The sequence below is a fragment of the Phascolarctos cinereus genome, unplaced genomic scaffold, assembly GCF_003287225.1.
Source record: "Phascolarctos cinereus isolate Bilbo 61053 unplaced genomic scaffold, phaCin_HiC Scaffold_5;HRSCAF=322, whole genome shotgun sequence".
In the NCBI taxonomy this organism is placed as follows: Eukaryota; Metazoa; Chordata; class Mammalia; order Diprotodontia; family Phascolarctidae; genus Phascolarctos; species Phascolarctos cinereus.
The window spans coordinates 43110155-43171102 of record NW_027555958.1 but is presented as its reverse complement, the minus strand read 5'-3'; the positions used below and the strand labels follow the sequence as shown (position 1 = coordinate 43171102).

General features: G+C 44.6%; 2 protein-coding genes across 3 annotated transcripts in view; both read left to right on the top strand.

Moving 5' to 3' along the window:
* Positions 1 to 18600: 18600 nt before the first annotated feature.
* Positions 18601 to 41140, top strand: CGN (cingulin). Its single transcript, XM_078154858.1, has 21 exons — positions 18601 to 18798; positions 25660 to 26577; positions 27541 to 27641; positions 28382 to 28451; positions 28543 to 28638; positions 29228 to 29367; positions 29557 to 29689; positions 29992 to 30204; positions 31609 to 31757; positions 31981 to 32113; positions 33211 to 33426; positions 33644 to 33850; positions 34268 to 34525; positions 35190 to 35360; positions 35547 to 35708; positions 36961 to 37050; positions 37518 to 37601; positions 37820 to 37938; positions 38414 to 38522; positions 38858 to 39021; positions 39757 to 41140. The coding sequence occupies exons 2-21, from the start codon at positions 25669 to 25671 to the stop codon at positions 39896 to 39898; spliced, it is 3666 nt and encodes a 1221-aa protein (XP_078010984.1). The 5' UTR covers positions 18601 to 18798; positions 25660 to 25668; the 3' UTR covers positions 39899 to 41140.
* Positions 41141 to 43701: 2561 nt separating this feature from the next.
* TUFT1 (tuftelin 1) overlaps positions 43702 to 60948 on the top strand; it is a 43116-nt gene continuing 25869 nt past the window's right edge. Inside the window, exons 1-5 of one of the 2 annotated variants that reach the window (XR_002327989.2) lie at positions 43702 to 43942; positions 54930 to 55031; positions 55405 to 55491; positions 57080 to 57169; positions 59708 to 59779. Coding sequence is in view for 1 of the 2 variants with exons in the window: in XM_021005248.2 (XP_020860907.1) it covers positions 43883 to 43942; positions 54930 to 55031; positions 55405 to 55491; positions 57080 to 57169; positions 59708 to 59779 (411 nt within the window). In the remaining variant the exon portion in view is untranslated. The remainder of the gene's footprint in view (positions 43943 to 54929; positions 55032 to 55404; positions 55492 to 57079; positions 57170 to 59707; positions 59780 to 60948) is intronic. The other variant, XM_021005248.2, reaches the window with a different exon arrangement.

The window sequence follows — 60948 nt, the reverse complement described above, 5'->3', positions numbered from 1 at the left end:
CCTGCTGCACTGACAAATCCCAGGTCTGGATCATAAAACATTCCTTCTTACATCTTCAACTCATACTTCCTTGCAGATATTCCCTAAATCTGTTTTGTTAGTATTTACCTTCCTTCTGAACTCCAAATTTAAATCTCCCCCTACCTAAGGAAATCTTCACTTAGTGTCCAAACTCAAATTCAACATGTCTGAAACCAGATTTATTACCTTTCCCCCTCAAACTTCTCCTTCCAATTTCCTTAATTCTGACAATGGCTCAATTTCCAGTGTTTAAAACTTTGATGTTATCTTTGACTCATATCCCTCCTCTCATGCTTTTTAGTTCTCATGACCAATCTTAGTTATCAAGAACTGTTGATTTTACCTCTGCAACATCTTTGGCATCTGTCCCCTCCTCTTTGTTCTTACTGCTATCATCCTAGTGTTCATTAGCACCTGCCAGACTATGAAAATATCTTCCTAACAGGTTTTTCCATTTCTATTGTCTTCCCACTCCAATCCACAATTCATACTATTGCCAGATTAATGTTCCTTAAACATGCACATCTTTTTTATTCCTCTGCTCAAAAATCCTCAATGGCTTCCTACTTCCTACAGAGTCAAGTTCAGATTCCTTTGCCTGCTATTCAAGGCAGTTTGACACTACCCTACTTTTGTACTTTTATCTCACAGGAGATAAATGATATAGTCAAAAGAATCTTGGACCTAGTGTTAAGGTAGATTTAATTAGCCAAACTAGAATATGACCCTCACTTTCCTACCTCATTGCCCTTTGCTTGAAATATCCTCTCACACTTTTTTTCACTTGCTGAATTCCTAACCATCCTTTAAAGCCCAACTCAAATGTTATATCCTCCATAAAATCTTCCCTAATCTCCCATCAGTAAGGATTTTCCTTCTCTTACTTAACATATCACTTTGACTTGCAACTCATTAATGTGTTTAGTGTATTATGTTATATATTATAGCCATCTGTATTTGTGTCTTGTCCCCATGCTAAACTGGAAGCTCCACAAAGGCAGGAGCTGACCATGCCTTTTCTAAGCTTTGTATCTTTCCCATTATCTAGCCCATGATAGATGCTTAAGAAATATTTGTTGAAGTTGTGGTATATGAATGTAATGGAATACTATTGTGTTACAGGAAATGATGAGCAAGCAGACTTCAGAAAAACCTGGAAAGACTTGTATGGACTGATGCTGAGTGAAGTGAGCAGAACCAGGAGAATGTTGTGCGCAGTAACAGCCATGTTGTGCAATGACTAGTATTGATAGACTTAGCTCTTCTCAGCAATGCATGGATCTAAGACCTCTCCAAAAGTCTCATGATGGAAAATGCTGTCCACATCCAGAGAAAAAAACTATGGAGTTTGAATGCAGATGGAAGCATACTATCTGCTCTTTTTTTTTCTTCTGTTTTGTTTTGTTTCTTCTTTCTTGTAGTTCCTCCTATTGGTTCTAATTCTTCTTTACAACATGACTAATGTGGAAATATGTTTAATAGGAATATATATGTAAAGCCTATATCAGATTGCACACCATCTTGAGGAGGGAGGCAGAGAGGAAAGGGGAGAAAATTTAAAACTCAAAAGCTTATGGAAGTGAATGTTGAAAACTAAAAATAAGTTAATTAATTAAAAATTTTTTTAATTAAAAAAAAAGAAATATTTGTTGAATGGTTGAGTGAATCAACAAATGAAGCTGCCAAAAAGAAATGTTTTCTGTTTATTTGTCTGAAATTCAGAGCGAGTGTGAGAAGTAAGTTAGGAAAGGATTGATGTATAGATGGAATGAAGAACCAGCTATTTTTATGAACTCCCAAAGTCACCTAACAGCCCCTTCTTTCTGCCCTCTCCCTCCAATACTATAATAAGCACAGCAGTGCTAAGGAATTAAGTCTCACAGTCTTATTCTTAGATTATTCCTTAGACCTCGTCCTTAACCTTTCTGAGATGTTCTTTAGACTATGAGGCCATTAGATACAGCATGCTTAGGAAATGAAGCTGAGAGCCCTTATCATTGGAACTAGTCCCACTTTGTGATAGTATTTTGGAAATAGTTTTCAAGAGAATTGGATTTAAATAGTCAAGGATTAAAATTGTTCTGGATTAGGGCTCATGCTATGGAAACAAAGTCCTGCTACTCTTTTGAGCTGTTCTGTGGCTCTTGGGCTCAGGGTGATTTCTAGGAGACTAAAATTGTTGAGGGCTGTAGGGACACTGTGAGGGCCTTGGGCTTCAGGGGAGACTTTGAACCTTCTAATCAGTGGATTTCATCAGTGTATCCCCCCTCACCCACAGATATTCTGCCTGGATTCATTTCCCAATGATTAACATACTCCTACCATCTCTTACTCTTTATCCCAACACTGAACTCTAGTTTACCAAAGAACACATATCTTCCCCCCAATCCTAGCTATCCAATTCCTCATTCTCTCCCACTTCACTCCTACTCCCACAACGTCCTACAACAGATCTGCCAACCCTTTCCACCGTGCCCTCTGGGACTCCCACTCTATAATTAAAAAACTTCTTTTTATTTTAGACCTTTTCTTATTCCTTTCCTCTTTTGGGATTCATCGAAATCAGGGTCCCCCCAAGATGGCACTTCATCCTTTGCTATCCTTTCCAATATTGTCTGAACCTTCACTCGTATTCTCCAAATCACTGGCCTGGTGGGTAGGTGGCAATACTCCTTGCTTCTGATTGCCACTTAGTGGTCTTTTCCTCTACTCACCATTACTCAGGCGGTTGACAAGTCAACAAGTATTTATTAAAGGTTTAGTATGTGATAGGCACTGTGCTGAGTGCTACAGATACAAAGAAAGGCAAAGATGCATCTTTATCTCAAGGAGCTCCCAATCTAATGCGGAAGCAATATGCAAACAACTATGTATAAACAAGATATACATACCGTTATCCCTTCCACATCTCGGCTTTCTCTATTGTGGTTTTGATACATCTCAGGTCATAAGAAATTAAATGGGAATTTTGGGGGAGTTTTGCAGCAGCCACAGATGACACAGAAAAAGTTTAGAAACTCAAAAATGCATGTATATGTATATTTATATATATAGTATTGTATAATATCAGCATATTTTATCTTTCAATACCATAAATATACACAATTTCTTTTTTAAAGTTAAAATAAGTAAAAAGTCAAAGTTTGTGAAAAGAATGTGAAAGCCAGCAGATGACACGCCGATTTTCCAGATCACAAGGGTGCTGTGCCCCTAACTCCCATGGTATAGAAGAGATAATGGTACACACATACACATATATACATATGTTATATATATGAGATAAATTAGAGGTAATCTTAGAAGCAAGCCACTAGCATTAAGATAAATTGGAAAAGGCTTCTTGTAGAAAGTGGGATTTTAGGTGTTAGCTGAGACCTAAAAGAAGCCAGGAGAAAGAGAAGAGGAGAAAGAGAACTTCGAGTATCAGGAACAGTCAAGTATCAAGTATCAAGGCACAGAATTGGAAGATTAAGTGTCATGCGCAAAGAAGAGTAAGGAAGCCAATGTCATTCGCTCATAAAGTATGTGGTAGGGAGTAAGATACGAGAAGACTAGAAAGACAGAAGAAGCCAGGCAATGAAGGGCTTTTTTTTGGTAAAGTACTGTCCAATTTCTGAGATGTAAATGTTAGAATTGAAATGTTAACAATTGGCTTTTGAAAGACAATTTGAACTGGTTCCAGCATCTCCTTATAGATAAGCCATTCATGTAAGTATAGTCAAGTTAAATCAGTAAGCATTTATTAAGTATCAGACGCTATTGTATAGACAACAGGGAGAGAGTTCATGTGTTCTATTAGGACTCACATAATGCCAAGACATGTAGAGGAAGGATGGGCTCCAGTAGAGTATTTATATAAGGGGAAGAAAGGGTGACATAGGATGGAGAAGCATGGATGGATTGTGATCTGCTCCGTTGAAGCAAGTGTCCACATTGAGATCACAGACTGATCAAAGTTTTATGAAGGACATAAAAGCCAAACAGAGGATTTTATATTTGATCCCAGAGATCCCAGAAGCCAGTGAAGTTCATTGAATAGAGGGTGGGGGATGATATGGTCAGAGCTGTGCTTTAGGAAGATCACTTTGGCAGCTAAGTAAAGGATGGGCTGAAGAAGGGTGAGACTTGAGGCAGAGACCAATCAGAAGACTATTGCAACAGCTTAAGCATGAGCGGATGAGAGCCTGCACCAGGGTGGTGGAGGTGTCAGAGGACAGAGACAGAGGTATCTACAAAGAAATGGTACAAGGTAAAACCCACAGGTCTTGGCAATAGATTGGATATCAGAGTGGGAGGGTTTGAGTCAAAGATGACACCTAGATGATGAGCCTGGATTCCTGGGAAGAGTGGTACCTTTGAAACTTTGACAGTAATAGGAAGGTAAGAAGAGGGGAGGTTTTTAGAGGAAAAATAAGTTCAGTTTGGGATATGTTTTAGACATCTATGAGACATATAGTTTGAGACACTCACAAATGTTACACTTCCATGTTCAAGAATGCCCAAATTCTTTTACCTAATCAAAATCTTTTCTCATTTTATTTCTCTTTATCCCTTACTTTTTTTGGGGGGGCAAGGCAATCGGGGTTAAGTGACTGGCCCAGGATCACACAGCTAGTGAGTATGATGTGTCTGAGACCACATTTGAACTCAGGTCCTCCTGACTCCAAGGCCAGTGCTCTATCCACTGCATCACCTAGATGCCCCCTCCTTACTACTTCTGAATATATATTTTATCCTTAACATCTCTCTATTCCTCAGTACTTTCCCAGGACATGAATCCTGTTCTGGCTACATGCTATTCCTTTCTCATTCACCATCCCTTGGTGAGCCAGTTCAATACTGCATTATCTTCTACTCTCGAATCCCTAGATTTTTTATCCTATCTCCAATTATGACCTGCCAAATTTTAACCTTGGATTCTACAGTCTGCCTTCTTCACTCAGATTAACATTTGTAGTGGTGATTAGTCCACTACAAATTTATGTCGTTTAAGCTCAACTGAGCCCTGGCTGGAGCAAGGAAATCTTTCTACTCCTCTCCAATTAATTTTCTATTCCAGTTGCCACAGTAGCTGTTCCAAACTTGCACAGAACTCCATACTTCTTCCCTCTTGGCTGAAGCCTTAACCTCATATTTCACTTGCTCTGATCTTCCTCCTCATCTCAAAACCCCCTGACATCATTGCCTGATGTTGACTCCTTTACTCCACTTCCTGATGAAGTGACACTTCTCCTTGTAAGGCCAACCCCTCTGTTGTTGTTGTTGTTGTTGTTGTCATTTCAGTCACATTTGACTCTTCTTGACCCCATTTGGGGTTTTTTTTGGCAAAGATGCTGGAGTGATATACCGTTTCCTTCTCCAGCTCATTTTACAGATGAGGAAATTGAGGCAAACAAGGTTAAGTGACTTGTCTCAGGTTATACAGCTAGTAAGTATCTGAGGTCAGACTGAACTCAGGAAGATGAGTCTTCCTGACTCCAGACCTGGAGCTCTATCCACTGCTCCACCTAGCTACCTCTGTATAGGTACCCTTGATCCCATTCTCTCTCATATTATCAAGTAACTGTCTCCACCATCTCTATACTCACAGTGTTTCTTATCTTCAGTCTCTTCCCATGTATTGATTCTTTCTCTGCTAACTACTACTATCTTTAAGAATCCTCATCAGGGGCAGCTAGGTGGCACAGTGGATAGAGCACCGGCCCTGAAGACCAGAGCACCTGAGTTCAAATCCGGCCTCAGACCAAACGCTTGACACTAGCTGTGTGACCCTGGGCAAGTCACTTAACCCCAATTGCCTAAAAATGACAAACAAACAAAAGAAATCCTCACTAGATTCTACTATCCCTGTCATTTATCATCCTGTATCCTTCTTCCCATTCTCAACTAAACTCTTTGAAAAGGCTGTCTACACTAGGTGCCTCCATTTCCTCTCTTCATTTTCCACTAAACCTTCTGTAATCTGGCTTCTGACTTCAAAATAGAAATGGCTCTTTCCAAAGTAACAAAGGACATTTATTACTAAATCCAATGGCCTTTTGTCAATCCTCATCCTTTGTGGTCTCTCTTCAGTGTTGGGCACTCTTAACCAACTTCTTTTCCTAGATAGTCTTTCCTCTCTGGATTTTCATGACATTATTATCACTTAGTTCTCCTCCTACAAGCTTGAACACTCTTTCTCAGTCTCCTTTGCTGGATCTTCACTCATGTCATGTCCACTAACTTTGAGTGTCACCTAGGACTTTTCCTTGAGACCTTTCTCTTCTCTTTTCTCCCCCTACTATCTCACTTGTTGATTCATCAATTTCCATGTGTTTAATTATCATCTCTCTGCAGATGACTCACCAAGTCATCTAGATAGCTAGCCCTTGTCTCTGTCCTGAGCTCCAGTGTCACATCATCAACCACTTATTGGGGCATATCACACTGGAGTGGTCACAGGCCCTAGGCTGTGGAATGATAGAAGGACAAGTACAAAGTCGATAGCTTCCACTTCCTTTCCTCTCACTTTTCTACAGCCTGGCTTCCACCCTCATCTTTCAATTGATAATAATCTCTCCAAAGTTACTAATGAACTCTTAATTGCCTATTCTAATGGCCTTTTCTCAATCCTCAGGCCTGCTTTACTGCTCTGTAGCCTTTGACACTATTGCTGGCCCTCTTCTTCTTGATACTCTCCTCTCTCTAGGTTTCTATGTCGTTGAGTCAGTTCAGTTGGGTCTGACTCTTAATGGCCCTATTTGGCAAAGCTACTGGAGTGGCTTGCATTTCCTTCTCCAGTTCATTTGACAGATGAGGAACTGAGGCAAACAGGGTTAAGTGACTTGCCCAGGGTCACATAGCTAATAAATGTCTAAGACCAGATTTGAACTCAGGAAGATGATTCTTCCTGACTTCAGGCCTGGCACTCTATCCACTGTATCACCTACCTACCTAGAGTTTCTATGACACAATTCTATCCTTCTCCCTGTCTGACCACTGTTTCTCAGTTTCCTTTGCTGCAATGTAGTTCAGTCATACCTACTAAAGGTGGTTTTGTTTTATTTTTTGGTGAGGTAATTGGGGTTACATGACTTGCCCAGGGTCACACAGCTAGTAAGTATCAAGTGTCTTGTCTGAGACTGGATTTGAACTCAGGTCCTCCTGACTCCAGGGCCGGTGCTCTGTCCACTGCACCACCTAGCTGCCCCTCTAAGGTGGTTTTGTCTAGGGTCTTCTTTCTTCTCCTTCTATAATATTTCACTTGCTGATATTAACTCCCACAGATTCAATTATCCTGTTGCAGATGATTCTCAAATCTACTTTCCTTTAAAACCAACAAAGCCCACAAATAAGTTGCTCCCACTGTTTGGTACAGAGTAGCTTACACACAGCGACACCAGTTGAAGCATTTTTTTGTTAGTGTAAAACTCATTTTGTGCCAGTTTTCACATGTTTGTCTAAGTCTAAATGAGAAGTGAAAAGTTTTTTTTATACTCTGAGATGCAACCAACATGTTCAAATGTTTGGGATCCCACAATGTTAGATCAATTTTAAGTTTCTTAAGTTATTGCTTTTAAAATATACATGAAACAGAAATCTCAGTAGACTGCATTAACTAACTAGCACTCTGTGGATGGTGGCAAAATTGAAGCACGCTTTAAGACTGTCTAACATTTATTTCATTTAGCGTTTTCACAAACTGGAAAAATAATTCTTTTTCTTCTTAGTAGTTAAACTAAAGATGATAGACTGACACTGAGTGTGCTTTTTCTCAATAGTTCAAGCATTTAAAATGATTGATGTCTTAGATAACAGTAAATTGCTTTCTAAAGCAGTTTTCATTGCTACTTTTCTGTTGACTTAATCTTCAGGGTTTTTTAAAGTGGGCTTGTAAGTAGTAGCCTGCCTGCCTCACTTTTAACACTGCTAGGGAGGTAAGTAATGTGCTGCACCATGGCCAAGGGGTCAGAATTAAAGTATGAAGATTTTTCAGAATTAGGAATGGACCAAAATGTTTCAAAGAAACTCCAAGAAGATTCCAGAATCAAATTTAATCTCTAAAACAGTGTGAATACATGTTGTTCCTTTCATATCCTGAATCTTTTGTCCAAATGGCATATCTGGTACACTATATCCTGGTACATTTTTTTTTTTTGCTTTTTGGTGAGGCAATCAGGTTTAAGTGACTTGCCCAGGGTCACACAGTTAGTAAGTGTCAAATGTCTAAGGCCAAATTTGAACTCTGATCCTCCTGATTCCAAGGCCAGAGCTCTATCCACTGTGCCACCTAGCTGCCCCCTGGCACATTATCTTTTGAGAGAACTTTGCAGTTTCAAAGATCATTCAACATAATTTAAATTCACAAGGATAGCTCTATTTTGTAATAACACATAAACATTTGATCATTATATTTCTCACATCCCTTCTTGTGAGCACTAAATTATTTTTTTCTATCTTAGTAGCATTTTGTTTTGAAAATTTGCTTTCATGTGAACACTCAGCAGCAAAGTATTTGTTCCTTGCCAATTATCTATTAACAAGAAGACTTTTAATTTCTAGTTTTAAAAATTAACTCCCAAAGTTGTCTTCATGATGCTTTGACTATTTTGGGTTGTTTTGTTCTGTGTGTGTGTGTGTTTTGTTTGTTTTTACTTCTGCATTTAAGACCACTAAATTTGATTTTGTTTTGCTAAAAAAAAAAGAATAAAATATACTCTCTCTCTCTTTACCCCAACTTGCATATCCAACTGCCCACTGGATGTCTCAAAATGGAAATTAAGTTGAGATCTTAAACTTGAAATTTCCCAAACTGAACTTATTACTGTTGCTCCCAAACCCTCCCATCTTTCCAGTTTCCTGTGGAGGACATCACCATCCCCCTAGTTATCCAGGCTTGAAACTTAGGTGTCATCTTCAATTCCTCACCACCCCCATATCCAGTCCGTGGCCAAGTCTGTCAGTTCTACCATCACATACTCCCTTCTCTCTTCTGCCAGGACCAATACTCTGGTAAAGATCCTCATCATCTCATGCTTGACTTATTACAACAGCCCTGTGGTTGGCCTCTCCCTCATCTCTCCTCACTCCAAACCATCCTCCACTCAGCTGTCAAAACTGACTTTCGTAAAGCTTAAATCTGACCATGTCACTTCCTTATTTAAGCAAATTCCAGTGGCTCTTCCATGATCTTAAATAAATATCTTTGTTTGGCATTCAAAGTCCTTTATTACCTGGACTTCTTCTATCTTTCTAGTTTCTTTTCCTTTTTATAATTTTTTAAAAGTAGTCCCTGACTTCCAAAAGCTTACTTTTTTTTATGTGAGGAAATTCCTCTGCTTTCTATGGGACACAGACACAGGTTTTTGTTTTTTGGTTTTTTTTGTTTTTTTGTGAGGCAATCAGGGTTAAGTGACTTGCCCAGAGTCACACAGCTAGTGAGTGTTACGTGTCTGAGACCAAATTTGAACACAGGTCCTCCTGACTCCAGGGCCTGTGCTCTATCCACTGCACCCACCTAGCTGCCCTGATTTTTCTAGTTTCTTGCACCTTACCCCCAGCAAACTCCGCAGTCCAGTGACTTACCTCCTGGCTGTTCCTTTCACAAGATACTCAATCTCCCAACTCTTTTGTGTCTTTTCACTGGCTGAGCCCCATGCCTGGAACTCTCTCTCTCCTTCTGTTTGTCTCTTGGCTTCCTTGGAATCCTCTGAGTCCAGATAAAATCCCATCTTCTGAAATAAGCCTCTCTTAGTCTTTAATCTTAATGCCTTCCCTCTACCGCTTAATATGTATGTATGTATGTATATATGTGTGTGTGTATATATGCATGTAAATATGTGTGTGTGTATATATATATATATATGTATATGTATATATGCATATTTTGCATGTAGTCATTGGCCTGTTATTTCCCCATTAGACTAGTAAACTCCTTGAGAACAGGGGCTGTTTTTTGCTTTTGTTTGCCCCACTGCTAAGCACCATGCCTAGTACATAGTAGGCACTTAATATATACTTGTTAGCTGACTGATAAACAAAAGAAAAAAAAAGCAGTAGCTACATGCCTTTGACACCAACCCTAACTCTAACATATGGTCCAAAATCAAAAAGTAAAGCTGAAAGAATGAACAAACAAACAAAAGAACTGTTATGGTGACAGGGAGTCCCCAGATACAAACCCAAAATAAGAATAACTCCAAAACATCTACAAACAAAGCCTCAAAGAAAAAACAGTTTGGACATAGGTTCAACTAAGGTTTTTGGAAGAAAAAGTGAGATAGTTTAAAAAGAGCCAAAAAATTATTTTATAAATGAAATGAGAATGCTAGAGGAAACAAATGGAAAGGAAACAAGAGTGTTAGGGGAAAGAATTGGACAATAAATGAGAGGTGGGTTAATTAGTCATTAACCAAATAGAAGTCAATGACTGCATGAGACAATAAGAAACATTAAAACAAAGTTAAAAGATTAAAAAAATGGAAAGATGCAAGGTATCTTACAGCAAACCAATTGACCTAGAAAACAGATTGAGGAGAAATAATTTAAGAATCATTGGACTACCTGAAAGCCACGACCAAAAAAAAAGTCTAGAGATCATAATTCAAGAAATCATAAAAGAAAACTGCCCAGATCTCTTAGGATCAGAGGGCAAAGTGAAAATAGAAACGATCTATTTCCTTTAATCTTTCTCCTGAAACACCAAAATGAAATATCCTAGCACCATTATAATCAAAATCCAGAGCTCTTAGGTAAAAGAAAAAATACTGCAAGCAATAAGAAAGAGAGAATTCAAGTACCAAGGAGCCACAATAACTTTGTAGCCACTATTACGAAGGAAATGGAGATTTTTGACCGGGATATTCCATATGGCAAAAGATACAAAGTTACAACCAAAACCAACTTATACAGCAAAACAATTGTTGTTTGTCCCTAGCTTTCAAAGAGGACCACAGACATCACTGGTGTTGTCTTGACTTCTTTATGAATTGGATTTAAGTGAGACAGAGCTGCACAAAGTTGTCAGCCTCATTCTCTCTTCTAGTCACCAAAATCTAGTGGGCAAGACAAAGGTCAAGATGACTGGAGACGGTCTGGGAGGCATTGGATTAACTTGGTGCCTTCTATGTCTGACCAAGCTATAAGTGCTCCATATCACCTTCTTCAGCCACCTTCATGGCTGTTGAAACAAATTGTTCTTGTCCATCCATTCCACCAGAGAAAGTTTTCACAACAGGTTTGAGGCCTGTCAGTTACCCTCAACCTGATCTTGCCCAACTGCTGAAAAGGTTTATTAGAGAGTGGCCGCTGCGCATGCCAGAGGTGCGAGGCTAGACACACCTCATGCGCCCCCAAACAGTATAATCACCCCAAAACACCCAGCAAAACAGGATAATCCTACAGAACTATGGACCTTTAAAAAAATAGAGGACTTCTGAGCATTCCGGATGAAAAAAGCCAGAGTTTAGTGGAAACTTTGAAATACAAAAGCAAAAGAAACCTTAAAAGCTAACTATAAACAATCACAAAGGACTAAACAAGAATAATGAGTTCATATTTGAATGTAGATAGATATACAGATGGTACACGTGTTGCTTCAGAGAATTTTATAATCAGAGGTCATAAAATGAGTCTAATAACAGAGAGAACTTGGGGATGGTTTCTATATTTTTATGATCTTAAAAGGAAAAAAAGTAAAGAGAGGGGAAAAAGAATACCTTAAGAATGAAAATGTAAAGGGATGTTGGGGGACATTAGCTTTCCTAATCTGGTTATACAAGTAGAAAACTACCCAAAGAAGGAGGAAGGGGTGGTGGGAGTGGGTGACACTTAAACCTCACTCACATTTGAGTGAAGTTAGAATCTCACTGGTCAAAGGAGGGAAGAATTAATTCGTACACACAGAGCTGGGTGCAGAAATACATTTCACCCAATAGGGAAGTATGAGGAGGAGAAAGAAAAGGGGTAATAAAAGGGAGGCTAGGTTCAGGGAGGCATTGGTCCTAAGCAAAACAAACTTTAATGATAGCCAGCTAGTAGAATTCTAGGAGAGATTTAAAAGGAAAAAAACAAAAAACAAAAACAAACAAGAAGGGAGAGTTCTGGGAAAGCAGAAGAGAGGCAGAGAGCAGAATCAGATGGCATCAAACCTAGTGCAGGGATGCTAAGCACATTCCTTCTCTCCTACCACCTTCTTCACAGAGAGAGAGGGAAATTGATCAACACAATGACCAACTCACAATTCCAGAGGACTCATGATAAAATGTACTACCCACCTCCTGACAAAGTGGTGATGGACTCAAGGTACACACTGAGATAATACTGTTTTGGACATGGCCAAAAAGGGAATTTTTTTTGCTTGACTATACATATTTGTTGCAAAGTTCTGGTTTTCTTTCTTTCTTTCCTTCTTTTTTAATGAGGCGAGGGGCAGGAGAGAGAAAAGGTAGATTTTCATCAGTTGAAAAAATAAAATTAATTTAAAAATATTTGTAATGGGATGGCTCTCTTAAAGGAGGAGAAGAAACACTGAGAGAAATTTTGGTGATTTAAAAAACAAAATATATTAATAACAATTAATTTTTTTAAAAAAAGATTCAATTCAAATATCACCTTCTGTAGGAGGTCTTTCCTAATCTCCCTAGCTGCTGGTGCTGTCTAAGGTTACTTTATATCTACCCTGTATGTACCTAGAGGGCAAGAACTGTTTATGTTTTGTTTTGTTTTTTAAAAGCACATTGTCTGGGCAGGGTAGGTGCTTAATATTTGTGACCTATGCTGAGCACTGTGCTAAGCATTGAGGACACAACAGAAAAGTAATAAATGGTAGTTGACTGATTACAAACTGAGTTAGTGCTGGACACTGTAGATAATAAATCTTAAAAGATAGGTTGCTTTTCCTTTGACTTGAAATCCAGAAAGGTCACAGGACAATCCCACCCATTCCCTGGATAAAGCCCATATTTACCTAGTGAGTTAGAGGAATCTGATCCAGGAACAGGAAGCTCAGAAAGTCTACTCCTCTTCTCCAACTTCCCCAAAGGGCCTTTGGAAGGTATAAGTAAAGGCTTTTCCTTATTTGGGACCTGAAGCTACAAGAAATTAGCACATATGTATATGTATGTATATATATTTGTGTGTGTGTGTGTGTGTGTGTGTGTGTGTGTGTGTGTGTACTCCATGGGGAAAAACAATTAACCATAATCCCTTAGAAAGGGACTTTGGTATCAACACTTCGTCATTGTTAAAGGGTGTTTGAGGGGACATGGGGCTTTTGGGAGCCCAGCCATCCTTATGTAGGTTCAAGTCACTGAAGTTCTATCTCCTTTCTAGCTAGGAAGGGGGTGGAGTGGCATCAGCTGTTTGGGTGTGTGAAAGAAACAGCTCTCCAGAACTGTTTTGACAGCTTAGAAGGAAATATTGTGTAGAAAGAATCTGTTCTCCTACAATTTCATCATAAATGAACATTAATGGTCTTTCTTTCCTTTTCTCTCTTCCATAGTATTATTTCCAATAGAGCCATCTCCTCTAAACTTTGAACATGTGGGCTGGGCCTACAACCCAAGGAGTGGAGTCTTTGGGGTGGGGGAGGAAACTCAATGAGCTTTGAGATCAGTCTTTGTCCCTTGCTCAGGGAGTGACCCTGATTATGCTGGGAAAAGCAGTTGGGAATTTTTTGTTCTAGACAGCCCCCATGGTATGTGCCAGATTTTGTTACTGTTGCACATATTGTCAGCTGATAATTGAAAAGGGGTAGAAACTTGGAGATAACATGGCAGATTTCCTTTAAGAGAAAGCCCAGGGAAAAGGAAAAAAAACCCAAATAATGTCATAGTGGCAATAAATAATAAAAGTTAGGCAAGCAGAATTGGAGATTATTTTAATTATTTCTCTTCTCATTGGGAAACTGAGTCACAGAGCATTCACAGTGCATCCACTCAGGATTAACCAATTTTGGACACCTAGAGCTCTTAACCCCTGATCAGTGATGTAACTCAATTAATTTATCTATAAAATAGGAATGACCACATTATATATATACACATACATATTTATTTATTTATTTATCAAACTACAGAAGGAATGGAGATAGAGGGATGGGTAGGTCAAGAACACTAATTGACTTGAAAGCTTTCTGGGATTTTTAGGATGAAAAGCTAGAGAATGGAAGTCAAGTAACCTTCCAACATTATTTCCCCAAGTTATGTCCAGGATAGAACATTTTACTCTGGCAGAGAAGCCCTAAGGCTCTTGTCTAATGACAGGTCATTGTTGTTATTAAAGAATAATATATTTGTAAACAACAAATAAAGAAGCAAATCATAAATTATATGTTAGGAAGAGGTCAGGGCAAATTGTCCCACCCCTCTGACTATTTTGTCATTTCCATCTTCCTACTTTAAGTTCTTAACACAGTATGATATGCCCATAATACTGACAAAGCTTCACAATTAGTCTCCTTCCCTCTAGATTCTTCCCTTTAATGTGATTGCACCAATCTTCAGATTAATTTTCATAAAAGAATTGTAATGATCACAGTATTTCTCTACTCAACAATCTTCAATGCCTCCTCATTCCAACTTGGTATTTGGAGTCTGTTATAGTCCGGTCCCTTCTGCCTTATCACCCACTGGGGCTCCTCACCATCAATAGGCAGCTAAGTGGCTCAGTGGATAGACTGGTTGGGCAAGAATCAAATCTAGCCTCAGACATTTGCTAGCTGTGTGACCTTGGGCAAGTCACTTAATCTCTGTTTGCCTCAATCTACTGGAGAAGGAAATGGCAACTCTGGTATCTTTGCCAAGAAAACCCCCCTAGGCAGTATTGGTGTGCTGTGGTCCCCGAAGAGTTGGACATGACAGAAGAACAAAACCAGGTTGCTCTATTTGCTATTCTATGACAGAAACTTCATTTTCCTGCCTCTGCTCAGCAGGGCTCACCACCCCCATCCCTCACATCTTCACCTTTCAGAATCTTAGCAGATCATCACGAAGCAATTTAAAATAGTTCTCTAAATTACCATTTCCAGTTTAAAATGATCCCTCCCTCTTCTGCACTTAATTCCTGTCAAATAAATTCAGCCTCCTATCTCTATCTCTGTGCCATCCCTTACGTGTTGAGTCTCTGCTTCTTAAGCTCTTTAAGTTTTGTAAAAATTTAAAGGTGGCCCCCAAACACTCTTTCTCCCCCAGGCTTTAATGCTCTCCCTCCACAAATTACCTGGCATTTGTTTACACAGCATCTCTCTTCTCTTTAACCTCCCCTAGCTCCACCTCAGTAGAATGGAATCTCTTTAAAGGCCGGAGCTGTTTTGGTTTTTATCTTTATAGCCCCCTGCCCCCACCCTAAAGCAGTGTTTTACACCTTTCTTGGGTCCAAAGAGTAGGGAGTTTCCAAAGAGGAAGCTTATGCAGATTGGCTTCTGTCCTGCAATTTAGAATGTTTGAGCTAAGTGACTTGTCCTAGAGTGCCCAGCCAGAGTTAGAAGAACCAAAACTTGGTAGCCTTGGCTCCAGATCTGGCCCCACGTCCACTGAATCTTACAGTCTTGCACATAGTAAGTACTTAATTAATGCTTATTGAATTTATTGAATCAGTTTGTCCTACATGTATGACCTTTTTTTGGGCATATATTTGCATTTGGGTCTTATCTTGCCTCCTAGATTTTAAACTCTTTGAGGGCAGAAACTATTTCATACAACTTTATGCTCCAAATGTGATGCCTTGCAGAGATGCTCAATAAATATACATTTTAATAATATTTTATTTTTTCCCAATTACGTGTAAAAACAATTAAATATTTGTTAAGTGGGTAAATCAAGGTTGAGTTTTTGAGTTACCTTAAGGATGGCATTCTCTTTTAGAAGAAGGTTGAGGAATCACAGTATCATAGACTTAGAACTGGAAAGGCCCTCAAAGGCTAGTCTGAGTCCCTCATGAGGAAAAGGCTGCCCAGGGATATTAAGTTACTTGCCAAAAATCACACACAGGTAGTGCCAAAGGGGGGATTGGAACTGTGTTCTCTGATTCCAGAGCTGATTGGTATTTCCACTGTACTGTATTCAGACTTTTTAAAAAAATCAGTGTTAGAATATTTTTTTCAATTCTTTACCTTTTTCTTCTTATTCTAGCTTCATTAATTTTATTTGTGCCAATGCATTTCATTTCCCAGCTCTAAGAATTTTCTGATTGTCACCCATAGAAAGCTGTCCTCATCCCAGCTTACTGGCTTCCCTGGCTTCTTTCAAGTTCCAGCTGAAATCCCATTTTATAATCTAAAGAAAGCCTTTCCCAACCCTCAATTTCATCACCTCTCTGCTAAATAAATACTCTTTATGCTGTATAATGCTTGCTTCTTATGCATTTGTTTTGTTTGTTTCCCTAGATTGTAAGCTCCCAGAGGGCAGGGACTCACTGACTTTTTTTTATAACCCCAACCTACCGCACACAGTAGGGCAGTTAATAAATGTATATTGATTGCTTGAAAAGCCTTGAGACTCAGCTTCCCTCAAGGAGTTTGCAATTTGTATTTATCCATTTTCCCAACTCCCTCAGATTTTGACCTCTATAAGGGGCTGGTCCCCTTCTATTTTAAGTGTCAAAGTGGTGGTGGTTACTCAAGGTAGACTGAATACTTGAGGAACAGGTGATAGTGACTCAGTATTGGCTCAGTTTTTCCCTAGAGTCTCTGGCCAAAGGGTAAAGGGTGGGGTTTCTTATGGCTTGTCTTTAGTACATATTAAGTGTTAATTAAAGTGTTACATATTGTATAATATGTGCACCACGTAAGTTACATATCTATATGTGAAGATTTTGAGGATATTATATACTCAATTATATATATGTTTATATTTATATTTGGCCATTAATGTAGGAGTTTCCTCTTTTCTAGTCTGAGTTAATTCTGCAGTGTCACACACTTCAAAAAAACAAACAAACAACCCAACATTTTGTCTCTGTAACCCGTGGTCTTATCTTCCTGGGAGAAACCTGCCTCAGGACCAGACCTCACCTTAAAACCAAATGCAAAGCTTTCCTCCTTGTCACCACGTGGGGCAAAGCCCAAGGTTGATGGCCCTAATTGTTGTATCAAGCTTCCTCTGGAATGCAGAGGCTTTTGTTTTTGTCCCAGCCTTGAGAAGGGAAGGACTTTACTCTTCTAGTTACTTGGACACACCTTACTCACCTGAGAGGAAAGCTGGGGGGTTGGGAGGGAGTCAGATTGTTTCAGTGAATTCTTGGTTTCTGAGCTGGCGCTTCCTATTTTCCTCTTCAAGCTCGCTAGACCCGAGATTAAGACGTTTCCCCCCGGGAGCTGTTTGTTTCATTTCTGTCTTTTTATTCCCAGTGCCTGCCTAATCCAATACCTGGCACACTGTAGGTGCTTAATACATGCTTGTTGATTATTGATTGATTTATTTGCTCAACATTTTTCAGATCTAGGAAAACATGCTGTTCAACAGCACCATTTTTCAACAAGTATTTATCCCCCCTGCCCCAAATCTCTCGATGTGCCGAGAGATATCCTTCTCTCTTCATGGGGCATCAATCAAATGAGTCAACCCATTTAAAGGGCTTTGCATTTAAAGCGCTATATAAATGCTAGCTATTATTGTTGCTGGGATCATTCAGAGCTTTCTTGGACTCTGAGGGGAAAAGGATGATTCTGAAGTAGGCCAGTAAATTGCTCCTGACACCGCGGTGGCCTCCCTTTCCCCTCCCCCCCCCGCAGTTATTATTGTTCCTATTATGCCGTACTCAATGTAAACTCGTTCTTCCACGTTTCCCTTTCTTCTCTATGGAATCAAAGCAACCTTCTCCAAAGCAGGTTTAGTAGGGAAACGAGCTTAGTAGAGCCTAGGACCCTTCTATTGGCCCTTCCCTGAGGAAAGAGCTTTTTTATTGTCCTATGCTTCATTTCTTGTCTCAGCTAGGCTTAGATGGGTGGTTTGGGGTTAAGAAAAAGGAAAAGCTGAGGAGGAGTAGGTAAAAATTTTCTGCGTGAGGTGAGGAGGAAGTATTTGGGTTTTCATAAAGGACATTTTAGAAGAGTTGTGGGTTTTTTTGTTTGTCTTTTGGGTTTTTCGGGGGCTTTTGTTCTGTATTGTTTTTTAGCCAAGGTGAACCGAAGTCAGAGGAGGGAAGAAATTCTACTAGGGATTAATGCAGAATTTTCTAGCCGGGATAAACAAGGTTCTGTGGCTCATGGTGAAGCCTTTTTCCCCCCTAGAGTTGGGAAGATGCTCTAACCTGCTGGTTCATCTCGCTAAGGGAAAGGGGGCGGAGGTGGGGGTGCGGTACACTAAAAGCTTTCAGCTACTCCCCCAAAATGGCCTCCTAGTAACTAGCCTCACCCCCCCCTTTCCCAACCGTCTCGTACCACGTGACTCCACCACCACCACTACCACCACCACCTCCTCCTCCTTCTCGACCCTCATACCAGACCCCGGGTATCATTCCAGGTCTATTGCAGGCCCGCCTAGTGTGGGGCTCACGGGCCAATCATCGGAAGCGAGGGGCGGGGCAGGGCGGTGGTGGGCCAATGGAGGCGGGGAAAGGGGCGGAGTTCGGGGGAGGGGAGTAACAGGTTGGAGAGGTAAGCGAGGGGGTTGGAGGGAGGAAGAAGGGGGAGGGCGGCGGATCCGCGCGTGCCATCCTGCAGCCCAGCCCAACCCGAGTGGGAGCGCTCAGCCTGACGATAGGAGCCAAGCCGGGCCCGGCCAGGAGTGAGTGACCAGGGCCGAGCCCAGAAGCGGGCAGCTCCGGGAATCTGATCCCATCCCCGTGGGGGACACTCAGGTGCGGAGGAAGGCAGGTGGGGGAGGGCTGGGCAAGGGCAGGAGCAGGTGCGCTGGCGATATTATTCTCTGGGGCTAGGATTCCGAGCTGGAACCGGGGCAAAAGCAATTAACTGGAGGGCTTTTCCTGACAAGATTTCTCCTGCGCGAAGTGACCGGGGCAGGGCCTTGGGCAGGTGCCAGGTGAGGGCGCCGGAGGGGAAGGATATGCCTCGGGCATGGAGCAGTCTTTTAGTACTAGATTTCTCTTGCCTGTGGGAGCAGGTGGAGAATCTCTGGGGCTTAAAACGAGGACTGGAAGTTAGGAAAGTGGAGAGGAGCTGAAGACAGCTTCGTCTCGCTGCAGTCCTGCTCCCATCCTTCAGGCAGAACTGGCCACTGCCTTTCCCCTGGACGTGGCTGCTGGTTCTTCCTTCTTTCCGGTGCGAAGACTCGAGCATTTCCCCTTCTCCCGGCCACTCAGAAATATATACCATCTACACAGCTGCAAATAAGGGACCCTGAGACATCAAACAAGGCAGTGATCACCTCTTTATCACTTGTCCCCGTCTGGGGGTAAAACCTTTTGAGTTTCTGTTCAAGTTTCCTCATCTGTAAAATAAGGATGGTTGGATTAGACGGTCTCTATGAGCTCTTCCAGCTGAAAATTCAGTGATTCTGTGATTCCTTCTGCCAGAAAGGATGTCGTCAAGGTCACTGGTGGAACAGGAACACAACTTAGGGTCCTGTTGAGGGATGAGGGGGAGGGGGAATCGATATCTTGTCATCCACCACCATACTAAAGTCTCTGGTCTTGCCGCTTTCTAATCTTATTCTCTCTTTACTCTCTTACTCGTAGTCTGTCCGAGGTGGATGCCTCAACTTTGTTTTCCAGCCAAGTACACCATGAGAGGAGCCTAGATAATTACAGATCATAGAATTAGTTCTAGAAGGGACATTTGAGATCATCTGCTCCAGGGATTCTTAACATAGGGTCTGGGAATTTAAAAAGAAAACCATAACTGTATTTTGATATTAGTTGATTTTCTTTGTAATTCTATGTATTTTTTCCCTCTGCATTAAAAAACATTTTTTCTAAGAAGCAGTCCATAGGCTTCACTAGATGGCCAAAAAACCAGAGATGACCCAAAAAAAGGTTAAAAAACCACTGATCCCATCCAATCCTTTCCTTTTACAGATGATGAAACTGAGACCCACAGAGGTAAATTGACTTTCTCAGAGCCACATTGGTAGTATAGCAGAACCAGAATTTGACTCTAGATCCAGGGTTGTTCCTTTTGGGGGAGTTTTCCCTAGGGAAAGGTGTCAGGGTGAGCACCTATTAGATGGCCTCTGAGGTCTCTGGAGTTATGATCTTATGACAGAATTTGGGGATTTTTTCCCCTTCCTTACTGTCCTCTTTGTTTCTGGATTCATCTGCTGGGTAAAGCCCTTGGTATTAGGGGACCAACTGCCTATTCAGGGATTTGTAGGTAGTATTTAGAATCCCCTGTTTTCTGAGATCCCTGGCCCCAGGCATCAGAACGTATCAAACTGTGCTTCATGGCTGGGTAGATTATACACCGATAGAGCTGAAAAACATTTGGGAATTTTATAATCATAAACTGTGAGGATAAGAGAAACCAAGTCTTCTAAGTCTGATGTATCTTCACTGAGCTGCTGAATGAAGAGTCCCAAGTTTAGCTTTAACGGAGTTATAAGCAAGAAAACACAGATCTGGCTTCAGCTTCGTCTCTTTGATGCCTTGCCTCAGGAAAGTTGCTTTAATTTGAAAGTAATTAGGAACCGCTATTTTGGAGTCAAGCTGCCAACACTCCTGCCTCTTCTATTTCACTACGGAGCTGGTGATGTCCGTGGCCTAGAGAATTACCTGGCAGATTAGAGTCATTAACCCAGGTCAGATAGTTTTAGTTTATGCCTTCCTTCTCTGTGTTTTTCTGGCCTGTACTTCCTTACAACATCCTTAACTTTATGGAGGTATCGTGGTCTGGAGGGAAAAAAAATAACTCAAGATAACCCAGATTCTGAGTCAGGTGACTCGACTTTGAGTCTAGTCTCTGCTACTCAGTATCTGTATGATCTTGGGCAAATCATTTTGTGTTCCAAGGCCTTGGATTCGTCATCTTTAAAATAAGAATGATTGGACCAGATGGAACTTTCAACTGGAAGAGCCCTTCTAGATCTTCTAGTGCAAGGGTAACCTTCGGCCTAGAGGGCCACATGTGGCCTTGAGGCTGCACTTTCCCCACCCTAGTTCTAGCTGCTAGTGACTAGGCGACCTCTAAGAGCTCTTCCAGCTGAAAAGTCAGTGATTCTGTGATTACTTCTGCCAGAAGGAATATTGTCCAGGTCACTGGTGGAGTAGGAAGGCAACTTTGGGCCTCATTAAGGGATAGGCAGAAAGGGGGCAATATCTCGTCTTCCACTATCGCACTAAATTCACTGGTCTTGCCCCTTTGCAGCTTTATTCTCTCTATTTCCTGTGTTATTTGTGGGCTGGACAGAGATGTTGCCCAGGGTCTTTGCCCCTTTACTCTGTCCATTGTATGGACTTTCTCTGTTTTTGCTTTCCTAGCTGCCTATGTATTCCCCATGTCCCTCCCCCTTTATCTTGTTTTCCAAACCAGTCCATCAAGTTTGCAGGGGCCCAGTTCCTCATTGTGGTGGTGTTTGTTTTTTTTTTTTTCCTTCTTACCGGGTGCCCAAGCAATTCTAGCCTGGCTCTCCAATTTCAGCGTTTTCTCATCGGACTGTCATGGGCCACTCACATTTTATGAAGTTTTGGCACTTGGCCTACATGTGGGGAATCTTCATGTCCCCGTGGCTTCTCATGTCCTGAGGGTGAGCAAAAAGGTCAGAATCACATAATTATCATTCTTTGACATCTAAGTCTCTCTCTCCGTAAGGGCCCAGAACCTGCTCCCTGTGGGCCCTAGCTTCACCTCTAACTCCCATGTAAACCAGGCCTTCCTGCCAAGAGTCCAGAGACATTGTCACTCCCTGGGTGCTGGCCTTGGGCTGGGGTGAAGGAACTGGGGCAGGGCAAGCTAATGAGTAACTATAGAAGAGGCATTCTAAAGCAGCTTTCATTATTCTCCTTCCTTGTAAGCAGGAATGGCAGAGGTGAGATTGACTTTTAGACTTGTCCCTGGAGAGAATGTAGCTGGTGAGGAGAGACCTTTTCTCTTCGTAAAGTCTAGGCAAGGGAAGGTCTTAAGGGTAGGATCTGGGATAGGGAAGCTTCTGGACTCCATGTCGTGGGTCGCTGCTGCCCTGTTTACCTGGTGCTAGGGGATTGCGCAAGGCCCCAGAGTCTGCCCTAGTCTCTAGTGACTCCTCCCTCATGTCTGTGTAACTGTAGGCGTGTAGGTTTCGGGTTTTCCACCTTGAATCATTTAAAGCCCTTCTTTCTGACCTGCTCTGAACTATCCCTCCAACCCTTCCGTCCACTTACCGATACTCAGATGGCAACATGCCATGAGATGGGATGGTTGAAATAGAGGGGATGGGCTTGTTATTAACCTTCCAGCAGGTTAAGTGGTCTTGGGTAAGATGCTGACCACCCTTTCTTGCCCAGTCCAAGAATGGTGACTGACCTGAATCTGGACGATCAGTAGCTGCCTCTGTAATGCAAAGCAGCCTTATTAAGTCAAGTGATTTTTGAGGCCTAGAAGCATAGGCATAGTTTGCTTCAACTAGATCCTAAAACATGAATGAGAGAGACAAGGAGACAGACTAAGCTTGGAAATGACCATTTCATCGTGACATGTTCAAAACCCTCCCCAAACCCTCCCTTCTTTCTAACTTTCCTATTACTGTTGAGGGTGCCACCCCGGCTGACAGCCTAGCTCTCATCTTCAGCTCTTCACTCTTACTCACCCTAGATATATCCAGTCTGTTGCCAAGTACTCTCTGTTCTGCCTTTGGGACATCTCTTGTAGACATCCCCTTCTCTTCTCTGACAGTGCCACTGCCCTGATGCCAGCCCTCATCACTTCATACATGCACAGTTACAGTAGCCTTCTGATTGCTCTCTCTGCCTCAAGTCTACTCCGGTCTGCCCTCCACTCAGCTGCCAAAGTGATCTTCCTAAAATGCAGAGTTGATCATGTCACCACCTCCATGTTCGATAAACTCTAGTAGGTCTCTGTTACCTCCAGGATCAAATTTAAAATCTTGTTTGGTTTTCAAAGCCCTATACAACTAGTCCCCTCTTACCTTTCAGGTCTTCTTACACCTTACACTATTTCCTTCCACTTACTCTCTGATCTGGCAACATCTTGCTGTTCTCTGAACATGACCCTTCATTTCTGACTCTGCCTTTTCACTGGCTCTCATCGCATGCTTAGAATGCTCTTACCTCCTCCTCCTAGCTTCCTTCAAGCCATGGCTCACATCCTACCTTCTGCAGTACACCTTTCCCATCCCTCTCATTGCTAATGCTTTCCATATCTTTTATGGACATTTATTGTTGTTGAGTCATTTCAATTATATCTGACTCTTCGTGACCCCAATTGGGGTTTCCTTGGCAAAGATACTACAGTGGTTTGCCATTTCCTTCAGTAAGTCATTTTACAGATGAGGAAACTGAGGCAAACAGGGTTAAGCGACTTGCCTAGGGTCACACAGCTAGAGATTGTGAGAGGCTGGATTTGAACTCAGTTTTTCTTGACTTCAGGCCCAGTACTCTTATCTACTGTGCCTCCTAGCTGCCCTTATTTATATACATAGTTATTTGCATGTTGTCTCCTCTATTAGGGCATAAACTCCTTTAGGTCAAGAGCTATGTTTTTGCCTTCCTTTGTATTCCCAGCAAGTCACATAAACAGTAAGCACTTAATAAATGTTTCTTAACTTTACTTGACTTGAAAGTTACTGTGAGTGGTACCTCAGGGTTTCTCTTGGTTACTTACTTCAACCTGGCCTTGGGATCCCCAGAAGGACAGACTATTGTCTCTTCTCTGCTCAATCCCCAGGTGTGTGTGTGTGTGTGGTCAAGATGAGATTTTGGTGCAGTGATGGTACTCAGGTTTGGCGAGCTGAATTAATAAATTGAGGTATTCAGTTTGATCACCTTTGTTTTTCTTTCAAATTTTACCCCTTCATTTTCTCTCAGCTTTTTATCTTGTCCCACTGCTCATTCCCAGTATAGGAGAGGATAAAAGCAATGCCATGTATTTCTCAGTTTCCTACGTGGCCCCTGGGAAAAGAAGACCCTCACACTAAGTTTAGCATCTCTAATCATTAAATCATCACACACACACACACACACACACACACACACACACACACACACACACACACACACACATACGTGCATGTGCATGCAGAGACATTGTTCTTTGGTTGGCTAATCCAAGTAATTAGATTGGTTAGTAATGGGATAAATAAATGGCATTCTCTAGTTTTACCTTCAGTTTGAGTTTGCCCGTCAAACCCAAGCTTGTTAGACTAGCTAGCAGAAATGTAAGGAGACTCCCATTCTGCCATTTTGGGGATGGTAGTTATTCCTACCTTCACTCCTCCTCTCTGGAGCTGAACTCCCCCCTCACTTTCTCTGACCGAGCTTTGACCCCTCCCTATTCTGAAGGCTCTTGACATGAGTGTGGTAGGGGGTAGTGCCAAGTCTCCCAGAGCCGAGTTCCAAGGTAGGAATGTTTAATGGGTGCTTGTTTTTGCATTTGGGTCTGGCATATTAGTGCCTCTCCCCCAGCTTGGTCCTGGTCCATGGCAGAGATTAACATAGGAGCTGGACAAGCTGGATTTCTTTGTATGCCTAGAAGAGAACCTCCCTTCCTTCTCCCCCTCCCTCAGGCTCCCTATGCCAGCACATACCAGGAATGTTCCTCTTACTGCGTCTTACTTAAAGCAAAGAAGGAATCTCTCTCAGTCCCAGGGAGTGGAAAAGAGACATGTTAATTCTGAACCAGGAGTTGTTTGCCTGCTATTGGCCTCAACATTATAGTCTCTCTTGTACTGGGGTTATTGTATATAACGTGACATGTTTGTGTATGTTGTGTCTTTCCCATTGGCTCTTGGAAGGACTTCCTTGGAGAAGCAGCATTGGTGTGTCTCAAGTCTGCAGAGACTGCCGTTCTGGTCCTGCTTCGGAAACTTGCTTGTTATGTGACCACAGGCTGGTCACCTACTTTCTAAACCTTCGTTTGTAAAATGGAGGTGCTATTTCCTTTAGTGCCTCTCTCATAGGCTTGTCACGAGTGTGTATAGAGTACTTTGTAAAACTTGAAAGTGCTCTTTAAAATGTTAGCTCTTATTAGTACGGTTCTTTATACATTATATGTTCAATAAGTAGATGTTGATTGAATGAATTCTTCTATAAATGAAGATAGTGCTGGGAGATTAATAGCCAGGGATGCCAAACAAGGGGCTGGACCGGCTCTCAGGGAAGAGGGCCTTCATCTAAGATTAGAATACTTTGGGAAAGAGGGAATCCATAAAACTCTCTAACATACCAAGTGAGACGCAAGTTTTTACTGCTTTTCCTTTTCTGATTCAGTGGCTAGACCAGAAGTGGATAGGTGGTATACTTCCCTTAGGAGAGAGGAATAGAGACTGGACCCGTGATTTCGTTGGTGAAGGGAACTTTCCTGTAACATCCAGTCTTAGAGAGTTGTTTGGAGGTTGAGTGACTTTGTGTAGCCAAAATGTGTTCTGATACATGTGACGCTTCACCCTAAGGCTTCTTGCTTTTTCTGTTCATTACACCATACTCAGTTATTGGAGGAAGATGAGACTTTAAAGCTAAAGTAACTCAGATTGGGTGGGGCTCCATTTTCATTCTGCTGGCTTTGGCATAGGGATACGAACTGGGTGATTTTTTTTTCCTTTCTCTCTTCCACAGGATCCCCTCATGTACATGGAGCGGGCAACAGCCGTAGCAGAGCCCCGGGTGCCAGTGGACCATGGTGTGCAAATCCGATTCATCACAGAGTCAGCTGATAGCCCACAGGCAGCTCCTTTCCGCCGGGGTGGCCATCGCCCAGCCAGGGACTCTAGAGCTAGTTCTTATGGTGTAGCGGTGCGGGTGCAGGGCATTGCTGGGCAGCCCTTTGTGGTGCTCAACAGTGGGGATAAGGGGGGTGATTCTTTTGGGGTACAGATCAAAGGCAGTGGCAGTAGAGGAGCCCCTGATCCACTGAGCTCCGACTCAGAACTTCCCGAGAATCCATACGGCTCACCTCGGAGGTTTGTCGGTTCCCATTCCCAGGGCAGCACCTCTGATGAGGAGGCTGGGATTGAGCAAAAGAGCAAGCTTCAGCGCTCCCACTCCCATGCCTCCCTGTTGGATTCTGCTCCTGGGGGCCCAGCTGTCTTGACCAGTAGCCTTTTAGAATTAAGCCCTCCACATGGTCCACCTGGGAACTCCATTGACACAGCACCCCTCTCCTCGGTGGATTCACTCATTAGCAAGTTTGACAGCCAAGGGTCCCAAACAAGGGGTCGTACTGGCTACCGTACACGACTGTACCCAGAACATCGCAAACGGAGTCAGAGCTTAGATAGCCGCCCACCTCGAGATACTGCAGAGGAACGGGACCGAGTACCGGAACGGGACAGGGAATGGGAACGAGACCGGGAGCGGGACCGGGACTTCAGCAACTCCTCCTCCTCCAATTCGAAGCAGACCAATATGATGAGTGGTCTAAATCAGGTCCAGGCCCCATTAAATGTCATCAGCCGATCTCGACAGACCCAGGAATGGGTGTTGCAGAGCTTTGAGGAGCCACGGGGGAGGGCACGGGACCCTACCCTAATGCAGGTGAGGTTCCCCAGCCTATTACCACCCAACCCATAGCCTCTCTCAGGCTCCTGCCATTAAGCCAGAATATTATGAGTAACCTTCTCTAAAGTTGTTAGGAACAGTGATTCTCAGTTTCTGGTCCTTAAAACTTGTGTACTACCATAGGTCCTTCTGGAAACATAGAAAACATTCCAGTTTCTCCGTTTTCCCTGACTCCTACTCCACCTATACCCCTGACTCCTTCCTTCTGACCCCCATCCACGCTCCATTACTGAGAACATTCTTTTGTGTGTGTGTGTATTCCACAATGTTTATTTTATTTTCCTGGTTTTGACTCATTTTGCTCTCTCTGACTTTTAGTTTGTGCCCTCTGAATCACTATACTCTCAATGCCCTGACCCTCCTCGACTAGCTTCCAGTCGTTCTCCTGAGTCAGACCCATTCTCTTGCTTATCATCTCTCCATCACTCCAACCTTCTCCTTAGGGTTCAAAGTCCCAGCTTCTCACCCAAACTCTATGAGCCCCTTCAATAGTACAGGTTCTAGAAACAAAAGGAATCAACCAGTCAACAAGTATTTATTACGAACACAGTAAGTGCCAGGCACTGGGGATGCTGTTATAAATATGAGACAATCCCTGCTACTGAGAGCATTCTGAGCGAGCCTTTAGAAGACAGAGCAGTCTGTCCACAGTAGAGAATTGAGATGTTTTACCCGTCACTAAATAGTTTACTTTGGGTTAGGAAATAACATAGCAGGCAGGCATAGCTTGTCCAGACATTCCTGTTCAAGCTCTTCCTCAAATTCCCAGTAGCAATCCCTCATTGATCTACCTCCAAGCTGGCTTGTCTGCTTTCCATCCCTGTTTGGCAGGGCCCTTGCCCTCCTCATCTCTGTCACTGCCACCTCATAGCTGTCCTAGCCTAACTTGTATCTCTTCTTCCATAACTTCTCTGTCTTGCTCTGTTTGGTCCTATACAGTTCAAGTCAACCCCAGACCTTTTGAGGGACCAGCAGGAGGCCACAACCCCTGGCAGTGCTGAACATGCTAAAGCTACCATCTATAATATCCTCCGAGAGGGGTAAGTAGGTTTGAGACTGGTAGAAGGTTACCAAAGGGACAGTGGAGATGAGTCCTGGGGGCAGATGAGAGGGAGGCAGTCTCTCTCTCCCTCCCTCTCTCTCTCTCTCTCTCTCCTCCTCTCACCCACTCCTTCCCTCTCTCTGCCTCTCTCTTTCTCTCCTTCTCTCTCCCTCTCTCTCCTCCTCTCACTCCTTCCCTCTCTCTGCCTTTCTCTCTCCTTCTCTCTCTCTCCCTCTCTCCTCCTCTCCCTTTCTCTCTCTCTCTCTCTCTCTCTCTCTCTCTCTCTCTCTCTCTCTCTCTCTCTCTCTCTCTCTCTCCCTCTCCCCCTTTCCCCTCTTCCTCCCCCTTCTCTTCTCCATCTCCCCCTCTCCCTCCCTGTCTCTTCTTCCCTCCCTCTCCCTCTGTCATGCTCTTTCTATTTCTCTCTGTCTTTCCCTTTCCCTTCTCCTCTCCCTCTCCCTTCCTCCCTCCCTCTTCCCTTCTTATGCTCTTTCTCTCTCTTCCCCTCCCCTCTCTCTCCCTCCCTCTCCCTCTCTCATGTTCTTTCTCTTTCTCTCCTTCTCCCTCTCCTCTCTCCCTCTCCCCCCTTTCTCTCTTTCTCTCTCTCCCTCTCTCTCCTTCTTTCTCCCTCTCTCCCTCTCCCCCCTTCTCCCCGCCTCCACTATTTGTTTCCACTCATTTTTGGTCTTTACCACTCCTTCCTTTCAGCCCTTTACTTTGTATCTTCCTCTCCTACAGGAGTTCAGAAAGTGAAACATCTGTGAAGAGGAAGGTTAGCCTGGTGTTGGAACAGACGCAGGCCCTAGCAGTGAGTGGATACCTTGGGGTAAAGTGCCATGGGGTTTGAAGCCAACTAGGGAGCCACACTCAGGGTTATCTGTCCTCCCTGCCCCTAGCAGGTAACCCCTCCCAATGTCTCACAAGCCATGGCAGTACATCGTGGGCTGGTTCAGAAGGTGGATGAACTGCAGCAAAAGCTGGATGAGGAGGTGAAGGTGAGTAACCAGGCCACGAATGGTAATAGCTCACATTCATATAGTGCTGTGCTGGCTTTGAGGTTTGCAAAGTGCTTTGCAGTGTGTCCTGTTTCATTTGCTCCTTATAACAAGGTAGTTACTGTTATTATCCCCTGCAAGGTAGGGTGTTATCCTGAGAGAAATCTGCTGTTAGGACCCCCATTTTACAGTTGAGGAATCTGAGGCAGACAGGGAAAGCGATTTACCCAGGATCCCACAGTTAGTAAGTGTTTGGTTGAGGTTTCAAACTCAGGTCTTCCTGACTCCCTGTCCAGTGCTTTGTGCACTATGGTGCCACCTAGCTCCACTGGAGAGAAATGATTTGGGAAGGGGAGAAGGAAAGAAAAATGATTGAAGCCTAGAAAGTGGTATTCTCTGAATAGCGGAAGGGAGCTCTTAGGTCATCAGAGGCAGAAGAGGAGAAAGGGTTTAAATCCCAGCAAGTCACTAGTCCTTTGAAATGCTAACAAGCCAAGGAAAGAGGAAAGAATCATGGCAGCTGATCCTATTTCCACCCCATCTCCCTGGAGGGTCCCCCACTGTCCCCTGTCCTCTCTTCCTCTTCCAGAAACGGCAGAAGCTGGAGCTCTCTCACGAGCCATCCCGGATGGCGCTGGAGCGGCAGCTGGAGGAGAAGGTGGAGGAGTGTCTGCAACTGCAGGAGAAACTGGAAAGGAAGAAGGCAGAGCTGCAGCGCAGCACCCAAGAGTGAGTAGGCCCTGGGGATGGTGTGAGGGTGGCTGGGGCTTCAAGCCAGGGGACGGCAGCTCTGCCTTGCCTGATGCCCGAGGAGCCAGCCAGTGGAGACTGGCTCCTTCAGAGGCTTGAAGACCCAGGGATCTTCTAGAAGTGGGACTGAAGTTTAATGTTGCCCCATCTGCCTGCCTTTGCTGCTAGGCTCCAGGACATGAAACTTCTGCTGGATCAGGGTGAGAGGTTACGGCACGGGCTTGAGGACCAGCTGAGAGGGATGCAAGAGAGGCTGAAGCAGGGACAGAACCCTGAGGCTGCAAAGGAAGCCCTGTTGAAGGTAGAACGGATAAGAGATGGCTCCCTAGCACCTATCTCCAGGGCTGCTCCAAACAGGGTTCACCCGGATATTTCTTTTCCTCTTTGACACTCGGGAGGAGGGACTGGGATCTAGAGAGTACCTAGGGCTTGGCTCCAGGCAGAGACCAGGCCTCCAAAAGGTTGGTGCCACTTTCTCTGCAAGCCTCAGAGGGGAAGGGACTTGGAGAATGGTTCTTAACCTCTATTTCCTCTTACACTAACTAAAGAGTGATGTGGAAATGGTGAAACTCAGTCCTTGGCCCCTTGTCTGATTCCTCTCAGGACCTGCTAGAGACCAGGGAGTTACTAGAGGAAGTACTGGAGGGGAAACAGAGGCAGGAGGAGCAGCTTCGGCAGCGGGAGCGGGAACTGACAGCTCTGAAGGGGGTGCTGAAAGAGGAGGTGTCCTCTCGGGACCAGGAGGTGGAACGTGTCCGGCAGCAGTACCAACAGGACATGGAGCAGCTTCGCCGGAGCATGAAGGATGTCTCCCAAGTAAGTGGGTTGGTTGGAGGGAGAAAGGGGTTTTTGGATTTTGGTATTCAGAGTCATAGTATCCCATACGGAGAACTCTAGAAGAGAAAGGAGCCAGGAGAGAAGCTCAGGTGTCACTCGAGTCCATGGCCTTGTCACTTATGAATAAATCAAACAAAATTAAATAATCCTAAAGAATGAGTGGGTCAAAGAAAAAAGTCATAGAAACAGTCAATAATTTAAAAAAAATTTTAGTAATTTATTTTGATTTATCAACAATCACTTCCGTACGCTTTTGAGTTTAAAATTTTTCTCCCTTTTCCTCCCCACCACCCTTCCCAAGATGGTGCACAATCTGATATAGGCTATGCATATACATTCCTATTAAACATATTTTCACATTAGTGATGTTGTAAGTAAAAATTAGAACCAATAGGAGGAACCACCAGAAAGAGGAAACAAAACTCAACAGAAGAGAAAAAAAATAGCAATTCAACTTCCATAGTTCTTTCTTTGGATGTGGATAGCATTTTCCATCACGAGGCCTTTGGAGATGTGTTAGCGCCTTGTATTGCTGGGAAGGGTTAAGTTTATCAATATTAGTCATCGTACAACGTAGCTGTTATTGTGTACAATGTTCTCTTGGTAATGCTCGCTTCACTCAGCATCAGACCATACAAGTCTTTCCAGGTTTTTCTGAAGTCAGCGTGAAACAGTCAATAATTTTATTAAAGAGAATGACAGCAGTGAGACATATCAAAATTTATGGCATTCAGCCAAAGCAGTACTTAGGGGAAAATTTATATCTCTAAATGCTTACATCAGTAAAATAGAGAAAGAGCAGAGAAAGGGTGTGCAACTAAAAAAAAATAGAAAAAGAAAAAAATAAAAATCCCCAATTAAACACTGAATTGGAAATCCTGAAAATCAAAGGGGAGATAAATAAAATTGAAAGTAAGAAAACCACTGAAATAACAACTAAAACTAGGAGCTAGTTTTATGAGGGAAAAAGAGACAATAAAATAGATAAACCATTGGTTAAATTTGATTTTTTTAAAAAATCGACACTATTGATTGGTCTGTTATTGCCAAGCATACATCATGGATGCTTGGCAATAAAGGAAGAGAGGTGATGTGACCCAGCCCTTGTTTTCCCCAACCTTCCAACCTAATGAGGGACACATGTGGCAGGCACTTTCATGAGATTGATAATTGGGGGAAGCTTCCTGGAGAAGCCAAGTTTTAAACAGGATTTGGAAGGAACGGGGCATAGCTTGATGGAGAGGACATTGTTTTGAAGGCCTGGTGCTGTAGCAGAGAGGGGCGGTATGGGAAGGACTTAGATGCCGTCCCACCTGCCTCCATCCCCCAACGTAGCTGCCTTGGGATTCAGACTTATTGTCCTCTGTTTATATCTTCTACCAGGATCAGGCCACTCTGGAGGTGGAAAGGCAGAAAGTGTCAGCCCGAATTCGGGGCCTAGAGAGGGAACTCAGAGAGAGCGCTGAGGAGACTGGCCACTGGCAAGGCATGTTCCAGAAGAACAAAGAAGAGCTTCGTGGGACCAAGCAAGAGTGAGTTATACCCCTGGCTGCAACTTGCCTGATTGTCATTTCCTACCTGAGTTCCAGAAATAAAATCCCCATTGTCTCTTTCCTGTCCAGGGGACTTGGTGGCCCCAGGTTCCATGGGAAGGCTTTTGGGATGCTTATAGAAAGGAGAGGGAGCCTTTGTCTCTCCCAGGTAGGAGGGCCAAGGCACCTCCACTTCCACTCTATTTCCTCCGTCTGAGTGCAGGTTGTTACAGCTTCGGCTAGAGAAGGAGGACGTGGAGGAAGAACTCAGAGAGCAAATTGGGGCTCTGCAGAAGGACCTAGAGCAGGCCCGAGCCAGTGCTAAGGACAACCGTCAGGTCGAGAGCCTCAAGAAGGTATCAGACAGGCACGGGAGCATGAGAGAGCAGAGATATGTCCCAGGGGGATAAGTCCCTAGGATGTCTACTCACTGTGGCAACTAACCAGCCTCGGGCCTTCACTACCGTGTGGGGTGCAGGCTCTTCTCCGTCTGTCCCTATCTAATCTCTCCAACCTTCTTTTTTCCATTGCATGAAAATTCATGCACGCATTGTGCATGAGTCCTTGAATCCAACTGAACTAGTCTTTTTACTGTCTGTCACCTTTTTTTTTTGTCCAGCCCTATGATTTTATTCATGTAGGGACTATTAATTCAGATCTGTGATTCACAGAATTGCCCAAGATGCTAAGATTTTAAGTGACTTACCCAGCATCAGACATCTAGTGCGTGTTGGCGGCAGGATCTGAACCCCCGTCTCCAATGTCAGAAGCTTCCTGACTCTAAGCCATCTCCAGCCACTTCACTAAGCTCTCATGTCAGTTACGTGTCCTATGCAAATTCTTCCTGCCCAGCATCCTCTCCGTCCTATTTTCCATCTAGCCAATTCTGCCCCTCTCCCAAGACCAAGCCTGAGTGTCACCCCTTCCATGAAGCCTTCCCCAGGAGTTTTTTCATTCTTTGAAATGGAACTTACAGATGATATTATTCTACTCAGCATATGATAATCTGTAGCCATTTATTACCAGATTATTAGAGAACTGGAATCTGTGCTGTCTTTTCTATCCCCTGTGGTGTTTAGCACAGTGCAGGCCACATCAACCAATCAACAGATATTTGTCAAGTTCTGGTAACTATGCTAGATGTTCTGGAGGCAGTGACAAAACAGAAACATTCCCTGTTTTCAGGGAGTTTATATTCTATTAGTGGAGACATAGTCACCAGATAAATACTTGTTGGTTAATTGACAGTAACAGGGAATTTGGTATTGTAGCAGTAGCCAGGGGCCATGTTTCTCTGGTCTTTTAAGTATCTACCTAGGTGGATTACAAAACTCTCTTTTGTTAGCACAGTGGGACAGCCTCGAGACTCCTGGCCCTCAGAGAACTGGGGTATGTGAATCAGGGAGCTTTCCTGGCCCCTGCTCCTCAACATCTCCTACCCTTCTCCCCCCAGGAACTGCAGCTGGCACAGGAAGAACTGCAGGACCTGCGAGATCATCGAAGTCAGGAAGCTGCTGGGAGGAATCGGGCTCGGGAACTGGAACAGGAGCTGGCAGCCCTCAGAGAAGAAGCTGAGCGGGGAAAGGGGGCCAAGCAGCAGCAGCTGCAGCTGCAAAAGACCCTGCAGCAGCTTCAACAGGACTATGAAGAGACTGCTAAGGCAAGCGGAGTGGAAGGGAGGCTATAGGAGAGAGGCCATGGGATCTGGAAGACCCAACAAGTCAGGAGGAGAGTCACATGCTTATGGGCATATGTTTCTGAGACCCTGGGGTTCTTGGGAACGTGGTTTAGCCAGCCAGGGTGGATCGGAAGGCTCCGGCCTCAGTGTCTCTTTGGGTTGGGTTGGGGCAGAGTCTGAGCTCTGAGCTGCCTCCATACCTCCCCAGGCCAAAGCAGCAGCTGAAGCAGAGGCAGCCGTGATGGGGCAGCGGCGGGTAGCGGTGGAGTTGACACTGCGTGAAACCCAAGAGGAAAATGATGAATTCCGACGGCGGATCTTGGGCCTGGAGCAGCAGCTGAAGGAGGCCCGGAGCTTGGCCGAGGGGGGGGAAGCTGTTGAGTCGAGGCTTCGGGACAAGGTGCAGCGGCTGGAGGTCAGTCAGTGCTGCTCAACCATCGGCATTTCCCCCTGCCCCTTCTATCCTTGAGCCTTGAGCCTCAATTCTCCTCAATTATTAGATAACTCTGTTTACGGCCTCCTTATGGCATGTCAGATTTTTCTCCCTCAAAAGCTTCTATTTCTGCTTTGATTTTGTTATCTGTGCTTTAATGTCTATGTTCCAGTGTCTAAACCATTACTGTTTGCCTCAGTTTACCTCTTTTCCCATCTTGGACTTAACTTGTTCTGTTCCTCAACTTCCTTCCTGGTCCTTGCAGGCCTGATTCCATTGAGTACCTGCATCACACATCTTCCATCCTCTTACCTTCAGACGAATTAAGACCCAAGCATTGCTCCTGCCCCACCAATCCTATTTCCTTGCTCACCTTAGCCTCATCTCCCCTCCCTGCAGGCAGAGAGACAGCGACTCGAGAAAGCCCTGAGTACGTCTCAGGAAGAGGAGGAATCGCTGGCGGTGGCCAAGCGGCTGCTGGAGGGGCGGCTGGAGGAGGCACAACGAAGTTTGGCACGTTTGGAGCAGGAGCAGCAGACGTTAAACCAAGCCCTGGAAGAGGAAGGGAAGCAACGGGAAATGCTGCGGCGGAACAAGGCTGAGCTGGAAGAGCAAAAACGGTTGTTGGACAAGACCGTAGAGAAACTGAACAAGGAGGTGAGGGGTCGAGGACAGTCCAAATGATTGGAGTCCTTGCCTAGCCCATCAACACATTCATTCCTCGGGCAAGATCAGGGTGTTCGGGTATTTGGAGGCCCCTGGCTTCCATCCATCTCTTTGGGTGACACTTTATTCTATTCCTCACTCCCCTGAGTTTAGTCAGGAAATGTCCTGAGCAAAACCATAAGGTAGGGCTTTCTTACCCCTCCTCTTATTTGGGGTGTGGGGTGGTATCCTATGGTCTTTTACCTCAGGGCTTTTATAAAAGGTGTTGGCTAATAAGAGGTGATAAGTCTTAATGTATTATCTTAGGCAGGGGTATTTATTATGAAAAATATTAAACACCCAAATAAATGAATCTCTAATGGCAGATTTGCCCGCTGTTAAGGAACACATTTTTGTGGAGGAGAGTTTCCTTGGTTATCCTTCAAATTAAAGTATTCTTTTTATCGGGTCCCTTTTGACCACTCTGGCAAATGGGAGTGAAGGCCTGGTTGATGGGGCTTTGGGGCACAGTTCTGGATACAGAGGTTATACTGGGATGCCATGGTGGTAGAGAGGCCTCTAGGGAGAGTTTTAGAAATCAAGTCCCTACGGAGGCCATTAGGATATTTGTTAAGGAAGGTAGTACCCCAACTTGTGTTCTTTTTTCACCTTTCAGTTGGAGAAAATTGGAGAAGAGTCACAGAGAGCCCTAGGGCAGCTCCAAGCCCAACTGGAAGAATACAAAGAGAAGGCACGTCGAGATGTAGCAGGTGCCCAGCGCCAGGCCAAGGAATGGGCCACTGAGGCGGAGAAGGCAGCCGGAGGGCTGGGCCAACTGCAGGATGAGGTAGTCATGAGGGGATGGGGCAATGAAGAGGCTGAGGATTTGTCTTTTACCTGGAAGCGTTGAGTTAATTCCCAAGGATGTAAGGTTTAGCCTTCCCTTCTCTTCTGACAGCAATTACTGTAGTCATCGTATGTCTGGCTGGGTTTGGAGATTGCTTCTAAATGCCCCTTCCCTCTCTTCCTTCAGGCCCAGCGACTGCGCCAGGCCCTGCAAACGTTGCAGGCTGAGCGAGATACAGCACTGCTAGACAAGGACCTGCTAACCCAGAGACTACAGGGGCTGGAGCAGGAGACTGAAAGCAAAAAACGTTCCCAGGATGACAAGGCCCGGCAACTCAAGAACCTAGAGGTGAGCCATACTGCAGGATTCCATGATGACACATTCAACCTCAAATCCCAGTGCTTCTTTGTAATAACAACAACAACACGTTTATACGGTGTTATGTTAAGGTTTACTAAGTGTTTTCTTCACAACAATCAGAATTAGAGTTAGTACATTTTTATTAAGCACCTACTATGTGCCAGGCATTGGGGATACAAAGAAAGGCATAAGACAGTCCCTGCCCTCAAGGAGCTCACAGTCTAACCGATCACTACAGCCCTGTGAGGTAGGCAGTACAATATTATTTCCATTTTATGGTGAGTCACTGTGGCTTAGTTGTTAATAGAGCTGGCCTTGGACCTGTAAGACCTGGGTTTAAGTCATCCTTCTGACCTATTTGCTCAATGACTGGACCTCTCAGTGCTCCAGACAACTGTCTTAATACTATAAGTAACAAAAGTGTTCCTGATCTGCTTTGGGAGAGAGACTGTCCTTATGAGGGAGTTCCCTACACCAGTGAAATCATGGGTCCAGAATAGAACAAAAACAAAACAAAAAAAGTGGATAAGGGAATAGAGATTCAGAGAGGCTCCAGTGCTCACTCATGGTTATATAGTTGCCAACCGGTCACGCCAGCCTTCAAATCCAGGCCTTCCTACTAAGTTCAGTGGTCATTTTGCCATGCTTGACCCAAGATATCTGAGGCTTCCTTCCATGAATTCCTCTCTGTCATCCTTGTGACTCAGTTTCTATTTCCCACCATGCCTGACTATTTGGAGCTTTCTTTTCTTTTTTCTTTTTTTTTGGTTTTATTTTGGCAAGGCAATTGGGGTTAAGTGACTTGCCCAGGGTCACACAGCTAGTATGTGTCAAGTGTCTGGTCTGAGACCCGATTTGAACTCAGGTCCTCCTGACTCCAGGGCCAGTACTCTATTCACCGCACCACCTAGCTGCCCCTGGAGCTTTCCTGTTACCACATTTTCACTTGTGAAACCAGACTTGCCCTTGGCTTAACCAGTTTAACTGTTGTCTTGACCTTGGGGGCTTGTCTTCCTTTTGTATCCTGAGGAATGAACAGAACTCTTTCTCTCCCTTTCCTGTGACCACTTACCTGGCCAGCAGAGGGCACTGTCCCCATGGTACCTGCTGGCAACCATAAGTAGAGTCTGAGAGAAGGAGGCTTTGGTCCTGGGCTGCAGAAAGAGCCTTGGCGAATGTCAGGGAGGGCCTAAACAGTGTCCCACTCAGGCAGGGGGTTAACCCATCTTCTCCCTATTAGGAGAAGGTCTCACGCCTGGAGGCAGAGCTAGATGAAGAAAGAAACACGGTGGAGCTGCTGACCGATCGAGTGAACCGTGGGCGGGACCAGGTGATAGGTTGCTGCCTCTCTCCCATTTTCCTTTCTCTGGTCCTAAAGTATTGGGCCAAGTTTGCTAATCCTCAAAGCCCCTTCCCCTTTGATTTGTTGGCCATGGATGCTTTAGGGACCCAACTGTCCACTGGTATCAGTGCTATTCACTCTCCAGGAGAGGGTGATGTTCCTCTTTGGGATATGAGGCTGATTGGGTGGGGTGGGAAGAGAGTCTGGCTGGGTCTCAGCTTAGACGCATGACTCTTCCCTTCTTGATAGTTTTTCAATCACTTGAGGTTTTTCTAGTCTAGATTTCTTTTGGGAGATTCCTGCCCCTCATGACCCCAAGGTCACAGCAGAAATACAAGGTCCTGGGGGTGGTCCCATGACTATGAAAAAGCCCCCTATCACCAATGGAGTTCCATCCCTTGGGTATCCTTGTTCTCTGTCCATCCCATGTGGAATCTTTCCAAACGCAAATCCAGATTGACCAGCTGAGAGGAGAGCTACTACAGGAGAGATCCAGTCGGCAAGACCTGGAGTGTGATAAGATCTCTCTGGAGAGACAGGTGAGAGGCTTGTGGCAAGGAGAGGAAGGACAAGTGCTGACGGCCTGTGCTGGGTGGCAGACACTGGGGGTAATCGGAAGCAAGAGAACCACCCAGTTTTCTGAAGCACTTCTAAGGTCTTACATAGCACTGTCCTTATGGATAGTCCCGGGATTGAGTTCAGTGGCTGAGGGGCAGCAGGAAAGACGTCCTGATAGAAGGTTTGGTCTCTTCCTCAGAACAAGGATCTGAAGAGCCGACTGGCCAGCTCAGAGGGTTTCCAGAAGCCCAACGCCAGCCTCTCTCAGCTCGAGTCCCAGAATCAGGAGCTGCAGGAGCAACTTCAGGCTGAAGAGAGGTGAGCGGATAGAACAGCTGCTCCTGAGTGGCCTCTGCAGTCTGTTGTGGACTGCCAGCCAGAAAGTTGGGAGGCGGCTGGGTGGCCCAGTGGATAAAGCACCAGACCTGGAGTCAGCGAGCCCTGAGTTTGAATATTGCCTCTAACACTTATTAGCTGGTGTTGTGACCCTGGGTAAATTCACTTAATTCTCTGAGTCTCGGTTCCTTTATCTGTGGAGATGTGGGGTTAGTTTCAGTGGCTTCTAAAATCCCATCCATTTCTAAAGCTATGATATCTAATGCCCCTTAGGCAAGAGGGATATAGATTCTTGCCATCCTACACTTTTCTGATCCTATGGCTGTGTTTTCTCTGGCTAGTGTTAGCTCCCATGACCAAGTGAAGCTATTACAGGAAGACAGAATAGGGGTGGAAGGGTGCACCACGTCGTTCTCTTACTGGTGGTAGCTGTGAGCAGTCCCTACCTATCCCTTAGGGAGAAGACCCTCCTGCAGACAACAAACCGAAAACTGGAAAGGAGGGTTAAAGAACTTTCCATCCAGATTGATGACGAAAGACAGCATGTAAATGACCAGAAGGATCAGGTATGGACACGGGATGTAGACAAGGTCAAACGTGTATGTAAAACACAAGAGGGTCTTTCCAGGAGTGGTCGTTGTCCCTTCTAGCAGCATGTTCTCCCAATTTTTCCAGGCCTATCTTATTCTGTGTATTATGAATGCACCCATGTGTCAATGTGTGTGTGTGTGTTTATGGGTGGTGGCCCATAGAGTATGAGCTAAACCACCAGTAGCACATGGAGTATGAGCTATGAACAGTGGCAATTTTCCATCCTGACCTCAGTCAGGATCAGTTGGAGAAGGAGGAGGAATCCACTTCAGGGTGACAGATTGTCTTCTAATCCATGGGCTCTCCCTAGCTGAGCCTGCGGGTGAAGGCCCTGAAGCGACAGGTGGATGAGGCAGAAGAGGAAATTGAACGGCTGGATGGTTTGAGGAAGAAGGCTCAACGTGAGCTGGAAGAGCAGCATGAGGTCAATGAGCAGCTTCAGGCTCGGGTGAAGGCCCTGGAAAAGGATTCCCGGTAGGTTGCATAGGGGTGGGGAGGGAGAGATGGTGGAGGAGAAGGTGAGGCTGTGATCAGCACCTGGATTCTTGCTGGCCTTGTAAGGAAGAGCACCCTTAGGTGCTCTATTAGAGAACTTAGGTCTTGGTTGACTTGTATGCATGATAGGTCTGCAATGCTCCCTGGTTGGATCCCAGTAATATGATCATCTCTAGTATCTAGGTGGCACAAGTAGATAGAGCATCTGGACCTGGGCTTAGGAAAACTGAGGTCAGCCCCTGCCTCAGACACTTATTAGCTGTGTGTCCCAAAGCAAGTCACTTAACCTCTGTCTGCCTTAATTTTCACAGCTATAAAATGGGGATAATAATAGCACTCACCTCCTGGGGTTGTTGTAAGAATCATATTTGTAAAGTGCTTGGCAAACCTTGAAGTGCCATATACATTAGCTGTTATTATGATGATCTTACCTGAGGTGAGAGGAGATTTTAAAAGCAAGGTCTTTTCAATTCAACAAGCATTTATTAAGTGCCAAATGTACAAAATACTTTGCTAGGTACTAGGGATATAGAAAGAAAAAAAATTAGGGAAAATGGTCTTTTTTCCCAAGGAGATTACGTTCTAGTTGTTGGCTGGGCCAGATTAGGCAAAAGAATTGGGTTTTGACTGCAATCAAATATGCATCAGTTCTCCTCACTATTGGTGTGCGCTCTCTCTCGCTCCCTCTCTCTCTCTCTCCCTCTGTCTCCTCAGGCGTAAGGCTACCAGATCAGCAGCTGAGGCATCCCTCAAACATGATGGCCTGAGTTCAGATGAGGAATTTGACAGTGTCTATGACCCCTCGTCCATTGCATCACTGCTCACTGAGAGCAACCTCCAGACCAGTTCGTGCTAGCCAGTGGTCAGCAAGGAATCTATTGGCCAAGTTGCAGAAGGTCCTTCCCTCCAGCCCTAGGCTCCCTTTCCCCTAGTCCACCAAATGACCCTGCTAGAGGTTGCATTTGGATGGTGTTAAGGGGAATTCCTGAGCATGGGCCAGAGCAGGGCTGTGGAATGGACTTTCTGTCCCCTCCTCTCCATGTGAATACAGAGTTTGAGTGGGAGTGGGTAGGTGGCAGGGGAGAAGAATTAAGAGATTTAAACCTCTAGAGCTTGTATTTTTTCAGCATCTTTATCCTAAGGCTCAGGGACATTCCCGATGTGATCCCTTTACCCATCCTTTTCCTGATTGGGTAAGGAGGCTTGGGAGAAAGGAGACATCATGGGCTGTGGACGCGCTGGCGTGGTCCTGCCTGCTTTTCTTTGCACAATCCTGGGAGCCACTAGGGTACCCCCGTACCTCTAGACCTTCCATTTGACCTTTACCTGCTTTGAGCCAGCAGCTCCAAGGGAGCATTTCTCCTTTTCCCAAGAGTCAACCTTCTTACCTTCTTCTCTGTGCCTTAGCTAGGTGAGGAAATGAGGTGGTTCTCTAAACACAACCTCCTCATATAGCCATCAGGTTCCCCTCTTGGTCCTCATGCTCATCCTTACTCCCCAGGTAGCTGGTTAAGAAGGTAAAACAAGGCAAGCTGTCTTTGGTTCCTGGTGAAAGGAGAGCTGAAAAGGGCCTGTGCTAGGGTAACATGGTGTTGTGGGAAGGACTTCTTATGTTTGTGGGCTTCCCCTGGTGGCTACGTGGTTATGATTTGGTTGGGGCCAGGGAGCTCTGCCAGCTGTCTAAATACATTTAAAGATTCACAGATCAAAGGGCCTCTTCAGGTCTAATGGTTCTCCTGCAGCCTTCCCACAGATCTATTCCTGGCTTCAACAGGGAATCCAAAGATCCCTCATTTTCTCAGGAGGCTGGTCCTTAATGCTAGCTCCTCTGCCTCAAGCTGGGAATTCTGACTTGGAATGGAATGGGAGGAGGAAATGAAGACCTCCATCCTGCCTTTGGCTTTTTAGGACAGACCCAGCCCCCATGAATCATCTCCAGGAGCCTGGGGGAGGGAAGCATGACTACACTCACCAATGACTTGTAACTTTGTGATTTCTGTACCACTGTTCCTTGGGCAAATCAGATATCTCTCTTTCCCTCCAATTTTTTTCTTCCTTGACTTTATTTTAAATTAAATACATATCTTTATATTGTGAACCTTGTTACGCCCTCGTCTTCCCTGTGTGGTTGTTTTCCTTTGAAGTAAGACCCTTTTAACTGCTGGAGTTCACAGCACTACGTGATGGGGCAGGGGAGGGGAGGGGGCTGAGCAGCACAAGCTGGGGCCTGAGAGAAACCCAGGGGTCCTGGCATTACAACCTATCTCATTCTCCACTAAATTCAAGGGAAGTGCAAAAGGCATGGAGGTTGTGGAGTCTGTTAGGGGCAGAGGGGCTTTGAAGGGGTGGAAGGAATGACTGGGCAGATATAGAACTGGTTCTCTTATTCCCTGGGGCTATCAGGACAAGGAGAAAGGGAACTCCCCAACATCCATCTCTCAGGTGCAAGGGTCCCCACCCATTCTTAACTCGGCATAGGGCCCAATCCCTGCCTGGGGTAGCCTGGAGTGGTGGGGGCAGAGTTTCTGCCAATCCTGTTCAAGTGTCTGCTTTGAAAGGGGAAGCCGCCCCAAAGCCTATCCTATCTCCAGGCATGGGTTTATCTCTAGTGCCTGTTCACCTCTGCACTACCTTCCAGGGTACCTGATGGATTTGAGTTTTAGCAGCACAAGGGTGTGACAACAGCAAACTTGCCAAACATGTGCCTGGGGCCACCCACAATCCTTCCAATGCCACACTCATGGCTCATTTGGAGAAAGAACACTAACTTCCTGTCACCCAGGGTGGTAGTCACCTGCCTAGAATAGTAGAGTGCCTGAGCTAGGCACTAGAACCTCTGGGTCTCATGCCAAAGCTTCACTCTCTTGTCTTCTCTTCCTTTGAGATGTTTAAGTAGAAGAAAGGGGCTTTTGCTCACCTGTCTTGGCAATTTCTTCTTGCCTGTTCATATTTCTTGAGCCATTGTTGGAAAATTGCTATCAACATGAAAACGGTGATATGCTTGCCTACATTCCTTTGCTATTACTTGTTTACATAGTCATAAAAGGACATTGGTAGACTAGAGTCCATCCAGAAGCATGCAACCAACTGGATGAGAACACTGAGAAGCCATGAATACAAAGATTATTTGAAGGAAAGGGGCTGTTTTGCCTAGAAAACAAGACTTAGGGAGGAGCCTGAAAATAGCTAATAATAACAGCTAACACCTAGTGCTTTACGGTCTGCAAAGTGTTTTACATATATTATCTCATTTGATCCTCAACAACCTGGTGAGATAGGTGCTATTTTCCTCATTTTTACAGATGAGAAAACAGAGATTAAGTGATTTGCCTACAGTCACACAGCTTAGTTACGTGTGGCTGGATTCAAACTCGGGTTTTCTTGACTCCAAATCCAGCACTAACATCTATTCCACCAAGCTGCCTTTGAATGATATTGCTTATCTTCAAATAGTGAAAGGAATGTCATGTGCAAGGGAGGCTAGATTTATTCTAGTTGGCTCCAAAGGGCAGAATCCAGCAATGCACGGAAGTTGCAGAAGCAGATAAGGAAAAGGAAAAACTACAAGTTAGTGTTCTCCCAAAGTGGAATAAGCTGGCACTGAAATGGCTGGTGATCCCCATCACTGAAACCCTTCAAGTGGAGCATTGACCTTTTGTTGAGGGAATTCTTAGCCTGTTCCAGTTTGGACTAGATAACCTGTGAGATTCTTTCCAACGGGGAGATTCTACGATTTTGCGAAGCATACAAGATGGCTCCCTGGGATCAAGTTACAAGACTAATGAGGGAGGGCAAGCCCATCCAGTTCCTGGGAGTACAGATGGTCTTTGGCAGTTCGGCCCACCTGTATGGCCTGTAGAGGAGAGCAGCTGCAGTTGAGTCTGAGCCCCGCCCGGGCAAAAACAAAACCAACTGGCATTCACGGGCAGGTTCCTGCCAAATCAGGGCACCTGACAAACAGGCCTAAACCCAGCTTTAGTGAGGTGGACTTGCTGACATGTATAACTACAGAGGGAAGGGAAAGGGGCCATCCAGCCCCACAAAGCTCTCAGGCTCACAATCTCCCTCACAGAGAGAAAAGACCTTTTTTTCCCCCCAGCCTTTTACAGATGAAGAAACTGAGGTTTGTCCAAGTAGCAGAGTCTCCAAGTCAAGAGAGTCTACAACACCTCTTCCCATTGCTTGACTGGATTCCTCTGTGGAGTTCTAACACCTCCCCCACCTAGTACCCAATCCATCCAGAACAGCTGGGAACTGATTATTTCCTTGGGGCGGGGGAAGGAGTCGGTGAGGAAGGCCAGTTGGAGAGGAAAAGGATAGGGAGGGAGAAAGTTAACTTGAAAGTCAGATGACCTAGAATCTACTTTACTTACTACCTGCTTGACTTTGGATAGGCCCCTCCCCCTCTCCGGGTCTCAGATTTCTTAGCCGGGCTGGGCCACATTCATCTCAGCGTTCTGGTACTTTGCTACTCTTCCTATGCTCCTGGGTTGTAAAGTAACGCGACCGAAATTAACATTGGAGACCTGGGAAATCACTCCTGTGTGGCGCCATAACCCCGCCCTTTATGCAAATAGAAACTGCCACCAAGAGGGCGTGTCCAGGCTCCTAATACCCTGGCACGCCCCTAGCTGCTTCCCCCCCCCTTCTTTGCTCTCTTCCAGTTGGCTGAGCTTAGACTAAGAGGAGGCGTGGCTTCCCCGGCTGCCCTTAGCCCGATGCTCCTATATATAGGGGGGCGGGTATCAGCCTCCCGCCTTCCCACTCGGATCTGGACCGCCGCGGAGGTAGGTGCTGGCCTTTTCGGAGCCGCTCCGGAGCGGTCCGGGGCCAGAAGACAATGAACGGGACGCGCTCCTGGTGTGCGCTGGTGGACTTGCACTCCGAGGGGGAGAGCGCGGTAAGAAGAAGGGGCAGCGGCCGGCCGGGTGCGGTCCCGTCCCCCATCCCTTCTTTCCCTGCCCTGCTCCCTTTCCCCGCCCCATCCCCAGTTTCGCACGGTCGTTTTAGGCGTTTCCTCCCACTTCTGTGCCCCTTCCCTTTCCATTCCCCATCCTCCCTCCGGGCACCTCTCCCGGAGCTGGTTCGGGAGTATCGGGCCCCCTGCGCTTGGAGGGCGACAGCCCGTCCCTGGCTCCCCGGGACACTGCCGATGGCGGTGACGACTTTTGCCCTTGAACCTTGGATCACTCGTCGACTCATCTTTGCGAGAGAGAGAGAGGGAGGGAGGGAGGATATATTTCGATTCCACCTGTCTTCATGAAACCCTTGGCCATATGCTGGGTGTTTTAGCTAATTGTACATGGGAATAAAGGGAAATAAATAGCCTCTGCCCTCCCAGAACTTACATTCTGCTGGAGAGCGGCACTCGTGCACACAAGGAACTTATACCAGGTTGTTTGAGAAGAGAGACAGAAATAGCCATTAAGAGGAAATCAGGAAAGGCTTTTTATAGAGAGTGGCAACCTTAGCTGATGATCCTTGAAGGAAGTTGTAGATTCTTTGATGCCGGTGAGGAGCCAGAAGATCATAGGGGAAAGAGTCAAGTGGATTAGGAGTCCGAGTTAAGATCTTAATTGCTGTGTGAACCTGGAAAAACTGATGAACTCTGTCTCTTCAGTTTTTCCTCATCTGTAAAATGGGGATTTTAATAGTATTTAATGTCCCCACCTTACGGGTTCATTGTGAGGCAAATCACTTTGACTACCTAGAAGTGCCATGTAAAAGAGTGATGGTGTAATGCGTGGTGGTAATGAATTTATGTGACAGGGCTGTGAATCCAGGGAGGTCTTGCTTTTTATTTACTTTGTATTTGATTATCTCTCAGTTTCTGGTTTCTGTTTGTGTCCTGTAGCATCAGAGATGCACCTGAGCTCTTAAAAGATTGATGCAGGGTACTTTTTGGACTAACAACAATAAAAAAGACTGGGCCAGCCCTTTCCCTTCCTATTCAGGTTCCTGAGGTTTCTCCTGTGGAGCGAGATTCAAATGAAAACCACCCAGAGTCATGTCCTTCTTTGAGAGAGGGGCTTTTTCTGCTATGCAGAGACCCACCTCCCAGGAGAGTCTCTCATGGAACTATGCCTCTATCCTCCTGCTCTAACCCCCACCTATTTCTGGTGTGGCCCAGAGCGTCTTTTAGTTTTACTTCCGTCTTTGATCTCCAAGTCTGAGGGAGGCCAGGGAAGAGGAGGAGTTGGGCACTGGTCCTTTGCTACACTGGGACCAGGGATCTCCCCGCCCCAATGCATGTGTGCCCCACCACTTCTTTGTCCCCTCTCACCCCACTACCTAGCTATTCCTAGAGTTTCCTGGGGAGAGGAGGTGGAGGGTTAGTTGGGTGGTTCTGTGTTTTCTGGCTCCTCTAAGGAACTTTAACCCAGCGTGGGTGTGTCTGGTTTCATGGATTTTCAAGCTGCTATGCTTTAGAGTGAAACAGGATAGGTGATGTTTGTAAGGAGGTGTGTCTCCTTTCTCTCTGGATTTTATTCTCTTCTTCTGTGGCTGCCTGATGCATTGTCCTTGAGGTAGCCCTTATCCAACTCACGTGTTAATTCAGTTAAATTATATTTGTGCCGTGGTAATTTCATATAATTGGCATTGCAATAGTATTCCCCTTGTCTCCTGCCCCCCCAGCAAGGGAAATCGAGTTTCTTTCAAGCAGATGGATGCCTTGGTCCTATTCCCACCAGACCATATCTCCTTATAGGCAGTGGTTACTTTTCTTTCTTTATCCTGTCCGCTTCTGGATTCTTAACAGGAGGACATTCACTCTCTTTTGTCCTTTGCCCTAGCCTAGCTGTATGGTTTGTTTCTCCCAGTACCTGATGGGGGCAGGGAGAAGGTGTGGGGGGAGGGGGCGGAGGGTTCAAGGGGCAGGGAATGAACAGGAAGAAGGATATTCAGGTCTCTACAGAGGAAGAAACTGAGTCTCAGAGATGGCACTCCTGAGGTTATTGGGCCAAAGCACTGGTTTTATTGAGAGTGGATCCCTGTTCCTTCAGTCTCTGATTTTTTTTCCCTTGTCTGGTAGAGCAGAAAAATGGATAAGGAAATGAGGAGAATGGAATTCAGACCCTCTTCTGCTTTCAGAAAGAATCTAAAACCAGATGCCTTTGAACAAAGGGGAGGTAGAAATTCCCTCATGCTTTTTGTCCATAGGGGTCAAAGCAAAGGTTTATCTTACACTGAGATTAGGGAGGAATGAACTGGCCAGTTACTAGCTCTTCCTGAAACTTGAAGTAGGTGGGTGGGGATGAAAAGCAGGCGAGCAGAGAAGGCTGCCCCCCACCATGATGTCCTGAATTTTTCTCTTCTGACCCAGCCCAAGGCAAGCACCTAGGATTTATGGCTCTCTGGCTGGTCTCCAAAAATCCGTTAATACTTATTGATGGATTCCTCTGTGGGTGGGGAGTATAGCTAGCTGAACCAAAACATGGAATCCAGGAGGGGAGTCAAGAACCAGGATGGCTTTTGGGGTTTTCCTGTCTTTGCATGTCTAGGAACACATGTGGACCTGATTTATATGAGCCTTAAAACATCCTCTGACTTCCCCTTTCTCTGTTGAGGAGGACAGCAGTAGGGATGAAGGAAAATGGCAGATAACCTAAATGATTCTTATTTAAATGAATTGAAAAGCATTTGTTAAATGCTTCGGATGTGCCTCGATCTTTGGCGTGGATTCTCTATCTTTGCTAAACTTCCCCCCCTCTCCAAGATTCACCTTCCTACTTCTTGTTATCTGCTTAACCTTTCCTTAACCCTTTCTTTTTTCTTTTTGGTGAGGCATTCGGGGTTAAGTGACTTGCCCAGGGTCACACAGCTAGTGTGTTTCAAGTGTCTGGTCTGAGATGGGATTTGAACTCGGGTCCTCCCGACTCCAAGGCCAGAGCTCCAAGGCCACTGCACCACTTAGTTGCCCCCCTTAACCTTTTTTGAGGGGACACTTGTGGCAAGTCTGGTGAAGCCAGTGGGCCCCCTCCTCACATAATGTTTTTAAAATGCATGAAACACATCAGATTACAAAAGAAACCAATTATATTGAATTGTAGTTATCAAAATTTTTTTAAAAAGAAAAAAACCTAAGTTCTTGGACTCAGGCTAAGAACTCCTGGCCTTAGACTATTTTGTTTTCATTCCTTGCGCATAGCAGGATGGGAGCATACTAGATGGGGAAGAACTGACCCAGAATTTAAAATTCATTATACATCAGCTATGCCTAGATAATTGAGCTGGCTTATAGATGACGTGTTTAGAATCTTATCTTGCTCTGATTACATTCTTCACCTTTTTCTCACCCTTGGTTCTGTCTTCCTTTTCTTGATTCAGATGCCCCTCCCCCCCTTTAAGTGGGAGCGTGAAAGAAGTTTGAGAGGAGCTAAGAATGGGTACAGAACTGTGGTTTAAAAAAAGAACAACCCAGGAATTTCTATAATTGTGATATCTCAGCCCCATTAGGGAAACTGAGGCCACATTTTGTATCTTGGTAGACCACTGAGCCTGCTTTCCCTGCCCTTCTCTTCCTTTTCAGCCCCTTCTCCTCACTTTGTGCCTCAAGCATGGCATATGTGATGGAAAGAGCCATGTACATAGAGGGAACCCAGGACCTGGGTTCAAAATGGGGCTCAGTGGGGCCTTTGGCAAATTGCCTTTCTCTGTGTCTCAGTTTCCTCATCTGTAGAAATGAAGAGGTTGAGCTCATAGGCCTCTTCCAGCTTCAAATCCTTTGGCCTTATGGCACGTCTTATTTGTTCTGCTCAATGAGGAAAGAAATCTGATATACTAATGTATGCTACAGGGTTAATGACTTTCTGAAGTACATTTTCATGTTACAAGGAGTCAGATGGAAGATAATTCTTAACCCAAAGGCATGGATAGGTCCTATATTGGTGGAATTTCAGGAATCCATGATAGGTAGATGGAGGAGATGTTTGGAGGATGAGTCTGTTGCTTCCTAGCTAAATAACTATCTGTTCTACCTATGCCCTGGACTCTGCCACCTTCTCTCGTAGTCTTTTCCTCCCATTTTGGTAGCCTAGAATGCATAGATTGTTAGAACTAGAAGGAGATTTAATATAGAGGTTGTCTAGTCTAACCCTGTAATTTGGCAGATGAAGGACCTGAGAGTCCCATAAGCAGAGGGTGACAGAGCCGAGACTTGACACCATGTTGCCATTTTCATAAATGCATATTTGGTCTTGCTAAGTTTGTCAGGATCTGGAGCTAATTAATTAGGCCTAGGCTCTACAGAGAGGTGAGAAGAGTGCATGGTGTAGTAGAGAGTTCAAGCCTTGGAATTAAGAAGACCTGGGTTCAAATCCTGCCTCAGATACTTATTAGCTTTGTGACCCTGAGCAAATCACTTAAACCTCTCTGAGCCTCAGTTTCCTCATCTGTAAAAAGTAGATAGCATAAAGATAACATGAGATAATGTTTGTGAAGGACTTTCTAAACATCAAAGCACTTGTGTCGACCTGAATGTTGTTCTCAGGTCTCTTCTTGTACTACATAGAGTTCAGATAGTACCAGTCTGAGGACAGGTTGTATTGTTCTTTTATAATTAGTGTTCAGAAGATTATTGCACAGGTGGATAAAATTATGTTCTTTGTGATTGATTATTATTAGTAGGAATAATAATGATAATGATGAGGAGGACCGGGGAAGGGAAGTGTTACATAATCCCTAGGTATTTCCTCAGGGTGGAGGTGGGGTGTGCACCCCAATAGTTTCAGTTCCAGACACATGTACTGCTTGTAATTGTAGTGCATGCTTCTCTGGGTCATGGCACTAGAGTCCCTTATGAAATAGCATAGTTTCCTGGGGTGGGGGATGGGATGGAGAAATCCACAGCTGAGATTTGATCCTGGCTGGTTTGGGGTGGGGGGGAAGAGAACAAAATAGATATGGAATCATGGAAAAATAAATAGGATTAGTCTTCCAGGATTTCTGGGTTCTTTGAAGAAAGAAAAGAAGAAGGCAGTGTCCTTCCTGACATGGTAGAGAAGAACAGAAGAAAATAACCGGTTTCCTACTCTTAGCTAGAATGACATGAAACATCTCTTGGACCATTTCTCTAGCTATCACTGGAGAAAGCATTTTGGCAGAGGAAAGTTGAACACAGTCCGTCAGGCTCCCTTTGGCTTGGAATGTGGGACACAGGTAACTTTCTTCAGGACATATTCACAAACTTAGAAATTGTGGCATCAGCATTGAATTGTAGTTGGAACTCTCTACAAGCAAGTTCCTTTTCTCTTCCTGTTTCTGTGTGCCCAACTATCTCCTATACAGATGTCTCTAGAGAATGAGAGGAGCTCACCTGTGTCCCTGCCATCTTCCTTTCCCATTTCCCCTATGCCTCTTTCTCATTACTTGGGGTGAGCCCCCCCAAATAATCCAGTGCTATATTTGCCCCTAGGAAGATTTGGAGGAGGCTAAAGGAAAATCAGTCGATCAACAAGAATTTCTTAAGTGTCTGTTATACGCCTGGCACTGTATTAATTACTTTGGACAGACATGGTACTTGAGCTGAGTGTTAAAGGAACAGGGGGATGTTGTGAGGCTCAAGTGAGGGGGAGTGCATTCTAGGAATTGGTGGGGGGACGACAATTGGTGCAGAACCATCGAAATGGGAGATGGCCTTTCATGGGTGAGGGATAGAGAGGTTAGTTTGCAGGATACATACCCCCATTTGGGGCTTTCTTGGCAAAGATTTTGGAGTGGTTTGCCATTTTCTTCTCCAGCTCATTTTACAGGTGAGGAATATCTATTGGGGGGGGCAGGAGCAGAGGAAGATATATTGGGGTCAAGTGATGAAGGCCTTTAAAAGTTGAACAGAGGAGTTTGTTTCTGTTTTATCTTAGATGTAATAGGGAGCCATTGGAGTTTATGGAGTAGAAAAATGACATGCCGTGGTCAGATATTACTTATGGGCTTCAATCTAGAGCAGGTTCCCCACCCCTTCTCTGGAGGAGAGACTGAAACAGGGGAAGACTTGCAGCAGGAATACCAATTGAGAATCCATCCCAATAATCTAGTCAAGAAGTGACGAGGGTGCCGACCCATGGTGGTCACTGTGTGGGTAGAGAAAAGGGGTCAGATGCAAGAGCTGTGATAGACAGAAAAGCCAACTTTGGTGTCACTAACTTTTCTGGGTGTGTAGTTGTGAGACATGAAAGATAAAGGCTCTTTGTGCGATCAAGCCTAAACAAAGGGCAACTTCTGCCCCAGTGAGCCCCGGAATGGGGACAAAGGTGGACAGTCTTCAGTAGGTGAGTAGGAGTGGGAGAGCCTGGGCCCCAAGGGTTTCCGGCCCCCTAATAATCCCTTGTGCCTTTCTTCCCTAACTTTATGGAGCTATCATTATGCTATAACTCCTGGGAACAGGAGCTAGACAAGTGGTTGATTATCCCCATTTCTTAGAGTGGGAAAAACTGAACGGACCACAAAAGCGGCTAGTGAAGTGGCAGGATCTGACGGGACAGCTGAATCTTCCAGCTTAGAGACATCTACATCCCTAGCCCTGAGTTCTTCCTTCAAAATGAGCATTTCCTCCTTATATCCTGTAAACCTCTTTGTTCCCACACATTTCTGGACCTTTTGGCTTTCAGGCTTGGAGAAGAGGAACCCAGGAATCGTAAGCACTGGCTTAGTGTCCCTCCGCCTGTGTAAAATGGATTTTTTGCTTGTGAGAACCCTCTGGGGCCTCATTGTTTCTTTCTTCTCTCCCTAGTCGGAATCGCTAAGCTCTTAGCTAGGTGTTTACCCCCTCCCCTCTTCTCCCTCTTTGGGGACTGAGTCATAGGTTGGAGATGCGTTTGAGCAGAGCCGAGAGGCTGGCTGTAATTTGAGGCTGGCTGTGCTTCTCCCCAGGAATGTTTACGGGGCTACCTGCCTCTTGATTAGGCCACGTAGATTTTCCCCTCAAGAAGATGACTCTTCTACTCTTGCCTTGGAGGTATGGGATCATTGGCCCTCCTAGCTAATGGGCTATTGTCCCTAAAAGTCCAGGTCGGAGCGTTCTCTGTGTCAGGGTCGGGCACCATCTGCTTGAGAATATGCACGCCATATGGTATTACAGGGATTATTCCAGAGTGGGGTACTTTCGTGTTTGAGTGAGCTGTAGGGAGGAGAGCTGGGATGCAGCCTGTTAATAGAATACAGTCTTCGGGGTTATCTCTGATCCTGATGGATGATGGTCTCTTTCTAGCCATTTGTTTCAATGCCTTTTGTTACCATTTTACTGTTCAGTCATCTCAGTCATGTCTGGCTCTTCCCGACCCCATTTGGGGTTTTCTTGGCAAAGATACTGGAGTGGTTGGCCATTTTCTTCTCCAGCTCATTTTATAGGTGAGGAAACTGAGGCAAACAGGGTGAAATGACTTGCCCAGGGTCACACAATTAGGCAGTGTCTGAAGCCAGATTTGAACTTGGGTCTTCCTGACTCCAGGGCCAGCACTCTATCCATTGTACCACCTAGCTGCCCCAGGTTTTAATATAACTCTCCTTGTATCTGCTCTGCAAACAGCATCATGGTGTGGTAGAAAAAGAACCAAATTTGAATTCAGAAGACCTGGTGTTCTATAATCTCGAATGAGTCAGTGACCTCCCCACCAGCCCCAATCCCCGTAGACATCCTCCCAGTTCCCTTATCAGTAAAATGAGGGAATTGGATTGAGTCATTTCCAAGGTCTCTTTTAGCTGCAAATCCTATTGTTCCTATAAAGCAAATGGATGAGGCCGAGACTCTCTCTTGTAGAGGAGCTGAGGAATACAGAGGTGGTCATAAGGACATTGAAACTCTTAGATTCTCCCTAGTCTGGCCCTCAGAGTGCTTGCATCTTGCTCAGCATGTGGCCATCGTGGGAGTGGCTTCTGTACATCCCCATTGCACCTACCAGTGAGATCTGGCATGGTAGGTGGAAAACTCCTGTGGGTTGTCCCGAAATGCCTCCCTTCTATCTCCCTTAGCAACCCCTTCTGTGACAACCAGCAAAGTGGGTTTATTTACCAGCCCTGAAAGATTAACCAAGACAAAGAGGGAACAGAGAACATTATTTCAACTTCTAGGTTAGGGATAGTGAATGAGGAGGGGGGTGGATACCTCTTGAGAAGAAATGAATAGATTCTGGGGTGTAATTTGAGACCTGTGTTGAAGTCCTGAGTAATAGGGAGGGTGGGAAGGGGAAGTTAGACTGGATTTTAAGGGCAAAGGAGCAGTTGGTGATATTGAAAGAGAAACTTCCTAGAATCTTATCTTTTTTTGGTGTCCCCCCCCCCAATTTAAAGAGACAGCTGGACAATAACCACATAAAAAGTCAGTGGAGAGAAGTTGGGGAATATTTGGAAACCCAAGCAATTCTCATCCTTCTGGGTGGTTTTAAGTGTTGTGTCCTAACCAGAATCAGCAGAATGGATGGGGTGACCCCACAGGGCCCCTCCTACCACATTTCTTTTCTAATCCGGAGGGGCTGGTTGTGGACCAAAAAATTGTACTTGGCCCTGGTGGCCGGCAGATAGCACTTTTGTTTTTTCCTGCTGACTGGGGATGCCCCGGCATTCCCTAACTGCCTACAGGGAAGAAGAAATGAATTTGGATCGGAGAGCATGTTTGTGTCCGTGGGGGAAAAAGAGTTGGCAGCAAGTTTAGCTACTTTGAAATTGTTTCCTTCTCATCTTTTCATAACTAGGTTTATGAACTGGAAGTCGCAGCTGAATATTAGACACTGCTGCTAAGACCGCAAACCAATTCGAGAGTTGGGCGGGACTTTAGAGGCCCATAGGGACGCAACCTAGAAGCCTCGCTCATGATTGATCATCTTTGCCTTTTTGGGGAGCCCCCTACCGCCTGCATTCCAGAGACATTCAGGGATTTGACCAAGGTTTCAGTTCAGTAGTGAGAACCAGAAGGAACCCAGGACTTTTGGTTGCCAGCATGTCGCTGTTTTCAACATACCGTGTTGCTCTCTTCTGTCACCACACTCTGCCTTTCGTCTCTCAAACACTATCCTCCTACCAATCATTCTGTTCTTGTGTTATTTTCTAACTCGAGATTTTGCTGAAGTAGCTTTTTAAATTTTTCTGTATTTGCAGAAAAAGTGCTAGTTTGGAGAGAGGCTTGATTCCTAAAGAAATCATTCACTTTTTCTCAAGGTTCATTATTGTTAGGATAATTTCTTTTTCTGAATTTAATGAATGTCTCTCCCTCCCAAAAGAGCGACCATTTCCATATATAAAGTAGCATAGAAAAACAAGATTATATGTAAAATGGTGAATCTTTATTATGTACAGCTTACTTTTCAAAATCTGTAATAAATTCAGCATGTTATTTTCAGAATTGTCCTGCTTCTCTGTTTCTTCTGAATTTCCTTCTTCAAAAACATGCTTCAATGACCCTCTTTTGTTTTTGGAGCAACCGACACTATGGTTTCTTTCCACTAAACCCCTCCCCCCCCAATAAATAATGAAAAAATCCTTGTAGCAAATAAATGGTCAAGTCCAACAAATCCATACATTTGTCATGTCTCCTTCTGCACCTTGAGTCAGTCAGTCCTCTGCTGGGAGTTGGGCGGCATGCTTCATCATTGGTCCTCTGACATCGTGGCTGGTCGCTGAGCTGATCAGAGTTCTTAAGCCTTCCAGAGCTGTTTTTCTTTACAGTGATGTTATCGCCATGTAAATTGTTTCCCCAATTTTGCTTACTTCACTCTTTTTCAGTTCATGCTGCTCTTCTCAGGTTTCTTTAAAACTTTCTTTTACATAGGATGATTTCTGTGTGGCAAATGATGGATATGGGTATCACATTCAAGTGCCCCCTATTATTTTACATTAGAATTTAATCTAGAAATATTCCTAATGTTTGATGTTTACACTCAATACCATTTCAAGACCTTCTATCAGGATGGGAGACTCAATCCAGAATGGGCAGGTGAGAGGACCAGAACATTTCTTTTCCTTGGAATGTCTGTCAGATCATGGAGATGAACATGGTTACCTCTCTCAGAAAGACCTTCCACCAGATATGGTTTCTGGAGACTGGTCTGAGCCAGGGCCATATTGGAGCCATGTGGTACCTAATCTCTTCCATTAAGGCATAGTGAACATTCTCAGACTCACTCTTCAGAATGATCCATGAGGTGATCTTCTTGAAGACATGTATATGTATATTTTAGGCAATCGGGGTTAAGTGACTTGCCCAGGGTCACACAGCTAGTAAGTGTCAAGTGTTTGGTCTGAGGCCAGATTTGAACTCAGGTCCTCCTGACCTCAGGGCTGGCACTCTATTCACTGCGCCACCTAGCTGCCCCTTGAAGACATATTTTCAAGACATATGTCTTGAAGGCAGAGAATATCTGGGATTCTGGCAGCCAGATTTTCCTCTTTTGTCATGGCCCAGTCTCCTTCCTTCCTGATGCTGTTTCCTTTCCCTCTGTCCCTCCATGACTGCATGGAAATATATCTGCTATTGTGGGCTCAGGGTTATTTTTCCCTACAAACGCTTCTAACCAAGCCTCAGGAAGACCGTGTTTTTGGAAGTAGAGGGAGAAGCCTACCAAAGGAAAATCTGAATCTTTGCTGATGTTGTTCAGTTTCAGTCATGTCGACCCTTTTTGACTCCTTTTTGTGCTGATCCTTGACTTATTATAACCTGATCTTCTAGTGGGAAGGATGTTGGGTTTGAGTTCTGTCACTGAAATGACGTTGACATCTTGTTGAGATTCTAAAATTGACTTGACGTTAAGTTTCTTTGGTGAGGAAAGTCAGAAGAATATTTCAGATATTTTGAGGAACAGATTTTCTACATTGGTGCTATGCTGAGAACCATCCATTCTGTGCTAGTTAATTTGCTTTGGTTATGTTTTATTTGAACCTCTCCCCTTCTCTTCCTTTAGGGAGTTGGGAAGTCCTACACAATGGTGTCTAGCAGATCAGCTGGTCATTCCCTGGCATCGGAGCTGATAGAGTCTAATGATGGGCATGAGGAAATCATCAAGGTAAATACTGTCCCCCTTCCCTATCACCCTCCCTTCTCTCCCCACGTTTCACTGAAGGTCAGAAGAATGGCAAGGGGACTGACGTTGCAAAAAGCAATCTTGCAGTTAGAAAGTGGGAAGAACTTCCAGGATCGGAGATGCTGGAACAGACGGCCACCTCCTCTGGAGATCTCCAAGACAAGAGCCGGTGGTGACCTGGCTGGCATGACTTGGGTGCAGTACAGGACTGTAGCGGGGGAATGTATTAGATGACCTTCCCAAGTTCCCTCCAGATCTTACATGTTTATTGAAAAACAGGTACTGGGGGGCAGTTGGTGGACCTGATTTGATTGTGATTCTTTGTAACTAGAATGGTTTCATTCTCCAACTATAGGTTTACTTGAAGGGGAAAGCTGGTGACAAAGTCATCCATGAGAAGAATATCGATCAGCTGAAAAGTGAGGTTCAGTACATCCAAGAGGTAGGCAGCCTTTTCTTCCTCATTGTGGAGGGAATTGCTTTCCAGTAAAGTTCTACCAGATTGAAAGCTGCTTGAGAGAAAAGCCTATCTTATACTTTATACTTCCCACCATGTTAAGTAGATGTGTATGGAATGAATGAATGAAAGAACCAGCTTTAGAATGTGAGTAGAACCAGGGCTTTGGGCCAAGTACAACCTCCCACTGTGTGTGCCCCACTTGGCTTTTATGTTTTTAGCCTCTCTTTCCTCTTCCCAACCCCAAGTCTTTCAAGCTTGCATGAGCCTGTCAAAGTTCACTCTTTGTGGTGTTGGGCGTTTTTAGTGCTTAGCTGCTTGATTCCCTTCACTCTTGGGTGATGATAAACTTTTTCTCCCTTCCACTCCCCAAATATCCCTAATACTCTCTCCCTAATCAAGTAAAAGCCATGCCTGTCACTATTGACCCTGCAGAAGTCAAATTAATCGGTAGATGTCTATTGAGTATTCATTCTGTGCTCAGGATTATGCCAGGCATATATATTATCTGGCTATTGGTTTGAACTATCTTTCTGTTCTCTGTAAAAATCATTTTTTTAAAGGCATGGATTAAGGCTTGGGTTATTTTCTGAAAAGAACTGGGATGAGGTTAGATGAGAGGCATCATTGGAACTTGAGAATATAATTTAGAACAAGTCATTTCACATTATCTGTGTGTGGATAGGGGCCAGCTAGGTGGCAAAGTGGATAGAGCTCGGGGCCTGGAGTCAGGAAGATTCATTTTGCTGAGTTCAAATCCTGACTCAGACACTTACTGAGCTGTGTAACTCTGGGCAAGTCACTTAACCCTCTTTACCTCAGCTTCCTCATCTGTCAAATGAGCTGGAGAAGGAAATGGCAAACCACTCCATATCTCTGTCAAGAAAACTCCAAATGGCATCACAAAATGGCAGACATGACTGAAAAACAAAAATGTGTGAATAGAATATATGCTCCCTGAGGACAAGAGCTGTTTCATTTTTATCTTTCTATCCCCAGCATCTAGCACAGTGCCTAACACAGAGTAGGAACTTGATAAATTCTTACTGATTGATTTGATTAACTAGCTTTTGTGTGTTTTCCGTAACGGATTGTTGATTTCCTCTATACCTTATCATGTTTTTTTCAATCCCTTCCTCATTATTAGTCAGTTTCTAGGGAATGCAAATCTATTATAGTGACAACTCAAGGTAAATCTGCCTAAACGAATCCAGGGTGATTTTATTTATTATATTTATTATATTTATTTATTTATTTTTATTATTTACTTATTATATTTATTATATTTCGTATTCCCTACAGCATGGCTTCCCTGCTCATCAGGGTGGAGAGTCAAGAACTGACTTTTTGTGAGTCAGTGGAGGCATTGGGAACTTTTGTATATTCCATATATTCCAAGCATACCTAATCAAAATATTTGTCCCTCCTGAGTGTCTCTGGATGACATAGGCATTTTGGTGAATGGTTTGGGAATGGGGACCCTCTAAATGGGCAGATCTCAGCGTTCTGTTCTCTCCCTCCCCTCAACCTTCCCACTTCCCCCAGCTAAAAAATCACTTGCCCTCCCCACCAGGCTAGGAGCTGTTTGCAGAAGCTTCGGGAGGATATAAGCAGCAAGCTTGAGAGAGACTCAAGGGACTTTCCTCAGCAACAGGAGATGCAGGTAACTAATGGGCAATGTCCTAGCTCACTCCTAGCAGCTAGGTTCTCAGTGGAAAGATGGGATTGTATAGCAGTTAGTATTTATGGATCATCTTCTGTGAATCATGTGGTGAGAGGGGAGTTGAGTATGTAAACAGCCCTGTCCTCAGGGAGCTTAAAATCTAGGGAGCCAAGGCAAAGGTATGTATGCATGTGTATACATACACACATACACACACACACCCCATGCGCTGTCTCTTTCTGCATTCAGGTACGTACACATAGCTAGGTGTACCTCGTTATGCAATGTACTGGTTCCTAAAACATTATATAAAAGTTTAATTTTTGTAAATTGCATAATTTTCAAATTCACTAGGGAAGCTTGCTATTTAGAGAAATCCTATAATTGATGTGAAGTGATGAATTTTTTTCATATAGTAGAGAATCTCTCCTTAACCTCTTTTCCAAATTCAGATTTTCACATAGTGAATATATAAATAATGCAAAACTGCTAGTATAGCTACAGAGCTATTTTGTTCATTCATTCATTCATTTATTTTAATGAATTGGTAAAGGGAACTGTCCCCAGGAGAGATGTCCTTCCTCCACTATGCAGCCCTTCATCCTCTTGATTGGAGTCCGGTTTCTGTAAGAATAGCTGACACTTGTGTATCCCTTAAAGTTTACAGAGTCAACTCTGCAAATGATCTCCTTGAATTCTCACAGCAACCCTGTGAGAGGTTGATGCAAACAGGTGTTACCATCCCCATCTAGGTTCAAGGTTAAGTGTGACTTGCCCATTGGCCACCCAACTAGGAATTGGCAGAAATGGAGTTCAAGCTCAGGTCTCCCATGATAATAATGATAATAACGTATGTAACACCTAGTATGTGCCAGGCATTGTATTAAGCACTTTAAAATTATCTCTTTTGATCCTCACAACTATTCTGGGAGGTAGTGCTATTATTATCTCCATTTGACAGATGAGGAAACTGAAGCAAATAGAGGTAAAGTGACTTTCCCAAGGTCACACAGCTAGTACATGTCTGAGATGCTTCTGTCCATCACACTTCACTCTTAGCTGTTGTAACATCTTGGGTCCTGTATCCATTTAGCCCCCTTTGGGGGCCAATTCTAGCTATGTGGTCTAGTCACCAGGAAAGCTGTACCAATGCTAATCATGAACTTTCAGAGCTTGAAGGGAACCTTAGAGATTCTCTCTAGTCTAACTCCGTCATTTCATAGAGGAGAAAACTGAAGCTTGGAGAAGAAGAACATCTTAGCTAAGCTTCAGCAGCCGGTCAGCTCCCCTGACTCTTCTGACAAATCTCGCCTTCACTAACGGATGGGAGACATGGAACGGATCATCAAAACCATCCAAAAACAGCAGATAATGACAAAATAATTCCTGCTAAGTGTGGACCTTACGTGTGTGTGTGTGTGTGTGTGTGTGTGTCTGCAAACACACGTTAAATATATATGTATGATAATAGATTGTAGAATATGTATGTGAACACATTTTATATATGATGTAGATTGTAGAACATATATGTAAATACATGTATGATACAGATAGTAGAATATATATGCAAACACACGCGTGTAGTGTATAAGTATATTTATATGATAGAGACTGCCGAATATATATGCAAACACACAATATATAGTATATAGCATACAGATTGTGGAATATATAGCAGATACGTGTGTGTGTGTGTGTGTGTGTGTGTGTGTGTGTGTGTGTGTGTGTGTGTATGTATGAATGTATGAATGGTTCAGATTGTAGAATGTTAGCTCCTTGAGGGAACTGACTATGTCAGTTTTTCTAACACGTGCTTAATGCGTGTTGGTCGCTGAATTAAATATAGAATGCACATCCAGTCCAAATAGGAATATGTGTGTGTATATACATTGCATGTATATGTCTATAATCTGAGATAAAAGCACCATGTTCTCCTGATTACATGTTGTGTAGAGCACACATCTGGCTGCCGAGGGCAGTGGGTAGTCTGGTGCTTTGCAGGGAGGTAGGAAGAACCTAGCCTGGGCCTGAAACTTGGCCACAAGAATTCACCAGCAGATCCCTTTCAGAGCTGTTAACTTGTAAACCCACATCACTGCCCCCTTGTTCAGAAGCTCCCAAAACTCTATGGAGGAGATACCAGGCGGTGGGCTAGAATGCTGCAAATGCCGCTTTTCAATATTCTCTTCTCTCGGTGTGTGCCAGACTTTCTTGAAATTCCGGGGGCAGAGGAAAGTCTTGAGTGTTGGCTACAAGCAGATGCTTGTATTCAGTGAGCTTCAGGGACTGGGGCCAATTCATACCTTCCAAGCTGGGAAGGTTTTTGCTGCCTGTTTTTTTGAACGTACCAGTAAGCAATTAGATCATCCTGCTCTGCCTTCAACACCACCAGCCCTCCACCCCTTGCTTCCAGAAAGTCTAGAAAGACTTCTAAAGTCTTGGAGGGCTCTGATGTCTCTGAGAAGGCTGCTGCGTTGAGAAGGCTGCTCCGTGTCAGGGCTATGCCAGCCTCCTGACTTCTTTGTTTTCTTTGGATAGGTGCTATTGGAAGAGCCAAATGACTTCAGGCAGTCTTCCACTTCTCTGTACAAGACCCCCTCTGAGACCCTGGTAGGTAGCAAGAAAGGGAAGCTCCCTTGGGGACCCCGACACTGCTTCTTGTCTTGCTGGTGCTGGGGGCACAGAGAGGGCTCACCCAAGGAGCTTGGGGAGCCTTCCTTGTAGAGTGTTAGACATTCTGTTCTGCTGAGTTATTACAGGAAGTGGCCCTTTGTAGAGGCTGGGGCATGAGCCACGTGCTCTGGTGATGTCCAGTTTGAGGATGCGGTGAGTCTTTTCACCCCATTTAAATAGGAGTTGGGGAAAGGAGGGTAGAAAATAAGCATTTATGTGATGCCTATTATGTGTCACACTAAGCACTTTTGCAAATTTTATCTTATTTGATTTGATCCTCACAACAACCTGGGGGGTGGGGGTAGGTGCTTTTGTTACCCCCATTTTAGTTGACGAAAATGAAGCAGACTAAGGTTAGGTGACTTGCCCAGGGTCACACAACTAGTAACTGTCTGAGGCTGGATTTGAACTCGGGTCTTTCTGACTCTGTGCACACCACTATGCCACCAGCGGCCTGAATTGGCTTTTTGGAGCCTCCCTCCTCATCTCCTCCCTCCCCCACCTCCCCTTTATCTCTGCAGTTGACAGCTGTGTTGGGGTAACCAGTTATAATAATACCTTTTATTATTTATCTAGCCCCTTTCTTCTCACAGGCTGGAAGCTCTGCCACATGTTATCTCACTTATCTTTGTGGTAGCCCTGTGAGGCAGGGAGGGGCTGGTGTTCCTTCTCTCCATTTTGTAGATGGGGAAACTGAGGCTCAGAGAGGTTTAAGGGACCTGCTCCTTGACTTGGAACATCAAGGACTGGAGCACAGGGTTTTCTTCCTCCAGCTGAGGGCTTGAGGAGGGAGACCCGACCTCCTAGTAGCCCCTCGGAGGCTCAGGACTAAAGACCCTGGCATTGAGACAGCATAGTTTGGACTCATGATCTTACATGCCAGCTCAGCTCTAACCACCACCAACCCACGGCTGGGTGTGGCCAAGCTCAAGCTAGGCATTAACCCTTGATGGGCGAGTAGGGAGGAGAGGGAACGTCTCTTACTTCATAGCTAGTCACCAGCCCTCGAACTTCGCCTAACTGGCTGTTGGCAGGGGATGAAAAAGGCTTAAGAGACAATGCTCTAGATCAGGGGTGGGGAACCTTCCATCTTCAGGCCCATGTGG

Bases quoted from the DNA above. Each gene is read 5' to 3' on its own strand.
- CGN (XM_078154858.1), top strand. From the start codon at position 25,669: ATGTACATGGAGCGGGCAACAGCCGTAGCAGAGCCCCGGGTGCCAGTG. The intron at 37,602-37,819 runs GTGAGAGGCTTG...TCTCTTCCTCAG, and splicing joins AGATCTCTCTGGAGAGACAG to AACAAGGATCTGAAGAGCCG. The intron at 38,523-38,857 runs GTATGGACACGG...GGCTCTCCCTAG, and splicing joins TAAATGACCAGAAGGATCAG to CTGAGCCTGCGGGTGAAGGC.